This window comes from Durio zibethinus, chromosome 18 (assembly GCF_047325235.1).
Source record: "Durio zibethinus cultivar Kanyao isolate XHJ-2024 chromosome 18, ASM4732523v1, whole genome shotgun sequence".
NCBI classification, from domain to species: Eukaryota; Viridiplantae; Streptophyta; class Magnoliopsida; order Malvales; family Malvaceae; genus Durio; species Durio zibethinus.
In genome coordinates this window covers 16,109,973-16,182,061 of record NC_143179.1, presented here as the reverse complement: position 1 = coordinate 16,182,061, position 72,089 = coordinate 16,109,973, and the positions used below count along the sequence as shown (strand labels likewise).

Below are 72,089 nucleotides of genomic sequence, written 5' to 3'. Positions count from 1 at the left end.
ATATTATATTAGTTTCGAAATCAAGAACTCTTCGTTATTATAAATTTTTTTAGCTATTAGTTAAAGAGGTGGACAACAGAGATTTTATATTTTGAGTCATTGTATTCCTCCTTGTAAAAAAACCATTGCCTAGTTTTATTATTGATAAATTGAGGCCAAAACCTTTGGATTAAAATAAAAACATCTCTAATATTAAAATTTGTATAGTTAATATATGTTCGATATATAAGTTATATATTATCAATGTATAAAATTTTTTAATTTAAAAAAGTAAATTGTATAGGAGGTTTTTTTTTTAATATTTTAACCATTCATTAATAAAGTATCAGAACTAGTTTACTAATAATGTATAAATTTAATAGACTAATAATGTACCAAATATATATTCAATGTATTGACTGTGTATAAATGTTATACGCTATCTAATATTAATGAATCATGTAATGAAATATTATAAAAAAATAACTTTAAATATAAATTTAAAATTGAGTGGATTTATTTTAAGTTTAAAATTAATTTTTATGAGATGTCCCTTACATTGTATAAATATACAATTACATCTAACATAGACTCGAGAGAAAATTGAATTTTTAGTACTTATTTTCAGTACAAGTTGAAGCAAAGAGAATCAGGGGGTAAACTTAAAGAGAAAAAAAAAAAAAAAAAGAGAGAGGAAGGAAAATAATCAGAGAGCTCTCTTCAATGAAGAAACAAGGCTGTGAGATTGAAGCAGTTGGTATCAACTACCAGATCTATAAACAAAAGAGAGAAAACCCTTTTAGAATCTTCAACAAAAACCAGCTGCAAGTAAAACAGCAAGAGGTTGATCAAGAACTACAACAACAGCCATCATCGAAGTTTGAAGAAGCATGTCCTGGAATCCGATATATTCTGAAGGATGTAAATTTCAAAGCAAAATCATGGGAAATCCTCGCCATTGTTGGTCCCAGTGGAGCAGGAAAATCTTCCCTACTTGAGATCCTAGCTGGGAAACTCACCGCACAAAGTGGTTCCATTTTCGTCAATCATAGCCCCATTGATAAAGCTCAATTCAGGAAAATCTCTGGCTATGTCATGCAGAAAGACAACCTCTTTCCCCTCCTTACAGTTGAAGAAACCCTCATGTTTAGTGCCAAGTTACGTTTAAGGCTTCCTCAAGCTCAACTGAGCTCTAGGGTCAAGTCCTTGATCCATGAACTTGGACTGGGGCACGTAGCCATGACTCGAGTTGGTGATGATAGGGTCCGTGGAATATCTGGTGGAGAAAGGCGCCGGGTTTCCATTGGTGTAGATGTGATTCATGATCCGAAAGTGTTAATTCTCGATGAACCAACTTCGGGTCTTGATAGCACATCTGCTCTTCAAATTATTGACATGCTCAAGGTCATGGCAGAAACCAGGGGAAGAACAATAATTCTAAGCATTCACCAGCCCGGTTTTCGCATTGTCAAGTTATTCAATTTGATACTTTTACTGGCTAATGGCTCAGTTTTGCATCAAGGCACGGTGGATCAGCTTAGTGCAAATTTGAGGGATTTTGGTTTGCAGCTTCCTCTTCATGTCAATATTGTTGAATTTTCTATTGAGTCTATTGAAGCTATTCAACAACAGCGAAAGGGACAGCAAGAAGTGCAGCCACAGGGTTTTTCTGGTCCATCACAACAATGTAAAGGCGAAGAAGGTGAGAGCAGAAGTGGTAAATTTACACTGCAACAGCTATTTCAGCAATCCAAGGTTGTTGACGAAGAAATTGTCAATTTTGGGATAGATTTCCCAAGAGATTTCGCCAATTCAAGATTGCAGGAAACCATGATTCTCACACATAGGTTCGGGAAAAATATATTCAGAACCAAGGAGTTGTTTGGATGCAGGACAATCCAAATGCTGATTTCTGGGCTTGTTTTAGGCTCCATCTTCCATAATGTCAAGGATGATCTTACAGGAGCAGAGGAAAAAGTAGGTCTCTTTGCATTTATATTGACATTCTTACTGTCTTGCACCACAGAAGCACTGCCGATATTTTTGCAAGAAAGGGAGATTCTAATGAAGGAAACCTCATGTGGAATCTACAGAGTTTCATCATATGCAATCGCCACCGGGCTTGTCTATCTACCCTTCTTGCTCATCCTAGCTATTTTATTCTCAATTCCGTTATACTGGATCGTGGGGCTAAACCCAAATTTCATGGCATTCATGCACTTCCTGCTGTTGATTTGGTTGATTCTCTATACAGCAAATTCAGTTGTGGTGTGTTTCAGTGCTCTTGTGCCTAATTTCATTGTTGGAAATTCAGTGATATCCGGCGTGATGGGGTCGTTCTTTCTTTTCTCCGGATACTTCATATCAAAGCGTGGGATTCCAAGTTATTGGATTTTCATGCATTACATATCGCTTTTTAAGTATCCATTTGAAGGGTTCCTGATAAACGAGTTCTCAAATTCAGGGAAGTGCTTGGAGTACATGTTTGGGAGTTGCTTGGTGACAGAAGAGGCAATACTCAGAGAAGAAGGGTATGGGGAAGAAAGCAGGTGGAGAAATGTGGTCATAATGGTGTGCTTCATCTTGCTTTACAGGTTCGTTTCTTATGTCATTCTTAGATGTAGATGTTCACAGGGGAGTCTCAGGGCAGCACTTTCTTGAACAATCCTTTCTCTCTCTCTCACGTGTATGTTAACAAGATGGTTCACATGATTTTGGAATTACATAAGATATAGCAGCCAAAGGAGAAAGAAATAATGTTAGTAACAGATTAATAAGACAGATTAATAATGTTTACGAGGCTTGTTCTAGTATTGTCTTTTCAAGCTACAATGTATAACTCTTGTCCATTTTTCATTTTTGCATGAGAAAACTATTCTACACTTTCTCTGTTTCATTTTGTATGTTCCTATTTGACTTTCATATATAGATATTAGGAAGAAAGTTTTGATTTTAGCAAATTTTAATTTCTTTTATAAAATTGATGTTCCATGCTTTTTAATACCAAAAATTGTAAATATAAATGAAAAAAATTTGGATTATAAAAAAGAAATAAAAGTATGCGAGTGTTTGAAAAAGAAAACTAACAATTTTAAGACTTTCAAAGAAGAAAATAAAAAATGCAACAGAAGGTTGGTTGAATTGTCCCTATGAGGTTATTCTAGCTGGAATTTAGATCATGTTGAAAACACAAGCTCATTAGAGTTGAGAACATCCACCCTGTTTACTAAACAAAAGGGATCAAATCCATATTAAACACATTATTTTGTACAACAATTTGTTAGATTTTAATGAGAGCACAAAATTTTGCAGCAAATAAAGCAAAATATTGTAAGAACATAAGACCAAAAACCATATCCACGTCAATAACATATAAATCTCATTTAAGTTGATAACAAAATCACAAAGTCATGAACAGTAAGGAAAACATATAGCATCATAGCTGTAAGCTGCTGTAACTTGACTCAATGCCAAAGCTTGGACTTGATAGGCAGCTTTGTATCACTCAAGCATGCCTTACAAGGTACAAGAATGAAAGATTAATAGGCGTACATCTTGACCTTGATCATTCTTGTAGTGCCAAGGAATTTTATTCATTGTCATAACCTATAGATCTTAGAACTAATTTATTAGACATAACACATAGAGTTACCACCAATCTTTTTTAATTGGGTATGATTGGTCATTTAAGTGAATTTATCATTTTTAAGGTTATCCTAAACTTGATTAAGGTTCCCTAAAAAAAATAAAATTTGGTTTTCTAAATAAAATTGGATTTGAAAGATAGATTACATGTTATAGCCCACAAATTGATTCTAATTAATCTTAAATTATTTTTTTAGCCTTAATTAACATGATAATAATTTATTCTTATTATTTATTATTTATATTAATTTTAACATTTAAATATTAAAAATACTTTTAGGTTTTCTCTAACATTTTGTTCAACTCCTTAAAATTACTCTTCACCTCAAAAATATTCAAATAACATACATATTTATTTGAATAAGCATCATAATCAGATTTATTAAATATTCTGTAAAACTCAAATTATCCCATTTTATTGCTTACAAAAATTATTTACAAAATTAATACCAGATAATCATACAAACATTTTTACAATTGTACAAGATCACAATTTTTATTACATATCGCATATTAATTAAATAAAAACAAGAATAATAGAATAATAAAAAATAAAAAATAGCCAAAAACCTTGGAAATCGATTTGAATTCAAATCGCGGATCTGGTTCAAGACTCCAATAGCACGCGAATCCTTCTCTCTTTTCTTTTCTTCAAAACGCTGCACTTAATGACAATAGAGAAGCCAAAATTTCACTCGACGTGTAGGGTGGCTTTAAGTTGGGAATTGAGAATGAGTTGTTCTAGCAAACTTTCAAGATACCTTATATATCCAACATGGAATATTCCACTATCAGCTCTCAATCTAGGATCATCTGTTAATGCATATAGGCATTGGATGAGATATGAATTCCCTTCATTTGTCCATGAATGGTTACCTACCCCCGAGCTTTTTATTTTTTATTTTGGTGGGTGAGCCTCTTTCAGATTGAGAATGATTGGCACAAGATGAAGACATGTTGATTTTCTAATCATATAGTTAGACATAATGCAATATATCATAAAATCAAAAACTAAAGAAGATTAAAATATCTGTATTAGGTCATAAAGTAAACCAATAAACATGGAAAGAAAACAAAAATTATTGAAAACAATTGTCAAATACATTGTACACTCATCAAGAAAAAAAATACATAATTATATATTCAACAAAGGTAGAAAACAAATTGTATATTCAACCACATCATACAAACATAAATTAAACCAAGAAAACATGATAACAAATAAACAAAAATCTATAATGTCCTTATCTCTAGGATTGCAATTAATTTGTGAACATCTCATGTGCTAGATTATCTCAAAATTGAGTCTAAACATCAGTTGGCTCAACATGCATAATCAAAATTTGATGTTCAGATACATCTAATTGGTTACTACTTCCTTCAGCAACATCACCTTCAATAGGGTCAATTACCATCTCAGACCTAATAAAATTATGAAGAAGGCAACAAGCAAAAACGATTCGACATTATGTCTTTATTGAATAAAATGACTTCTCCCTTAAAATTACCTATTTAGCTTTCAATATACCAAAATATCTCTCGATACAATTTCTTTCTTAAGAATGTTTCGCATTGAAATATTCTTAAGGGGTCATTGGTTGAACTCCTAGCCTCCAATCATTTAGATGGTATCTTTGACCTTTATAAGGTGCCAAAAAACCTTTTCTATTTGTGTATCAGGTATCACATAAATAGTAATTACTTAATTTAGTGGAACAACATTAATAAACATAAACAAATGTGTTCCATGCTAAATTAAATCAAAGTATTAAAACTAATACCTTATGAGATCCTCAACCCATTCTTGCATGTAATGGCATCCCTTAGCACTTTTCCATTTGCTGTAAAATCTTTCCATCTCGATAGAACATATATGAATTGCATTTTTAGGGTGCAAACACCGTATGTAATGGCATCCCTTAACACTTTACCATCTATTGAAAAACCTTTTCATCCCGATAGAACATATATGAATTGCATTTTTAGGGTGCAAACACCAAAGATATTCGTAACAACTTCATTTTTCCTAGTCTTGTATCTAAGCTTGTCAACTGTGTCTACATTAACCTTGATATATGTCCTATCTAAGACATCCAAACAACCATTGAACCATTTTTATCTATTATCTATTAAATTCTCTAGTATCGGTATAATTTTTTAAACAATAGGGTATGTAGTCTCAAAACAAAATTTAACATAGTATGAAATTGCCTACTAATTATCTTTCCAAATTTAGCTACTTGATGCTTCATAACCCTATTTTTTGTATGATAGGCAATGATATGGAGGAAACAATAACTAGTTCTTCCATTGACATATGTCTATATGCTTGTAATTCCCCTTCTATTTGAAATAAATGATATAATTTTAGAAAAGCTCTACTATCCATTCTAGTATTATCTACACTCTATCTATTACTTTAAAAAACCATTGCATTTAAGTTTAATTTTTTAATATGTAGCCTATCGTAAGAGATTCTACCATAAGATACTCTACATTATTTTCTAAGTTTCATTCCAATTAATGTTACAACAAAAATTAGTGACAGATGCAACAAAATCTCCATCTGATTCAAATGTAAAATAAACACAACAACTAATTACATCTTTTTTCTTGGTGATAAATGAGTCATAACTATTTATAAAAATGATTCTTGTTAGAGTTGAAAACATAATTAGAAAGAAAATTTTTGCATATCATAGATGGAGTGTATCACACATCCAAAACCAAAACATAAACCAATAATAAAACATTTATGGATGAAGGAGCTAAAACCAAAATGAATATCATCTTTGATATATCAACATATTTTCAATCAAGATCTAAACAAATAAAACAAGAAAAAATTTGAATCAAACGAATAATGCAGAATAGGTAATTATGTAACAAATAGTAGACACACCATTTATTGAAAAAAAACATAATAAACTGAATAGTATGAAGATTAAATGATAAACGTTGAAGCTGATGTTGTTTGAAACAAAAATGTATTTGTTTAAAGCTCTACTATGTCGAAATAAAAATAAGAAAGTGGTCTTTGTTATTCAAATATGATGAAGACATCAATTACGGTATTTCTTTATACAGAAATGTCGTAATAGTTATGAAAAAAAACATTCTTCTGAATTTGATTGGACATTACAATGTTCATAATGTCATAAACATGATTTTTGAAAGGAAAAAAAATTTAACTTACTTAATTAGTGCATTGATTTTGAAACTTACGGGTACTGTTAAGAATTTCATAGTTTTCTTAAGAATTGGATAACCCCGAACCAAATGTAGGAATTAAATATTCATAATCAAGATTTCAAGGAAAAATTTTTAGATTCCTCCAAACCAAACATCCCCTTAATTTGTTTAAGACTAAAACCAAATCCAAAGCTTAAATAGTAAATTCAAAATTAAATAGATAATTAAAACTCAAATTTACTAACGGACTTTCAACACTCAAATTTGAAAATAGTGGAAACACCTCGAATGAAATGGGATATCTACAGCAAGATCCAACGATTGATAAGATCACATCTTCGTGACAAAAGGTGTAAAGATATAATTGATTGATAGAATTGATATGAATAATTATTAAAATTTTAATTATTCACAAAAAAAGTTCTAAAAATATGTAAAATTATATCTAAAAATAATAAAACACATTAAATCTATATAAAAAATAAAAAACTATTTTTATATAAAAAAGGTCCAAAATTATATTAGCCAAACAAATTAATATTTCTTCTTAAAAGCCAAAAGCCAAAAGCCTAATGTCTATTTAACTATATAATATAAAAAATACCTACTCATTTAAAAAATATTCCAAATACGCTTGTCAGTTACATAAACTGTGTAATTAAGTTTCATTTAATGTTAAACGTTAGATGTTAGATATGTCATTTATTTTTCTCTTGTGTTAAGCTAAGTAATTTTCAATGCACATAAAGATGTTTTACTTCGAATGAAATATTTTAGAATGGTATTTGGTCATTTTGAAGATTATTATAGTAATTTAATCATTGAGGTGATTTTATTACTAAGGTGATTTTATCATTAGTAGATCACCTTAGTAATTTGAAATCGCTTTATTTTATTAACAATAATTAATTCAAAAGAATTAAAGATTATTGTATTTGGTATTATTAAAATAAAAATATTTTATTTGAAAGTACTAAAATAACCATGCCTATTGTAATAGTTACAAAATTTACTGATTTTTATATTTTTTTTATGATAATAATTTATAAAATATTTTATTTTATTTAATTAAAAATAAAATATAATTACATGATTAAATTAAAAATATATATTTATTGGTAAGTAAACTAATTTTTATAATATAAATTATATAAAAAATATTTGAATTAGAAAATAAAATTAATCTATTAAAATCATAATAAAAGAAAAACATATATATATATTATACATAAGACACTAAAAAAGTTAAAAGAAATCCTATAAATTATTTTTGAACTTGTTATAATAAATATTAGTAAAATGAAAATATAAAAATTTATAATGTAAAATAATTATAATTTTTAGAAGAGATAAAATTTTAATTCACATATTAGATATGCAATATTGACTATCGTTAATTTTACCTTTCACTTCATTTCAGTGATAAAAGTTTTTTTATAATTTTATATAAGAATTAAATCACTATTCAAGGCAATGATCTAATCACTTTCAGCGATCCAAATCATCACCACATAGGATCATCAAGTGTTACTAAACACGATGAAATTTGTGAAGTTCCTTATTAAAAATGATTTAATAAAAATTTTAATAAAAGATACAAACTAATATATTGTTAGAATTCAATGATAATATCAATAATATGAATATATATATATATATATATATATATTGAAAACATCATTTCTAATTCAAGTTTGATAAAAACTTATTCAACAGTAAAATTTTTATCAAAAATTGTGCTAAAAATATCTATCTAAAAATATTTCAAATTTTGACTTTTAATTGTAAACTTTTTAAAAATTGATTTTATTTTATTTTAAATATATTATTGATTAAAACATAAAAAATACTTTTAAAAAACTTTGATAGTTAAAAGAATCATTTTTTTGTATTTTACAAAAAAAAAATCAAAATACTAAAAGTCAAAGTTTAAAAATTTTGATAGTAAATAGTCAATTTCAGATCTTATTTATGAAATAAAAACTTATTTACTTCATTGAGTTGTATAACAAATTTCCATTAAACTTTCTTTTCAATTGTCTACTTTTGTCATGTTGTCACTTATTTAGCAAAAATTATGCCATAGGGCATCGGCTTAGACTTGATAAGACATGTTATTTTTAGTTGATGTATAACATCTTGATTGTTGTTGAATTTATGATTAACAAATGATAAGTAAAAAAGAATAGTGACAAGTCATAATTCCTTAAAAAATCACTTTGACCAGTGGGATGCAGACGATATAACTTGGTGGAATTAATTACTAAGTCATCGACCACCTTTCCACTAGATTATTTTTTAATTACAACTAACAATTCCATTTTTAAGAGATAATTACCCATTTAATTCATTAATAATAATTAAAACTTATCTCATCTTTTTCAACCTCAATAATTTGGCATCCACCTTTACTTAGAGATTTTTTAAAACCCAAGTTGAACAATGGTGTAAAGATATCGAGGCCACCACAATTTTGTGTAGACAAATTTTTTTTTAAATACATGTAATATTTAGCTCTATAAGAGGGTAGTCCATTTTCTTTCCATTAATAATAATAACAATTGGACTACTTTGGTTAATGCAAACATTTTTTTTTTCTAAAATCAATAAGTTCAAATTGAATTTTACTAGCTCTCATTGGATTTAAAAATTAATTATTTTAAATATTTTTTATTATTTTAATATTATTTTAATATTATTTTAAATTTATTTAGATATAAAATAATTATTTTTATTTTATAAAAAATTTAAAATATATAAAAACTAATAAATATATATATTTCGATTCAATTCATATATTTTTAGTTTTTTACTCCTTGAAGCGAATTGAACTTTAACATATAATATTCGAACTTAAATCGAATCATAAAAGAAAAATATTGATCTAAAAAATCAATCTGAGGCTGCCTGCTCGTTTTCCATAATTCTGGTATGTGAACATATATTGTACAAGTGGCAAGCAAATTGGCTTTGAACTTTTGATGATTGAGCTATCATTAAACTTTTATTACCACAATTTGAAAAACTAGGATGCCATATTATTTTGTGAAAGAAAAAATTTTCATTTTAACTTCTAAAAAATATCATCATTTTAATGAAATAAGTATTGAGAAAGAAAGAACATGCCCAATATATGTGTGAATGCATTAAAAGGTATTTGCTCCAAGACACATCTCAAGCTTTAGAATTTTTCATTGATTCCAAACAACTTTTAATCACATTAAGCCTATCATTCTAGAATTGTAACCATGGAAATATTTAATTTGCTCATAATAATCTTTAGCTTCAACCAAAAAGTCTAACAAACATTACCTATAACTTCCAATTTTGTTGATTTCTTGTATCAAAGCTTCTACCCTCTCAACCATTCCCCTTGCTTTTCTTACTGCTTTGCAAATATGACTAACTAGATGCTCTATGTATTCTTGCCTTCTCAAGCTTTTTGCCTTCCACTTCATGCGAGCATCCATTTCGAGAGTACAAGTGTATCACTAATCTTTCTCCTTATTTTACCATTCTTTGATAATTGCAAAAATATGGTTCTATAGTCTTGTAATTGTTGCTCCATCTCCTGAATTACCTAGCAAAGTGATTCCTTATCCTTTTGAATTTCACAGTGCTTTTTTTTTATCTTTTATCTAGGCCTTTAATCTCGTTTTTTTTTTTGGCATTTTTCAATCTTGCTGAAGCTATCGAATACAAAACCCTCATAGTTTTGCTATTCTCGAGAAATTCTAATGGCTTTTTCCTTGCTTTCCTTGACTTTGTCCTTTCAAAGTTGTATCTTTTCTTGAAGTTCCATCATCCCCCTATGTTGCTTACACCAAGTCTGGCACCCCTTCCCTTATTTAGTTGGATTCACATCTTTTTGTTTTCTTGATATAAATCCTTTAGATCATTTTTTGCCACATCCTAATCTTGCATTGCATTTTTAAGTCTACTTTCTTAGGCTTTCACTTCATATTTCAATTATTTTATCTCCTATCGGAGTCTTAAATTCTTTTTCTTCAGTTTCTCTTTTTTCACTTCAAGTTCTTGCTTGATGAGTTTAACTTCTGACAATGGTTCTTTTGCCTATAGGTCAACTTATTAAAATAAGAAATAATCTAGAGAAAGCATAATATTTTAAAAATGTTTTGCCTTCCAAATCGAGTAATCGACAGTGACTTTGATAAAGATAAGTGCTAATCTTAGCCTTTGAGTTTTTTTCCATACTTGAATTGACTATTTCTGTTGTTTTTTACGAGCCCATTTTTTCATAAGCAAATTCTACATGGGCAAGTCTATATGTTGTAAGGAGAAATCGTTTTGCACTGGATTGCTTTAGCATCATTAATTGAGCATAACTTACCACTTTTCACAATCCCAAGAGCAATATCCATGGCTTATCTCCACCTCGATATAACATAGGCACATGAGGCATCCATGGTACCATCCATTTGACTTGATCACTAGTAAGCTTTAGAAAGAACACTACCCACTCTTTTTCAGATTTTAGTGTTGGCCATTGACTTTGGCAAAACTCTTTGACCAGAGCTCTATTTTGAAGATAAGGCTTAGAAAAAATATTTTTTGGCATCTAAAATAGCTTTTGTTTAGACAAAATAATAGCCGTGCACTCTCTATCAAACGCCCTCTATTTTGATGACAAAAATTAAATAACATGGTAGTCTCGGCTAGGATTGTTAGAATGTGATTAATCATCTAACTTTTAATTTGTTCGAATAGATCAGCCACTGCTAGTTCAATGTACCCCAAAGTTTTTGGAAAAACCACTATGTCATAAATTGCTAAGGCGAATATTGCCATGCTTTGATCATTTTTCAAGTGTCCCGAATGAAATCTTGAAAGAAATGCCCAGGTAAACGAATACCTTTACCTTTGTCCTTCGTTAAAGCATCCATAGCCTTTACCTTCATTCCTATTAGTTTAGTTATTTTCTTACTGATACCTTGACTTTAGTTTTTTAACATATATCTTATCAGGGTACCGTAGCTCCAATCCCATTAGAATTGAATATTCCTTGATGGTCAGTGTCAAATTTTTCTCATTAAATATGAAATGTCAATATGATAGGTCCCAAAATTGAACAATTACTTTAATCAACTATTTCACAATTATTATTGAGATAAGGGATGCAATCTACCCATACTTTTCACAAAACCTTCATTTTCTTGCTTCACTTATCTTATTCCATATGACAGCCAAATCCTCTAAATTATTTTGTGTAAGATTCAAATATACTTTTTCAGACAATCCCGACACATAATCGACATATAGGCAATTGCTTTCTTTTTGTTAGGTTTTGTTAGACCATTCATGCACTTTATTATATGATTCACACAGAGCACTTATGAAAAAAAAAAACAAATCTGTAACATTATGGAATCCATGAAAAGAAGCTTCGTTGAAATATGTCTTAAAGCAAATATCTCATTATGTTATTATGTGTGAATAAAGGAACAGAATATTATAATCCTTATTCTAAATGCCTCAAAATAACAATAAGAATATACATAAAGCATAAAATAAATGAGCAAATAATAAATAAAATACATGGTTAAACAGAAATGTAAAATCTTTTTTATATTTTTTGTAAGTTTTTTTTTTATTATTATTGTTGTTTTAATAAAATCAAAATTAAAGAAATTAAGGTTAAATACCAATTAAGACCATTAAATTGAATTAAGGATACCACATGATTAATTTTTTACTTGACCCTCTTAAAAAATGATGTCTCCAGTGGAGTTGCCAAGTTATCGTAATGGTTTTGAGGGCTACTAGATGAATTTAAAAACAAAAGTCACAACAAATCTTTTTTAGCTAAGTATGATTGGTCACCTATTAAAACTAACATTTTTAATAAAATCTTAAAATTAATTCAAATTTATTAAAAAGATAATTTTTGGATTTGCAAAAATAGTTTAGATTCGATAGTTAATTACGTGCAAAGAAAGATTAGCACCCCCATAATACCCGTTAAAAAATAGTACCAATTAGTTATGTATTATTTTTTTAATTTTGATAAAAAGGTTTTAATTTTTGTATTTAAAAATTAATTTTATTACTTTTCTTTATTGTAAAAAACATATTTTATTCTTAATTATTTGCTTAAAAAATAAATAAGAACCTTGCATATTGAAAAATTCCTAAAAATATTTCAATACTATGGTAATATTAAGAAGAACTTTATCACCAAAGGAGTTCTTGAAAATCACTACTTGAAATTCTCAAAAATTCTATCCTCAATCGTTTATAATTATCTTCAATATTTATATTTACCAAGCATATTGTAAAATATAATATTTATAATTTAAATTCAAATAATGTTTTCTAAAAATTCATTTCGTATACTAAAATGAGAAATCTTTATTAAAAATTATTCTAAACGCTTCAGTACATTCGCAGTATTTTAGATAAATTTTTTTACGTAGAGATTCCTAAAAAATCAGTACTTGGACTTATTTAGGATTTCATCCTTGGAGATTTTATTTACTTTTACAATATAATGCACATAGATTAAGTCATGATGCTATTGCATGAAAGTTTATTTTTAGAAAGGAATAGTAAATAAGAATTTTTCGTATTGAAAATCATTCTAAATATTCCTATACTTTGACAACATTTTTAAAAAAATTCTCTCACCTAAAGAATTCTCGAAAATCACTACTTTGACTTCTCAGAGTCCCATCATCAGAAACCTACATTACTTTCAAGATTATGTAGTGCCAATAACAAGTGCAATATACATATGAAAACTTTTTCTTATTATTATTATTTTATATTTTTATTACATATATTTTTTACTTAAAAAAAACATATTTTTTATTTTCCTTATGTTATATATTTTCTGTTACTTGCTTTAATGTTATCTTAATCACTTAATTATTTCATAATTATTATTACTAAAAATTTATAAAGGAACAAAGAAAAGAAAATCTTTTTGGTGAAAATTTTTTTAGGCATTTTTAGAAAAATTTTCTCAGCTAAGGATTTCTTATGAATCTCTACTCGAACTTTCTTAAAATCATATCCTCAAAAATTTCCATTTTATTTCTTCCTTTCTGGTTTTTATTTTATTTTCATCCTAATTATATTTTTTAATTATTATTATTATTATTACTTTTTATTTTTAAAAGTTTTTTTAAATAAAAATAGTTAATCATAATATTCATGTATCATTATATTAATTTATCATTACAAAAAATAAAAAAAAGGTCTTAATTCTTCCTTTCATCAACATTAAGTTATATATACATATTTAGGAAAATAAATGAACAAAAAATCTTTTGTATTGAATATTTTTTTAAATACTCCATTACTTTGGTAGTATTTTTAAAAAAATATTCTCATCTAGAGATTTTAAAAAATCACTACTCGAATTTTCTTAAAATCTCATCATTGGAAATTGACATTCTTATTATTACTTTATTTTATATAAGTCTTAAGTGTATGGAAAATAAATTATTCTAAAAGCAAATTGGAACATTTTAAAATTGCATCACGATTAAGACAAGCACAAAAATCCCATCCACAAATAAATTAAAAATGTATGAAATTTAAATTATAATTAAACTTAAACAATATAAAAGAAAAGTGCCTAGACTTGAATGATATACATTGTGCATGAAGATGAACCTTATGAGGAATAAATAAATTTTTGGCATGTCGTGAAACTCTTATATATTATTAAAATAAAATAACATTTCAAAAAAAAAAAAACTTAGGAATCCCTACCATCCGGAACCAGCCTTATATTACATTTACAACTCTCTATTTTTGTTTAAAGTCATAAAACATGAGAAAAGGAAATTATCCTAAAACTACAACTCCCAATGCCTACATTTTGAAGGTTTTGTTTTTTCTTTTAGTTCCTAAGCTCTCTGGTTTTTTAATTCCTAGGTTCTCTAGTTTTTTTAGTTCCCTCCTAATAAGAGGCGAAAGCACAATGGATAAAAAAATGGCTTGTGTATAGAACAAAAAAGCATGTAAATTAAACTATCAATACTCGTAAGCATGTATAAAAAAATTACAATTCAAAACCTTCCCAAATCAAACCTAGTAACCATGTTGACCATAAAAAGGACGACACCATAAATCATAAAAAAAAAAAAACTTTGGGTTTCTATCAACAAGTCACACAAAAAACTGGGTAACAAATGTGTTGATGATAAAGCTATAAGCTTCCTTAAACAAGCAAAGCAATAGGCACAAAAATGAGGGAACCCACTGACCATATAAAGGACCACACCATAAATCTAAGGAAAAAAAAAAAACCAAGCTTTGGGTTACTGTCAACAAGTTGCATAAAAAACTAGGTAACAGATGTGAGGATGATGAAGCTATAAGCTTCACTAAACAAGTAAAGTAGCAGGCATGAAAATGAGGGAACTTTAAGCTTTTCTCTTCTCTATATCCCCATTATTTTCATTTTTTTTTATTTTTGCAAACCAAGTTACTTTTTTGGCATGGAAATAAGGCCTAAAACCTTTTCTAAACCTCCATCTTCCTCTATTTTATATATGGTTCTACTGTTTAAAATAAACAACTTCCTTTAATATCCAAACTAAAAAACCATAGACATCAACAAACATCACCAAGCCACATGCTGAATGAAAAAAGAAAAGAACCAGTATGGACATAAGAAGGATGAAACTTAAGGTTTGTGGAAAATAAACTTTTTTCAAACCTTTTCTAAGGCTTTAGCTTTCTCTTCTTTCTTTTATGAAGTTTTTCCTTTTTTTATTATTTTTCAAGCCCTGAAGCCTCCCATTTTCTATTTTTTATTTTTGCTATTTAAAACCTTTTTTTCATTTCCACAAACTTTTTTTTTCATTTTTCAACAACCACTCTTTTTTTTTCTTTTTTTTTTCATTGTTTTTTTTTTTTTGGTGAAAAGCTTTTCCTTTCTGCTACCTCCCTCATTCTATACTCCAAAAACCAGCCTTTATTCTAGTTTATTCCTCTCTTTTTTATATTGAACCATGGCTTTTTTCACCAAACTTAACTATTTATCTTTTTCTTCTCATTTCCACTTCCCTACAGTTATTTTAACCGCCACTAATCCTTTTGAATTTATCTTCTGCAAGTTCTATTAGCCTCTATCCCATTTGGTTGTCCCTTTTGTGCACGAGTCATATGCAAATGGCCTCATTCTCTCTTTTTTTGGTTTCAGTTTAAGTTTAAAAAAAAAAAAAGCCTCCAACCTATTGCCTTCTTCCTTTTATTTCATTCTTTCTTTGCATGCATGCCTTTATTTCTTCTAATGAATAACTAAGCAAGCCCCTCTCTTTTATGTTGTGGGCTTTTTTATGCTTTGGACCATGTTTTGATATATATGCAAAGCCTTTAAATAGGCCATGAACTGAGTCTCTAAGAAAGCCCACTTGTAGGCTTGAAATGGGCTCAATTTAGGTTAATTTGGGCTTCATTTAAAGCTTTATAAAAGGCCTTTAAAAAGGTCGCATTATGGGCCACACATTGGGTTTTAAAAGGAATCTTAAAATGGGCCTTTAAGATAAGCCATATAATGGGCCCAAAAATAATGGTCTTAGCCCACATGCAAAAGATGGGCCTGAGTCAACATTATTCCGGATAAAATTAAGTATCTACACCAATGGCTATTTTAACTTTTGATTATGAAATCTTAAGTTGAGGTATAATTCTAAATAAATCTATGTTATAAATTTTTAAAGTTACATGCACAAACATAAGTATGATCCTATAGTTGTTTTTGGTTTGAATGTTTTATTATTCCATTGCATTACCTGATGCATATGATGTATGATTATGATATTTGTGATCCATGAAATCGATACACTAACATAGTGAGAAGAAAAAATGATCATTAGATTACAATGTATATATAATAAACTTTATACTCCATTTTTATATTTATAAATTTAACAAATAATTAAAAATTAATAAATCTTTTAAATCAAATAATAATTGGGTTAAAAAAATTTTATTATTTATATTTTCTTTTTATAATTATTTTTATTTCAAAATAAGAATTTTTTAAAATTAATATATTTATACATATTAAAATAAAACAACAACATTTATTTACTTTATTATATAAATAGTTATCTATTTTTTTTTCATTCACTAATGATGTATTTGATCATAAAATTGATTATTTATTTATGTATTTATTATTAATTAATTTATTAAATAATTTTATAAATGATATGTTTCATAATTGTAATAAATTAATTTCATAAACTTTAAATTAATAAAAAATAAAATAACAAAAAAGGAACACTAGATAAAAGAAAAGGTCAAGTCAAAACATGGTTGGATATATCCATCCATCAGCCCATGCATATTAAGGACTAAAAAAAAGAAAACAAGTGAGAGTCTGAGCATTGTGGAGAACGAGGTGCAGTGGGGATTAAAATTCTCACTCGAGTATAAAGTTCTAGTGGTTAAATATGGATTCAATTTAGTTTGAAAAGAATTTAACCATCATTAAGGATGGCAATGAAATGAATATCCATTATTTTTTGAATCTATTTAATATTTAAAATATTCAAATTTGTTTAAATATCCATTTAATTTTAACACTATAAGAAAATTATTCTATACTGATGCTCAAAAAACTATCAGTAAAACTTAAAAACCCATTGGTATAGCACAATAAATTCACCCTTTACTGACGGTCAAAATATTTATTTTGAAAAATTTATAACTGTCAGTATATCTCTTATCAGTATAGACCTATATTGATGGTTTTTAAGCTGTCAAAATATGTAACAAAGATATACTGAAGTTTTAGTTTATCACTATATGTATAGATGTTGATATAACAACTATTGTGTGTTTCGCATTATACTTTTTACCAACGATTATTTTCGTCAGTATAGATTCATATGTTTTAATTTTTTCAACTTATACCAACGATGTCTCTGTCAGTATATCTTTTACCAATGGTCAATACTTGTTAGTATAGCTTTATGTGTTTTAACTTTTAACGACTGTCCATGATGATTGTCAGTAAAGTCTAAAATATTTTAATAGTAAAACACATCGATATAAATTTTAAAGCGTCGGTATAAATTTTTTTTAATTATAATTATAATTATTGATATTAATTTATTTATAATCATAATATGATATGGTTTCATATAAAGTTAAAATACAAAAAAAAAGTAAAAATATTTAATAACATTTGAAATAAAACAACAATCAAATTGTTTTATAATCTATAAATTTAAAATAAGTCAAAAACTAACATCATTGTACCAAATCTAGAAAAAAAATATTAATATCTATGATTGAATGTCTACAAACATGGTGCTTGAAGTAAATAAACAACTCTCCAAAGTAAAATGATGCGATCCCAAGTTGGTCTGAATATCTGTTTAATTAGTAAAACCCAATAAAGAATTCCATGTCAAATTAAGCTTATACAAGTCAATTAACATAGGAAATGTTCATAAGGTCAAGTCAAGCATACCGGAATCTATAAATAAATGAATTGCTAACAAGATTTTGTCGACTATTATAGGCTCCCTCTACTTCACCAACCCAAGCAATTTTTAAAGTTGTTGAATTCTTCAGAATTATTTAAGGGTCTCTAAAGGGCTGCTGCCCACCATCTAGATAAGATGAATCTAGGATTTTGTTCATAAGCTGATTATTATTACCTATATACAGGAAAAATATGTAATTTAATTACTGAATTTCAGGAAATATATTTTTAAACAATGCAATTTACTATTTTGTTATACCTACACCAAGATTGTAAATGTGTTGAGTCACTACTTGCAGAGATTTGGGTGATTTTTGTACAAATTGTGTAAACCAGTTGGCATTAAAGAAACCTTCTGGTGCTATCACTAATGGCTGAACCTCAAATCCTTTATATATATTCTGAGCTTAGATTCATCCAATATAGCCAAAAATACAAAAAAAAAAGCATGCTCGACGATACAAAATCGAAATACAAAAAATCAAAAATACTTTTAAGAAACGACGAGAGTCTTAATGCTTTAACTTTAATTCAACTCTAAAACAAAATGGGTGCCAATAGGTTTAAGTTTGTAGAGTCGGTAAGAGGTGGAGAGAGTTGGTGGGTGGAGGAAATTAGGCTATAGGTACCGATGGGTGGAGAGAGTTGGTAGGAGGTAAAAATTAAGTATGTAGAGTCGGTAGGAGGTTGAGGTAAAGAAAATGATTTAATTTCATAAGCCCACCATTTTTTCTTAGATTATTCAAGGCGTTTTTTGTCAGAAATGCCTTCAATAATCTTTTACAAAAAATTCAATGGAGTTATTCAAGGTGTTTCTAGTCAAAAATACCTTAAGTAATCCCCTTATTAAAGAGGATTATTCAAGACATTTTTGGCCAAAAACGCTTTGAATAATCCCTTGTCATGTTTTTTTGGATTATTCAAGGTATTTTTTTTGTAAGAAACGCTTTGAATAATCCTTTCATAAAATTAAATAGAGTTATTCAAGGTATTTCTTGCCCAAAACACCTTGAATAATCTGCTACCATTTTTTTATTATTATTCAAGGCATTTTTGGCCAAAAACACCTTAAATAATCTCATACAAAAAATTGAATAGGATTGTTGAAGGTGTTTTTGACCAAAAATACATTGAATAATCCCTTAATAATAACATTGGAATAGCTTAGTCAATTAGAGCATATGCCTGTTAACCATAAGATTGTAAGTTTGATTCCTCTCTCTAGTGTTTTTAGGGTTTTTCGAAGGATTATTTAAGGGGTTTTTGGTAAAATTTTTAAGGTTAAACATATAAACATTATCTTTTAAGGTTAAAACTTTCCACAAATATAAAATTTTATATATTTTACATATGTAAAAAGGTAATTTATTCAGATACAAATTCGAATATTCGTTACTATTTATTAAAATTTAAACTAATTTTCATATTGGATATCTAAAAAATATTATCCATATTTTATTTTAATTCATCACGGATAATAAATTTTTTATCCGAATTTATTAATTATCTATTTATAACTATTTAAATTTGACATAAACAGATAGAATAATAGTGGATATCTATTTATTAACTATTTATTGCCATCTCTAACTACCACTAGAGTGGTATGTCATACGAGTTACTAGTGAGATTGAGACCTCAACTACACCCTGTTGGAGACCAATGGGCAGCCAAACGGGGCTAAATCTTAAATGAAATCAATAAGACAATTAATTGGAATAAAAGTGTTGAGACTTGGGAAGTGATAGTATTTTCTTTGAAAAATAATAATAAATATTATGCCAACAGTTATATATACGCATAATCTATTAATAAATTAATATTTTTCTTTTAAATTAAAAAATTTTAATTTTTAACGATATCAAATATTAAAATATAAAAGCAATAATAAGATATTCAAAATTGTTTTTAAGATATCCAAGCTTTTTTATTGTTGTATTCAAATTTCTCATAGCCTTTAACTACCTCTCTTGAGATGGGTGGTGGGTACCTCTCCTTCGTTCAAATCGGGAGGTCAGGTCCAACCTAGCTACAAGAGGAACAGCTAGCTACAGCTTGCCTAAATATCTAACTCTGTGAACTTCATAAAAAATGGATAAAATGGCAGACCTATTTGTTTATTTTTTTTTCATGGTTTATTGGTCTCTAAAATTAGGTTTGCATTCAAAGATGTTGGTTTCCGGATTCTTAAATTTTAAGAAAAAAATAATTTAAAAAGAAAGTGATATCAAAAGAAAATATGTGATTTTTGTGATTTTTATTAACTTAAAAAATGTAAAATTTTTATATATAGTTTACAGGAATGTAAGATTACTTTAAAGCTTTTATTATATTGTATTTTATAACATGTGAATAATATGTGATATTTATAATATTGATACGTAAGTAACACGTTATTATTTTTACGCAAAGAAAATATGTGGATGTGTAACAAATTTTATGTGTAATAATGTTAAGTAAATGTATTTTAGATTTTATATGTAATAATATTAAATAAAGATATTTTACATTTTATTTTTTTTCATATTTTTAACAAATATTACATTTTTATTTTAGAAACATTATTTTTATTAAATACTAAAAAGTATATTTTTTTCATATTTTCAACAAAGCTTGCGTTTTTATTTTAAAATATCATTTTTTTCAATAAATACTGCATTTTTTTATCTTAAAAACACTATATTTATTGAAATCTAATAAATATATTTTTTATATTTTTAACAAAGATTGCGTTTTTATTTTAGAAAAGTCATTTTTTTTAATAAAAATTGTGTTTTTTATCTTAGAAATATCGTTTTTGTTGAATTCTAGAAAAAAAAAATTTTCAACAATGATTGCGTTTTTTATTTTAGAAACATCATCGTTGTTGAATTTTAGAAAATATTTTTTTTCATATTTTCAACAAAAAATATTTTTTCTATCTTAAAAATATTATTGATTTTAGGTGATCAATTACTATAGTTTATCAATGACTATATTTTTATAATAAAAAACGTATCATTGATATAGAGAAATATAAATTATAATTTAATTTTATTAATTATTACATTTTTTACATATAAAAACGTAGTTAAAAGTAAAATAAATATTGTATTATATTGACTCTACTAACAATAACTACATTTTTATATAAAAAAAGTTTCATTTTATCAATTACTACAATTTCATACTAAAAACCATTATTGATATTAAAAATATAAAATTTATTTTGTTATTGTTTTTTATGATTAGCTATGTTTCATATATTAAAAATATAGTATTTCTAAAACTATAAAAATTTTCAAAATCCTAATTTTAAAACAATTTACTATGTTTTTTTAAATGTTATTTTTATTATAATTAATTTTTTTCAAAACCTACTATAATATATTATTACGTTTCTAACATAACAACATTATATAAATAAAAATTTTTTATTTACTAAAATTTTATTTTATACAAGATCAACTTTGTTTATGATTCAAAAACATTATTTTTTTTTCAATCTCATAAGTTGAAAACAAATATTTAAATTTATAAAAATTCAAATACATGTGATTATTATCGGATAACAATGTGGCTAAGAATGTATATCTGTCCAATAATATGGTTAGAAATATAGTTTTACGTGTTGAAATAGATCTCAATTTATTATGTCATTATATTAATTTTTAAAAATAAATAAATAATAAAAAATTATTATTGAAGTCAAAAGTGGGATAAATTTTATATTATATAAGAAATATTAAAAAATCTCAAAGAAAGATAAGTTTCTGATCAAAGGCTATCACTTTTCTTTTTTGACACTATTAAAAATTTCAAAAATTAAATTTTATGAATCAAACTAAAAAATAAAATTATAAAAAATAAAATTCTAACCAATAATTTAATATTCTCTCTCAACAATTTCTCTTACTTTGAATTTGAACTTTTTCCGCACGGGCAAACAGTGAATATCAGTCAAGAGTAAAGACTTCCCTTTGGTGAACCATACCACCATCTGGATATCGGAGGGCAAAATTTACAAAAGTTTGACACTAAAATATATAGCAAAGATGCCAAAAGATGTAATACAAATTTCAAAGTATTCAGAGCTCCAAAAGCATGAATCCGATCGACCATGCATGTGACACAACAAAAATTGAAAGCGATTGTAAGAAGAATATAAAAAAATTTCTTCCAGTTGCAAAGGACAGAACAATAAAACAAATTCTCAATTGAGTTTTTTGCCTAAGAAAGTCTGTTTTTTCCGAATGAATTGGCTCCCGGAAGAGTCACCAGATAATTTTGCCTTAAATCGATAAACGATAAAGCATCCAATTTTGGATTATTTATAAAATCTAAAATCTAACTGTCTATAAAAAAGAACATTTTTTCGTTAATTAAATTAATAATATTTTTTACACCAAAAATACCTGTTAAATTTATTTCAAACATTTGTACTTTTTAATATAATTTTATAATTATTAATTTTATTATAATATTTGTTTATAAATTATTTATTTCTTTATTAGATACTGATCATGTTATTTCACATGGCATCAAAGTAAACACGATCTCTACTTACTCTTGTAGCAATAGGGCATAGGGCAGCTAACATGGCGAGCTTGGGAAATTTGCAAGCCAACACTTGATCATTCATTTTTTAACCATAAATTCATGCAAACTAATCTTGCCCAACCTGTCCTTTTTGTCATTTCGGAAACCATTTTATGCCACCCTAGACTTTTGCGGTGAAAAGGGTAATCAATGTCCATGACCACCACCAATAAATCAAAAGCTCAAGTTGTCAAAATGTACATTTCTTCTAGACGAGATTGGGGTTGAACATCTTGAAGATGACATTTGGAGGAAAAATGGAAATTTTAAAGCTTTATTTGTTATCCCTTCTTGGACGGCAATGACTTTGGGCACCCTCTACCTTCTATAGAGAAAATGACAACAAAAAATCATGCTTGCACTTTGAAACATATTTGCCTTCCTACTCGTATCCCTGGCTTCAGGCCTCCTACTTGTCTCCGTCCTTAACAGTCATGCTTGATCGCCGGCACGGACTCACCGGAAACCAAATTTCTTCCTTCAATCCAGCCTACCAAATACATAGTAATTGTGATGGAACAGGAGATATTGAATTTGATTTCTGGAGCGCACGTAAAACCTGGTATTACGACACCTTCAGTAACTCAGCTGACTGCGAGATTGAGTTTCAAGTTAAAGCATGTGTTGGGGAAAGCTATAGTGATTGCCCCTCGCCGTTGTGGGGAGCCAAAAGGGTGACGGATGCTTCTCCTCTGCTTTCAAACAGCCATTTTTACAGTAATCTATCCCCTACAACGCGAAAACAAGCAATCGAAGATGGTAGAAAAGAACTCATGGAGATGATTCGTAACATGCCGGAGTCGAGCTACGAGCTATCTTTGAAAGATATAGTTGATAAGCAACTTGGCGAGGAGGTCAAAGTTAAAGCTGCTTCTGAAGATAAAAGCATTCATTTCGAAACAGAAACTCTGACAAAGAAGCAAAAGACGAAGAAACGGAAGAAAAGAAAGGCAGGTCCGATATCCAGAACTGGAAGTATGGATGCTGATAATTTCTTAATAAAGATGTTTTTTCCAAGTTCTCTAAGTTTCAAGAGGAAATCAACAGCTGAAAATAGCTCCAAGGTTTCCCCAAGTCCATCTTTTGAGGGATCCGAGAAACCGGTAGATAAGCAACGGTGGATTGAAAGGATTTTCAACCGAAGGAATCATAAAAACAGAGAAGATAGCAGCAACAACAGCTCAAGCAGGTATTTCTTTTTCTCTTTTTCTAGTTTTATCAGGGTTGTAACTACCGATAGCAAGCATAGCCGATAACAGCATGAAGCATTAATAGCAAAACTTTTTTTCTGAAAATAACATGCAACTTATTTTGAACCCGAATAGCAGAAATTGAGCCTCTTTTTGTGGTTAAGAAAAGGCAAGTTGCATCAGAAAGGTTATAAAAAATAAAAAATAAAAAAACAGAATAAATTGCACAATATTAATACCTAGCTTGTTATACTAAAACGCATTGTGCACAACTGTTAATGATCATGCAGACCTACTAACAGAAGTTCCTTGCCTCATTGCTGGCTGTTCTTCCCTTTCAAGAAAAGCAAAGCCAAGAGACAGGCAGATTTCATCTGAATGAGAATAAAGCTGTAGCAAATCTGCTATTGCTAGAGATAGAGATAGCAGAACATGCATGCAGACAGTTTTAACCAGAGGAAATGTCTCCTAAATAGAATGTCAGTAGTCCCAATCGGACAGCCCATCCGTCAGAACTACAAATTTGAGACTGAAGGCCTCAGGTTTGAGTCTTGACATGGAAAGGTCAGATTTCAAAATTAGGAGAGGACTACCTTGTTGTGTAGCCCAAAATCATATCTGGAAAAAAAAAATGAAAAACAATGTTATGACTTATTTTTACAGCTTTTCCTACTTCCAAATCTCCTATGCGGGAAACTGAAATCTTTAATGGGTCAAATATGCATGTCTTCCAGTACAACAAAACCTGATCAAAAAATTAAAAGATACTAATATGTACAAGCCAATGCACGAAATGATGCAGAGTATCTACATTTTTCAAGAACACAAGTTTTTATGGTAACATAACTGATATATATATTTGGTACACAAAATACAGGAGGAGGCTAGCAAGACAGCAAGCAGCCCTAAAACTTAAAAGCTTCTTCCTTTTCCTTAAAATGTAAAAACTTTACCTTGGTATTGTAAATGAAAAAGGCAATATTAGTCGGATTATAAAATATGCTGTATGAGACAAGATTATCTTCTAGCTATTTTTGTCATTTTCACTATCCTGCAAAACGACACCCCTTATTTTTGCCCTGTCAACACCAAATTTTAAGTCATTGGTATCCACAAATGCAATGGTATTATGTATCATAATAAAAATACTGAAAAATACCTGTGATGTGCTGGTATAAAACGTTTAGCCACTTTTGTTGGGCCAGGATGCCGCACTGCCTTTTTGTCTTGTGTCCAGTTGGAAAAGAGACAAAAGGGTTGGGAAAAAATCAGTTACTCGTGAAACCAATTTCATAACAGCTCAAACTTAGGAATGAAAAAAACAGAAACAGAAATTAAGAAAGCAAAACTATTTCTATAATTTTAGCATATAGATTCCGAGAAAGGGCAAACTTGCAAAGATTTAAAAAGTAGAAAAGCCCATTAACTGAAGGAAAGTGAGAGATGCCCACCCTCTCCTCCACCCTTTGAACAATCAATAAAATTCATTGGTCTCTAATCAATACTTTGCTACAATATCGAAGCCTTATTAATCGGGTTTTACTAATTTTACAGTACACAATTACATTTCTTTGACAAAGTATCTCGGTAATTATTGATTTGACTATATAAGCTTCCTTCAAATTTGGAAGCCAATTTGATTGCAAACCTACCATCCAGTTTCTTTCAATTTTTTTTGTTTTGATAAAAAACCCACTAGCCAGAATCTGTAGAAAAATATTCTCAATATTTTCAAAAACAAACTAAATTATATTGTAATAAGTTCACTGCAAGTTAACAAATGAACCCTGATAAAATAATAAAAGTTTATCGCAGAAATCAATATGACATGTATGGTGTACCTGGGGAATTTTGGCCATTTGTCACTACAGAAGCAGAAGCATCTGCTTTGTCTAAGGAATTCATTGTCTTTTGTAACTTGTGCCTGTTTGAATTTAGCTCCAGTTGGCTCTGAATGCTTTCATTGTTTTCCTGGTAAATAGAAAGATAATTTACAATAATTTCAGTAATTGTAGCAGTATATTGATGAACTTTAAAGTATTAATAGAAACATATACATATGAGACATACAAGTCAAATATATATACATACATAAATATATATATACATATATATTCTTTGAATGTTTGCTAAACTAGACGTGATACCATCATACTTTCAGTGGTACGTGAGCACAAAGATAGCAATATAAGCCAGCTTTAAAACACTTATGCTACCAGATGGTTAAGCACTTGAAACCCAAAATATCCCGATCTTAGTCAAAGTAAAGCAAAACCACAAAACGATTATATTCAAAAAAGAGCATTCAAGAAACAGGTATGCATACCCTTTCAGCTGCTATCACTTCTGTCAACTGTAAACGGCGCTCTTGTTCTAAGAATAAGAAGGAAACAATAATTAATTCCCGAATGAGAGATACCACCCCACCAAAAAAAGAAGTCATCTCTTTTTTTAAAAAATAAAAGTAAAAATAATTTGATTAGAAAAGAAAACAAACTTTGTCACTGATCAGAAACAATAATATATCTCAATACATTATCTAGTCATATTTACCTAAGAAAATTTAAATCATGTGCATACACTTGCTAATAGATGTGAGAGTGTAAAAAGGTTAAAGAACATAAATTATTATATTATAGATGTTTGCAAATTTTAAGAGTTTAGTTGGAATATATAAGCCTTTAGAGATGAAGCATTTGTTGTCCAACACTCATTCAAACTCACCTTAATGAGGTCTACGTTATGGAGAATCCTCACTTTAAACATATTATTACGTGAAAAATTGTTGGACATTTTTTAATTTTATGTGCAAGACACTTAAATTCTTGAAATTAATAAAAACTTTTGTCAAACAGGTAACATTCATGTCTCAGACATATACCTCTGTCCAAGACAAAACCCTGAGGCCTGTAACTCTAACTGAGTTTCAACTTTCAAGCATAGGTCAAACCATGATGTTCAAACAATGCAATGTGTGTGTGTGTAAATTAGTAAGTATTAAATATATGTGTAACTAATAAAAATTTTCTTATTTAGGTTTAATTCGTATATATTTGTAAATCAGGGGAAGTCAGTAGGAAAAACTGATTTATACATAGACATAAAGAGCATAAAACAGAACAAATAGGTCAGTTGGCTTCATGGCTTATTAGCTGCTCTTTTGAAGGGGTTCAAATCCCCAAAACTTCACTTTTTAAAATTGACAATAAACACCCAGCTGCTTTTACAACCAAGATTTCGCAGTAAAAATTTCTTCATCTAAAATAGACACAATGTGAAGAAATATGTGGCTGTCAGTATGGAATCTGCGCATAGAAAGAGGCAATTTCACTTAAAAAAAACTCCATTGAGAACTTACCGTATAGATAAGGTTTCCTCATATGGTGGCATTTCAAACAATGCCATAATGGTAACCTTGGCAACTTATATAATCAGCATATCCTACTTGGTTGCCATAATAATGGATTTAGAGGGGGGGAAAACAGAACTTTTCCTACCACCAACATCTTCCTACATTCTCTAGTGTGACAACCCCTAATTACAGGTCTACAACATCAACCTGACAGTTAATTCCCCAAACTAATAAACCCTTAAAAACCAGACAATTCAAGAAGCTCGCAGGTTAGATGTGGATATCAATTTGCAGCACCAAATCAGAAACTCTTCTGCAACAATGTTTTGAGCAATGACACTAAAGCCAAAGTCCAACACAAGAAAAGACGGCACTTTCTGATACAAAAATGAATTCACCACCTAGCCAATACGTTTAAATTAACTGATGATAGAAGTTATGCAAATTAAACATCAAATGGTCTTTTTTTTTTAACTAAACAATTTCTTTTTTTTTTTTTCTTTTTCCCAAAGGTCTACGTAATATGTCTCAAAACTATAACAAATACTTTAGGATTATTAAAACTCAATATAGCAACAAAAAAAAAAAAAAAAAAAAACTGCTATAAATTTGCTTACAGAAAAGATAGAAGAGAAAATGAGAAGCAATTCCAAGAGTGAGCAAAGGGAATAGGACCTTGCATAAATAGATATTGCAAGCCTTTATATGCTTTAAAAAGTTCCAGTGAAAGATTAGCCATAGCATCAGAAGCAGCAGAACCAGTAAGTTTTGTGAGAGAAAAGGAAATCCGAGGCATCCCTTTTGATTTCTGAGCAACTAACTTTGCAGATTTAGTATCTGAAGCACAAAAAGAACAAATATCAATATAATTGAACTTTGTTTGCACTATAATTCTTTTTTCTTAAATCCAATCGGATTACATTTGAAAGGTAAAGCATAGACGAAGTAAAAATTAAAATAGAATACTTCACTCCTCTAAGTATAAATTTCTTCATCCTCCCAAGCAAAGAGTCAATTTGGCTCAACTGGAGTTTCAATATATGAAAATTATATAGAACCCATTTACAAGGGAAGTTCAATTTATGAAAATTATATAGGACACGTTTACGAGGGCAAGTATGATGTGGAGCCCTTCTCACCTCAGTAGTACGTGCTTTCAAAGGGGTTTTAAAGGGATAAATATCAAATTTGCCACTATACTACTGCTCAATGTTGAATTTTACCATTTTACTTCAATTGTGCTGAATTTTGCAACCACACTTATTTTGGTTGATTTTTTAACAAAAATTAACAGAACACTGTGTATAAGATCACAGATCATTATCTTAGGTTCTTTTGATGAACTAGTAGTAAAAAAAAAAAAAAACTTGGCAATTAAAAATACAACTAAGAAAATGATGCATCAATAATTGGCACTTGTATATTTTTTACGACAATGAAATTCCATGTCATAACTTCTATTTCTCCAAAACCTATTTAAATTTCGTAAAACAAATATTAATTTTTTTTTCAAAAATTAATCAAATAAAAATATGGTGAAAAAATTCAAAACAATTGAAATACATAGGCAAAATCCAACATTAAGTCATAGCATAGTGGCAAATTTGGTTTTTATCCCTTATCTAAAATAGCTAATATGGGCAACTAGAAACTCATATTGAGCTGCTACAAGAGCTAAAGATTAACACTGCAGTTTTGCAGATTGTAAAATAGAAAAAATTAAAAAGAATATGATTGGTTACCAATTGAGTTGGGCAGTGCTTCCAAAAGAAGCTTTACATCTTCAGACTTAATGGAGGCTACCAGATAGTGAATGAAGTGAGACAAAGAGCCGCCTATTCCAGCACTGTCCCTCTGCACATTAACCCATTATTAACAACAAAATTAAAAAAAAAAAAAAAAAGCCCATCAAAGCAAACCAAGTAAAATAAAAAGAAGAAAACCATGTCTTCAAGCTGCAAAACAGAGAGTACCGACTCCCAAGTGATGTCGCGGAAATCAGAGACATAAATCCTTAGATGAGATGAATCCGGAGAATGAACGCAGAACAAGAACCCGCTTGAGTGACCCGAACCGGAACACGAACCCGCCCATTCGATCTTGGGTTCGCCGATTATTGGATCAAATTCTTCCAGCACCGCTGGCATGTCGGTGACTATTTGACCAGACAGGAAGGGTTAGGTTTAGAGAATTCTCAAAAAGGTTTTATTTTGTTCGTTAATCAAAGAAAATGTAGGAAAACGAAAGAAAAATACATTCAATTAAGCAAGATAAATAAAGCAAAACAATATTATTGAAAAATATTGGATAAAACAATTTTTTAAAAAAACAAGCTCGACCACCTAATCTTTATCCAACCGTCTCGTCTCCTATAACTACAACAGAAATGAAAAAAATTACAAATTTAATGACTACTACTACTTAAATTAAGAAACTAAAAAATATCATATCACAACAATTATAATTTGATATTACAATTTAGAGGTTTTGATCAGTGGGGAACTGCGTAGAGACAAAAAGAACATTTTCTAATTAAAAATATTGAATTTTTTTAAGATAAGGGTATGTTACCCCAAACATGATTTAGTGTTTTTCTTTCTTTTTAGTGGGACTATTTACACCTCGCATTCTTATCTTTACACCCCAAATTTTTTTTAAATTTTTTATAATTAAAATTATTTAATTTTTTTTTCTTCAAATAAGTGTTGAAAATAAATTTTTAAAAAATCTTCTTAAAAATTTTGAGACACATCAAAATATTTTAACATAAAATTTCATGAAATTAAATATAAAATCAAACAAAAAATAAAAAGAATAAATAATTTGAAGTTGGCTAAATGTTCAATTTGAGATTAAACGTTTAAATAGTTATTCAATTCAAGACTAAACATTTTAATTTATACAAATAAGAATTAAACGTTATCAACTTATAACAATGTAAATCTTTTTTCAACAAAAAATTGACCATGAAATGCACGTGCCATTAAAATTAGTATATTAAAATGACATGTTATTTATCAAGTTTTAAAATTATTTTACTATTTTTTTAATTTTTTTAATTTTCTCCCTCTTCCATCACCTTCTGTTTCTTCTCATACTTCAAAATCTCAATTAAAACAAAACCAAAACACTGATATGAATTATATAAAAAACTTTTATATCTAAAACATTAAACACTAAGTGTTAATTATTTAAAGAATAATATGTTGAGTTTTAAAGAAAAGTTCATAAAAGCCAAGAACTCTTATCCAAATTATCAAACACTTGATATACATATGTTGAAGAAGAATATGTGAAGTTTTAATGAGCTAGTTACAAAAGTAGAACGCATATCACATCAGGTATATTGGTAAAGTTTTAGAGAAATTTATCAGATAATGAAAAAAAATAAACTAAAGCTTTTGCTTGTTCATCATAAACTTGCATTGTGAATTACAATAATAATAAATGAAGATTGCTTTCTTTAATATATATTTCCTGCATATGGCTCTCTAATAAGACAACAATTTTTTTCACTTTTCCTTTCATTGTTTTCTTTAAAAAGAGATATTTATTGACACATGTGCACATGGCAAACAAAAAAGTCAACAAATTGATTGTTGACATTCATGAAGAACAAAAAGTGCAGAGAATGAATTTGGGTGAAAAGATGCAAAAGAGAATTCAGGTTTTAAGGATAGGTTAAGAATGAATTTTATGAAAGAGAAAGGAAGAACTTATTGCTCTTTTAGAAATATAATTTTGCAATTATGTCTTTTTCTACGATGATTTTAGGCTTTTATTAGCTCTTTTATTTTAGTATTTGATTTTGATGATAGAAAATGTGTAGTCATCTCTCCTTTCAATCAAGGATCAAGAAAAGAAGGCAAAAATATGCAAGTTTGTTCAAGGGTTGCAGTTGTTAATAATTCTTGATGATTTGTTATGAAGACCATTCTACTTTTAAATTGGTTATTGCAATTGTGGACTCTAATCCTTCATAGACATTGGGATCACAATGAAGAGCATTGCAATCTATGGTTTGTTGCACTTTTTTAGTGCATATTTGGACGTAGAATTTGGGTGAAAAGATGCATGGATTAGGGTGAAAAGATGTAGACAAAAATGTGGGTTTTGAGAATGAACTGTGAATGAATTTTTAAAAAGAAAAAAAAGATCTGATTACTCTTTTAGAGAGAGAAAGAAAGAACTGATAGCTAGAGTTAAGTAAAAAAATAGGTCCTACCATGTCTATATCATGTTCCATTTTCTAACTTAAAAGCCAACTTAACCTCGAATTTATTTTTTCATAGACAATAACAATGTTTTTGTTTCACAATTAAGTTTCCATTGAAAAAAATCCTACATTGCTCCAACCTGATAACATTTGATCCTTATTAGTACAAATTAAAACGTTTAGTCTTAAATTTGGCAACCACCCAAATGTTTAATCCTAATTTGAGCATTTAGCCTTTAAAGTTCTTAAAAGTAAAAAAGCATTTAAAATTTTCATCCATTTAAAGTAAAAAAAAAAAAAAGCATAAAATTAGAGGTAAATCGTTTGTTCTTTTTACTTTTCCGCTTGATTTCATGTTTAGTTTCATAAAATTCATATTGAAATGTTTTGGTGCAATTCAAAACTTTCGAAAATGGATTTTCGAAAAGTCTTAAAGGATTCTGAAAACCTTTTAAGGGCATTTGGTTTGTGAAATCCTGAATTTCGGAGAAAAGAATGATCCCCAAGAAAGTTACAATATCTAGGATTTTCTTTCATTTTTAGGACATCTCATATTCAGATTTACTCGTTTAGTTGGGAGGAATCCATGTATATTAATTCTTATATAATTACCATAATCTTCTTGATATATATGATGATAATTTTTTATTTTTTATTAATAATAAATACTCAAACAACAAATAATACCTTTAGCAGCAAAAGAAAACAAATATTTTAATAAATTGTTGTTTTAATATATAAAACATCATCAATTAGGGCATTTGTAAACATGAATGCCTTAATTGATAGGGTAAATTTTCTTTAGAAAAATGATCAATTAAGGCGTTTTTCTACATAAACGCCTTAATTGATCTATTTTAAAAATGATATAATTGATCAATTAAGACATTTGTGGCATTTCTATACACAAACGCCTTAATTGTACATCAATTAAATTATAAAACTAATCAATTAAGGTATTTGTGTACATAAACACCTTAATTTATCTATTTTAAAATTTATATAATTGATCAATTAAAGCGTTTGTGTACAGAAACGCCTTAATTGACTTATTTTAAAAATTATATAATTGATCAATTAAGGTATTTATGTATAAAAAAATTTAATTGATAATCAATTAAATTATATAATTGATAAATTAAAGTGTTTGTGCATAGAAACGCCTTAATTGATTTAAAATATAATTTTTAATTTAGATTAATTAAGGTATTTTTGTACATAAACGCCCTAATTGAGTAACTTTTAAATTATAAAACTAATCAATTAAGGCATTGATGTCTAAAAACACCTTAATTGATCTAAATTAAAATTATATTTAGGATCAATTAAAGCATTTATGTACACAAACACCTTAATTGATCTAAAATATAATTTTAAAAATTGATCAATTAAGGTGTTTGTAAAGACAAATGCCTTAATTGATCATTTTAAAAGATTGATTCCCATTCTTGAACCTTGAAAAATCAAACGGCTAATAAAGTTGAACAATAAAAGCTACAACGCATGTATTTTCCTAAACCCATCAACCCATTCACTTGGCATTTTGTTTCTGCATCTCCTTTGTCACTGTCAACCTTGAATCACTTAACACCATCGTACATAATTTTTACCAAATATGTGTGAATTTAATCCTTTTTGTACAATGTTTATTCATCTATCTATGTCAATTTTTTTCTTCCTTACTATATATATTTATGTTTTTATTTTTATAAACTTTTACCACTATCACTAATGTCTAACAACCTCCATACATTGCATGTATGGTATTTTTTTTTATGTTTGGTAAGAGTATTGTGGTTTGCCAAATGGTTTTATGGAAAACAGTTGTTATATTTTTCCTCATTTGTTTTGCATGAAACTTTTATGATATGATGAAACACAATATGGCTTGTACCTTGAAAAATATTATTGGCTTTGTTATGATTTATATATATTGATTTATTTACTGTAATGGATATTAGTCATCTTTACTATCTGGGATATATAAAAAGATAACTTGGTGTATTTCATATAATTTTTATCAAAATCACAGGTATTCTAACATTCGAAGAACATATGTCTCCTTCTACTGAACATAAAGAAGACACACCTATCGTGAAAAAAAAAAATCAATGGGACATGCTAAACAAATTAAAAGGATTACAACGAAAATTCATGTCGAGTTTAATCAAGATGGGCAGTCTATGTTAATTGAAGGTAAAAAGTTGGCTAACCACATTGGAGTGATTGTTCCGCGTAGTATATCTATTACCTACCCTATTTGGTAGATGGTTCTTGATGATAAAAATGATATTATATGAAATTCGATTGTGGTATGTTTATTCAATAATATCCAAATTTTCGTTAATTGTTAATTAAATTGAATTATTGTGTTGAATTTAATGTATTCAATTTTTTAGAAACTATTTAATGTCCCAACTGATTATAAAAAACTTATGTTGTAATCAGCTAAGAAAGCATCAAATACTTTAAGAGCAAATTGACAACCTGATATATTTTACTGCTTGCTAATAATTTTGAATTGTTGGTTGATCCTCCAACAACATATACCGATGTTATTAGTTATGAAAAATGGTTACAATTTGTTCAAAATCATCTATCAAATGAATTCTCGATATGCATACCTAGTTTGTTAATTGTTTATATATTTTGTTTAATATATTCAATATCTTAATATGTGATTTATCTTATTCTTTTTTTCTAGAAATAAAAGAACAATAAAAAAAAAATTGAGGCTAAACAATTACATCACCATCAGACATCAAAAAAAGGTTATGTAAATGTCAAATATGATCTTGTAATTATTCAAATGCTTGTTTTATACTCGTATATGAATATGTATGAATATGTAAACATAAATTGAAGAATTATAATGATATTTTTTTAAAAAAACTATCTATCTTTAGAATCGAAGTTTCTTGATGGGATGTGTGAAAAAAAAGACATCTATGAAAAGATTGAATGCTCGTAAATGAAGCAACTTCAGAAATGGTTGAAAGTTTGTAAGTTTATTTAATTATTTTATCACTTATGATGAATGTGCTTGTATGTATGACTAGATATTGTATATGATTTTTTATGCACCATCATTTTGTGTTTCATGATGAATTCACTATGAGATATGAAACTGGTGACTTGTGAATCAATTATGGCAAAAATCCATTGTCTTTAGCATTAAGATCGAATGACAGACATGGTCGAGTTCAGAGGGTTGGTAGATTTGTTTTGCCATTACAATTCTTCAGGAATCAACCTAAACTAACTAATGAAAAATGCATAATATGAAGTGATCATTTACCAACAACAACAAAGACTCAATGAGCAGAGTAATGCCTGAATGATCAACTGTAACGACTCAGCTTTGGAGGTAATATTGATAGCAATGCAATCTAATACACCTTGAGGGTAGTATATTACTAACATCTAGTAGGGAAATAAATTCGTGAATCAAGTCTTGCAGCAAACCCAAACTTTGATAATCATCATTATTTTAATTTTGTTTATTCATTGAATATTTATTTGTATTATATATTTTTTGAATTGGTTTTAAGATTTATATTTCATACTCTTTTGTAATAAAATACTCAAACTTAAATGATGACCCTTACAGAGTCTACCATTAATTTGTTATCTAATTATAGCTTGATCATTTATCAGAAGAAAATGTCATTTCATTGAAGAAGAGTATGGATTGTATGATCATCCATTGATGTTTTACATAAGGGGTAGAGATTGAGGTATCTCGAAATAGCTTAAAGTCAAGGTCCTGGCCACCACTACAAAAGCTTAAATTAAAAATTTTAATTAAAAGAACAGTATATGCAGATTCAATTTACCTTAGTCAATAATAATAGACAACGAAAAGTAATTCTACAACCCAAAATTCAAAGAATGGTATGCCAATCTTCACATTGATTTGAGGTTCACTTAAGTTGTCCACCCCTAGTCCAATGGGCAGGCAAAGACGGCTAACAAAACTATACTAGAAGCCCCTAAAAAGAAGCTAGACAAAGTCAAAGGTAAATCAATCTATGAGTTACTCGGTGTATTATGGGCTCTCAAAACTACTACCAAAATTCTTACTGTAGAAATGCCATTCCACCTACCATTTAGAAGAAAAGCTATTATGCCCGTGGAGGTTGATCTCCCAAGCTTTTTAGTCAAGTTTGGATCAGAAGAAGGGAATGAAAAAGCCCTAAAGGCTAACTTAAATTTGATTGAAAAATAAAGAGATATGGCTCTGACCAAGGTAACAACCTATCAATGAAAATTATCTAACTTTTACAATAAAAAATCTAATGTAAAAATATAAAGAAAGGCAACATGATACCCAAAAAGGTAAAAGCTTTAGAAGTCAACAATTGAGTTGAAAAGTTGACCCCAAATTAGAGGAGCCCCATAACATTAAGAAGGTTGTGCATGATGTAACCTACATATTGCAATACATGAATGGCAATCCTATTTTGAAAATATGGAATGCGAATAACCTTAAAGTCTATTACCAGTAAAATATATAGATCTGAGCTCACACTTGTAATTTTGAAATATACTTGTTGAATAAAAGTCCATTACCAATTCAAGTGATACGCTAGCTAAGCTAGCGAGGTTCGACCTAATATTTGGAATATTTAAATCCAGTTTATTAAATTAGATTTTTAAATTAATTTAATATATTCTTCGTTCAATTTATTAAATTTAGTAAGCCAATCTTGCTATCTTAACCAAGCTGAAATTTGAATGGTTATAAAAAGCACAAAGCTAATAAAGTAAATACAAAGCTAAATATCAAAGTAAAAGCAATAGCAACAGCCCTTTCCTTTCTCATATACTTTTTGACCATAGGTTCAATAGCGGCATTGAGCTCAACATCCAGTACGACATCCTTATCCTCATCATCACCATTCTTTTCATCATTTTTATCTATCAACCTTGGTGGTAACCTGGGCTTGATGTTATCCATGCTGATATAAGAGAGATCAATCCCAGGATGAAGGAACCTCTCCTCGTCTAATGCCAAATCAAACACCACATGATGTTTTCTATGGCAAAAGTGGTCTGCAGTTTGTTGTAAGTCTTGGATGCCATGAAGTCCTTCATTACTTACTTATTAACCTCATATTGGTCTTCTTTTTAGCCTTACGCTCCAAGCTCAGCCTTGCTATCTCAGCTTAGGACTTATCGAGCTTCTACTCAAACTAATGTTAAAGAGACTTAGCCTAGGACTTTTAAACCTATGCCTACTTTAGACGAGCAGTGAAGCTATCGTATTTTCTTTTAAGCTATTCTTTCTTATACTTAAGTTTAACCTTTTTGGCTTTCAGCTTAAAGATGGTTTCATTACTTTTATAAAGGTTATTAGTATATATTTTCAAGTCTTGCTCAATCTTGTGATAGTAGACTAAAGCTCTATATGTGCTGAGTAAACCTTGGCTGACTAATTGAGAAAGATAGGTAAGAAGGCTTTCAGACACTAAAAAAAAAAAATCGAGCTTAGACTTAAACAAATAATGAAATGTATAAGGTAAAAAAAATCGAGCTAAAATGTGTACCTTTCTTAGAAATGGCAACCTTCATGAACTTTTTGATCATTTTGAGGTCTTTGAAAGGATTCTCAGTAGAGTCATACTCTAAACAAATAGAAAAGCTCTCTGAGGTGGAATGAATGGGTTAAAGTTTGGCACTATTATATAGGAAAAGGCCTTAATCTTTTATCTTTTAAAAGAAAAGGCCTCACAACCTACTATTACCTTTTACCTTTGCTTACCCTTGGTAATAGTAGAAGCTAAGTTGTGGAGCTCGTTGGTTGAGAAACATATGGGTAAATTATTTTTATCCTTCCCCTAAAAGAAGCTTTAAGTTGGATGAGTTGTTTCTTGCCCTTGTTTGGCGTCGACGTATGTAAGAATTGGGCAAAGTTAAACTTCTTCGAGGAAGACATGTTTACAAGATGAGCTAAGTGTTAGAAAAATTTGTAAAAGTAAATACTTTATGAGGTTACCTCAAACATACCCCAATACTTAGTCTCATTAACTAATCAAGAGAAGTCAGCTTATGGGCGTTGATAACTAGCTCTCCCCTATAAATGAACTCTAAAATCTTATCCCAAGCATTTAGGTTGGTTAGTGTTAAAAAAACCTGATCATCTTTAAAAATGCCAAACTCATTTATTGTCTCTCATACCCTAGGCTTCCCTTGATCATTGGCTCTCTAGATGCAGAAAAAGAGTAATTTTTAGGTTTTTATTAAACTCAAATAATTTAATAAAATTTTATTGGTTGGCTGAGCTATAACATGTAGCCAACTCTTATCATTGAGGTGTTTTTTAACTACAAAAAATTTTCTAAATAGAATGACAGTTGGAAAAATATCTAGGTTTATACAAAAAATGATAAAAGCTACCATGTATCAAAATAAATTTGGAGTGAGCTGAATGATAGTCATATTGTAAGAATTAAAAAGTTCAACAATGAAAAAAAAGTAAAAAGAACCTTAGACCTGTCACTACATAGTTCTAACATACCCATATCTGGTGATCTTGTAAGGGAAAAATAACTTAATCCTTAGTGGTCAACATTATCACCCTATCTTTGGAATATCAAAATTGACTCTCAAAGATTATGTGTGATAAGCATAGTACATGTTAAGGCAATCTTCAGGATTTGCCCTACCCTTCAAGCTCTTTATCACGTCCTTAAGAACTAAACCTAAGCTACAAAAAGTGTAAAAAAGAATCCGAGTTAAGTCCTTTAAGTTTGAATAAAGCTATTCTTACTTTTTAGCCCCTCCTTAGCTTTGTTGAATCCTTCTCTCTATTCTTCATTAGAATCCTTCTCATCCTTAGAATCTTCATTTTTTAAGATTAAGATTTTTGAGGAGCAGGATTCCACACTCGAGCAATGGTTGAAACTACCACGACATCAAAGAAATAAGAAAAAGGGTAAAAAAACTCCTCAGATAACTAAAAGGAGTCAAGGACAAGAATAGAGACTGGTTTGGTAGGCTTTAAGGAAGAAGTAGAAAGAAAAAAATGGGGTTTAAAAAAAAACAACAGAGAAATAAAAAAGATCAGTCAAAAAGTCGGTCTAACCTCAAACATAAAACCTGAGAGTTTTTTATATCAGAGTCAATTATAGCTACGAGTTCATCATTCCATGATAAGCCTGCTCTTCCTTAACGTTAGCACCATCTTCAATTTTTTTTGCTTTTTTTTCATCATCAGGTTCAACCAAAAAATAGATCTAAAGTATTCCCTTCTTGCAATAAAAGGACTAAATTATTAGCCATCTGGCCTCTGAGATGACCTCCCCGTGGTTCTATTCTATAGTTTCCAACAACACTCACCTCAGAATCAAAAAAAGATATTATAAAAAACAAAGGAAAAAAATGTACCAAAGAAAAGAAAAAAAATGAAGATCGACTAAAAAAAGCTAAAAAATTTTAAGTCAAGAAATTAGGTCGATTTGATAGCAAGAAAGCTGAAACAATAAAATATGAAAACCTCAGAATGCCATTTATATAGCCAACACAAAGATAAGATAAACACTTCAAATCACATCACATGTCCCAAACATTTAAAAAGGATGGCTTTTCACTTTCCTAACTTTAAGCTTTTGCCATCTAATTCCTTTTTCATCATTAAATTCACTTTTCAAATAATAGATCAGTAAATCGATCATTCTACATATTTGAGCCAATTAGACTTGTAAAAAAAAACCTAGGCTGGACTGACCAAACAAGTCAAACACCAGGTTAACCGTGTATTAAACTAGGAAATCAAATTCCAACACCAAGAAAAACATAATTCTCACATCGGCACACCCCATATTAAACACAGAAATCACGTTGACAATTACTCATAAGCTTATTTAGTCCAACCTCAGCCTACCCAATGTAAGGCCATTCACCTCGATAACCTTAAAATGGACTAATTAAATGTATAATTTGAAACCCGCGCTCAAAGTTAAGCTCAGCACCATCGATCACAAGTTAGGTTGGCACATATTAGATCGACTAAGTCCACACTTTACAGTTTGATACTCAACTGCTTAGTAGGGGATAGAATGTTAGGGGCATTTTTGGGTCCAAATGGTAAATTGGTCATTTCTCTTATTAGAGACTGTTAGTAGAAAGTTAGTAACATTTTCGATTTTTAGGCTAACCTGACATATACAATGCCACATCAGCTTGGCTATGTCACTATTCTACCTCATAGACCCTTCACCTTCTGCCTATCTATTCAACTTACTTATTTTTTTCTATTTTCTTTATTTTCTACTCTCCTTTTAATTTCTTATAACTGACTTCTAACTTAAGTGTCAAATTGCAAACATAGGGAACACTTTTTGTCTTTACCCTCAAACGCTTTCTTCCTTTTTTATGATTTTAGGATTTTGAGTTTCAGCTCAGAGTTCAGCACAATAATATGTAAAATTGATAATGACATGAAGTACAATGAAACGTTAAAAGGTTTCTAATAGATGAACTTTAAAAAATGTTAAAGATAATATATGAAGTATGAATTTGTTAATTAAATATAATTTTGGAAGAGTTAATTTTTAGTTATTTACAATTATTGGAAGTTAAACGATTTTTGTGGGCGAGTGATATATTATTTAACAAATTTATAATTTACATATAATATTAGATATTTTAAAATTTTAAATATTATATTATATATTTTATTATAATTTAGATATCGACAGTGATTTAATACAAAATAAAATTTTAATTTGATTTATCAATTATATTATTTTTGATGATTTTATATTTATAAAAGAATTTATAACTAATTATTCAAATTTCATTTTCGTCAAATTTTTACATCATTAATTGCTCTAATTAGTCAAAATAATGATGTAATAAATATTGATCAATAAAATTATGCAAGTATTATGATATTATTAGTTGTTTTTAAGCCACATAAACTTCTATTAATAGAATTAGTATATGGAGCATGAAGTTTGACAAAAAAAAATTAAACATTTAATCATGAGGTTTTTTTTTATAAATATTATATAATTTAAAGATTAAAGCACATGCTAACCAAAATAAATAGAAATGGTACAAAAATAAGAACTATATATTAACTTTTAATTTGTCAATTTCTTTAAGTATAATCTAATGTAATATGTAATGGCTCTTTAATATGTTAAATAATTTAAAAATCTTATTTTTTATTTACAAGATGATTAAAAGTTTTTACAGTATTTAATAAAAAATAATTAAATTTAAAATTTTAGGAAAATTAGTGGATTTCGCCTTTCCCGTGGCCGTCTCCTTCGCTCCGTGTTCTCTCCTACATATTATAACCATCCTTTTGTTTTTTCTCTCTCTCAATATAAATATATATATATATATATATTTGTTTTTGTAATAAAATCTAAATTCTAGGACACTTGTATTAAACAAATATAAAAATTATAAACTTTCCAGCAACAGCTAAAAGCTGGAATTCAATATTATTTGAATAGAAATCAATATCAATCTTTCACTGTCTTTCTCGTCTTTGCTTAATGTAGAAACAATGAACCAATAACGATTGTTAAAGGTCTCTTCGCTTTTCAGATCTTTTCATTTTTGTATTCAGGTATTTCTTTTCTCTTTTCGAGGTAGTTCTGTTTTTTTTTTTGGTTTTTTGGTTTGTTGCAGATCTAATGCGATGCGACGGCGTTTTCCATTTCTTTCCTTCTTTTCTTTTCTTCATTGGCATCGTTTCACTAGATCTGGATGTTCCTACTAATAATTTTAAAATTTTCAATTATATGGTTCCTTGCATTGTTTATATACTCTAGTGTTTTTCTTTTTTTTTTGTTTTTTTGTTTTTTTAAATCTCATTCGAGCTGCATCTTTTGATGATGCATTAGCTTTTCATTGAAGCTAGTTCTGATTTTTTTTTTTTAAATTTCAGGTGTGACATTTTGAAGGTTGATTCGTAAAGCAAGGGAATAGTGATCATGGCATCAGGAAAATATAGTAGAATAGATAACAATAACAATAATAATAATATTAATAATAATACTAGGAGGTCGTCGTCTTCGAGTTATTGTTCGACTGTCACCATTGTGGTTTTCGTGGGATTATGTTTAGTTGGGATTTGGATGATGACTTCGTCCTCGGTTGTCCCTGATCAAAACGGGGAGGATCCGCCCCAGGAAAAGAAAAATCAGCTGGAAGATCAGGTTACACCGGTAATCAATGACAGCAATGACGGCAACAACACCCCCGATTTTGAAGATAACCCCGGGGATTTACCTGAGGATGCGACGAAAGGGGACTCCAATGTGAGTCTGGCTAAAGATGATGGCAACGGCCACTTAAACACGCAAGAAAATCAGGAGAATGCTGAAGAGACTAAGTTGGATGTGTCTAAGAAGGATAATGAGCAACCGGAGTCTGAAGGTGGAGAGAAAAACAACGACAGTGGTGAGAATTTGGGTGGAGAAGGGGATTCTGAAAAGAATTCTGATGAAAAAAAGGCTGATCCTGAAGAGAGCAATGAGAAACCTGACTCCAATGAGAATGGCAAGAAATCTGATTCTGGTGATTTTGAAAAGAAACAAGATGAAAACTCCTCTGAAACTAATGGAGACAAGGTTGATAGTCAGATAGATGGGAAAGTTGATCAAAATGATAACAAGGAGTTGGATAAAAGCTCTAGTGAGACAAAAGATGATGGTCAAGTGAAAAACCAGAGCTCAAATGAAGTTTTCCCCTCTGGTGCTCAATCTGAACTTTTGAGTGAAACCATGACTCAGAATGGATCGTTCTCTACTCAGGCCACTGAATCAAAGAATGAAAAGGAGGCTCAGTTATCATCCAAGGAATACAGTTGGAAACTTTGCAATTCCACCGCTGGGCCTGATTATATCCCATGCCTTGACAATTGGGAAGCAATCAGGCATCTCCCCTCTACCAAACATTATGAACATCGAGAGAGGCACTGTCCAGAAGAACCACCTACCTGCCTTGTTCCTCTTCCTGAAGGATACAAACGCCCAATTGAGTGGCCGAAAAGCAGGGAGAAGGTACTTCACTTAATATATGCTGGTTCATTTTTTCACTTTAATTTTTTGCTTGATAAGATGAACTAACAAATGCTTTCCTGCTGCTGCAGATTTGGTACTATAATGTTCCCCATACCAAGTTGGCCCAATTTAAGGGGCATCAGAATTGGGTAAAAGTTACTGGAGAATACCTCACATTTCCTGGTGGTGGAACCCAGTTTAAGCATGGAGCTCTTCATTATATTGATTTCATAGAAGAGGTGAGTGCTCAAAATTTGTCTTCAAACTTCACTACTATATCATATCATTGATTACTGTGTCTGACCCCCCCCCCCCCCCCCGGGGTGTAGTCTCTACTTGTTGAATATTAATTTTTGTCTATCTTTTTATTTGTTGCCTATTATTACAGTGGTAATACTTATATAACACATGATACAAACTTTGATATGAATGTCTTTTGATCAAAGCATCTGAAGCCATAGCTGAAAATGTCACTTCATTACCTTATTGAGAAGCACCATAGCTATTATTTTCAGCTCTGGTGATTTCCATTATTACTCTACCATGATTGTTTGATTGTAATCTTAATTTTGCCAACACAATAATACATGCTAGTCAACCTTGTGTTTACGTATAATTATAGGCTTAAAATTTGTATTATAACAAAATTACCAATTAAAGCCCTCTCAGGATTTACTGATTGCATATTATAATTATACGTTATAGAGAAGAAGACACATCTCCAGTGAAGGAAGCAAATTAGTGGATTTTAACTTAAAAAACCTTATGGGCTGTTGGTAAAGGCAAACATAATGAGTGCTTTCAAGCAGATTTTTATTCTATTAATTATCTTAAACCTACAATAATTTATAGTCCATGAAAGAGGAGATGAACTTATATTAGGAGCATTTCCTTCAAAGTGAAAACTATTGCTTTTGTTGGAGCATTTCTTCCAATGAGGAAAGTGCTGCATTCAATCATTATGTTTAATTGATACAATGAAAGGGAGTTGGTGTTGGAGTATCCATAAATCTGTTTTGCAGTTAATAGGGGAGCATGTCAGGAACATCAAGAAGCTTATATTACGTTAGCATTCTGGACATATGTTGATATATGTTTGTGTCTGACTATGTGCACATATGATATATCACATATATTTCTTTTCTTGTAAGGAATTCTATATCTGCATTCTGCAATTTTGATTGCATGAATCTATCTACAAATGTTTGATATGATTTAAAAAGAATGCTTGTTTACTATCCATGGCATTCCAACAATGATGACAATAAGCATTAAATGACTTTTATTCATGGTCATTCTTTTCCTCTCCTGTAATTCATTCTTTTATCTTGTGCTTATTGTTGATTATTATTCTGCAGTCTGTGCCTGATGTAGCATGGGGAAAACACTCTCGTGTAATATTGGATGTTGGATGTGGGGTTGCCAGCTTTGGTGGCTTTCTTTTTGACAGAAATGTGCTCACCATGTCGCTTGCACCTAAAGATGAACATGAAGCTCAAGTACAATTCGCACTTGAAAGGGGAATTCCTGCTGTGTCTGCTGTGATGGGTACTAAGAGACTTCCCTACCCTGGCAGAGTATTTGATGTTGTTCATTGTGCACGATGTAGAGTACCATGGCACATAGAAGGTACATAACAACCTCATTTTATAAATTTTTAATTAATAACCATCTTGGACTCATAGTAATCAGTTTCTGGGAGTGCATTTATGAATTTGCTGTCCTTGAATATTCACTGGTCTTAGCAATATGCAGGTGGCAAACTCCTCTTGGAGCTGAACCGTATGCTGCGACCTGGTGGTTTCTTTGTGTGGTCTGCCACTCCTGTTTATCAGAAAATTCCTGAAGATGTTGAAATATGGAAAGGTATATGATCCCGTTGTACTCTCTCTGGATATCATGTGAGAAGTTTATTGTGTCTAACAGCTGCTGCATTTTGTGTGGATTTTCTACAGCTATGGTTGAACTAACAAAAGCAATGTGCTGGGAGCTTGTAAACAAAACTAGTAAGGATGCAGTAAACAGGGTGGCTGTAGCAACATTTAAGAAGCCTACTTCTAACGACTGCTATGAGAAAAGGTCACAACAAGAGCCTCCACTCTGTCCTGAGTCGGATGATCCAAATGCAGCTTGGTAATATTTCTCTTTAACTTGGCTGTAAAAACTATATTCTGGCTAAAACTAAATCTAACACTTCTTGTTAAGTTGACACTAGAAATATCCACTGAGTGGTTTAACGATATGCTAACTTGCATTCTTTGAGTTAGCTATTGAATATCCTTTTTTTCTAAATTTGACCAAAGAAGTATCTAATTGACTTGTAAAAACAGAAAACAGGTCACCTGTCCATAAGAATGTCATTGCTCTTTTCACTATTACTTTAGAATAAATGTGGATCTCTTGCAATATAGCTATCCAAACAGCCATTTGAATTTGATTCTTATTTATAGGAATGTGCCATTGCAAGCATGCATGCATAAAGTACCTGTAGATGCATCAGAACGTGGGTCTCAGTGGCCTGAGCAATGGCCAGAAAGGTTGGAAAAAGCACCTTATTGGTTGTTGAGTTCCCAAGTTGGAGTTTATGGCAAAGCAGCACCAGAGGATTTTGCTGCTGACAATGAGCACTGGAAACGGGTGGTCAAGTCATACATAAATGGGATGGGAATAAACTGGTCATCTGTCAGAAATGTAATGGACATGAGAGCTGTTTATGGAGGGTAAGCAACAATTTTTTTCCTATGAAGTAGGAAGGATATAATGGTTTGACAGATTACTTTTTTCATTGGTTTTTTGTTTCATCTTCTTTTCCTTTTTTGTTCCATGAACTATGAATAATGTAACAGTTTGACAAGGTTACTTTTTTCTTTGCTTTATTTTTTTTTCTCTTCTTTTCCTTGAGTCTGATTGTTGTATGCTAACAGATTTGCTGCGGCACTCAAAGATTTGAATTTGTGGGTCATGAATGTGGTCCCAATTGACTCTCCAGACACACTTCCCATAATATATGAGAGAGGTCTATTTGGTATGTATCATGATTGGTGCGAATCATTTAGCACCTATCCGAGGTCTTATGATCTTCTCCATGCTGACCATCTATTCTCCAAGGTTAAAAAGAGGTTTGTATAAATATTTTCCTTTTCTTGACTCCACTTTTTACACTCTCCTTGATGGGTAACTTATGTTGTCCTAGCAAAGTTCTTAGACTAAAATAACTGTTTAGCTATGATCTTGATTTGTGTTTGAACTGTAAGCTTTGTGGTAAAAGGGCGTTTGCCGGGTTATTCTATTGGTTGTCTTTGGCAGCCTAACTTTGCTATGGTCTATGGGCTTGTAGGTGCAATTTAGTGGCTGTGGTTGCAGAGGTTGATCGAATGCTAAGGCCGGAAGGAAAGCTTATTGTTCGAGACAATGTTGAGACCATTAGTGAGCTTGAGAATATGTTAAGGTCTATGCAGTGGGAAGTACGCATGACTTACTCCAAGGACAAGGAGGGCTTGCTGTGTGTCCAGAAATCCATGTGGCGACCTAAAGAGGTGGAGACCATCACATATGCCCTTGCTTAGGCGTGCAGTGCTTTCCGTTCATCGCTCTCCCATTTCGTTCCATGATGTTTGCCACTTTTTTGAAAATTTTTAATTTACTCTTGAACCCCATCTATGTAATTTTCTGACCCAAAAATATATTATGCGTGTAAACTTTTTTAATCCGTAATTTTTAAGTGTCAGTTTCAACCTATGTCAGCAAATTCAGAAGTCAGTCAGTTGGCATATTTACCAGCACAGTTGTGAGGCTAGGTGTTCCTTTTGTTCCGTATCTAATCGCAATTTATAGTATTTAGTTCACCAAGTTTGCCCTAGAAGGCTTGTATCATGTTAATTATGTCTATAGTATTGACTACAGTATTTTGTTATTATTATTATTTTCTTTTTTTTATATATATATATTAGAAACCGTAAGAAACTGAATTTTAGTCTGTTCCAAAATCTAGTACTTTAGACGGTTGTTGATTTATTTTTTTTTAATTTTTATTTCTTTATCATGTAAGCTTTTTATCCAAGCTTGAGTTAATTTTATGAATAATGTTTCAATTATAATGAAATATTTAATGCGATATTTAAATTTTAAAAATTTTGAACATGATATTTAAATTAATAATTTATTAATTAAATTAATATCCATTTTTAACATGATTAATATCAAATAATTAAATGTGATAAATAAATAATTTATAATTTAAGTATCATATTAAAAATTTTTAAAATTTAAATATTATATTAACTATTTTATTTTAATTTAGGATGTAGAACATTTCAATATAACTTAAAGAGTTATTCAAGTTATTAACCCTCTAAGCTTTAATGGGATGCCAGTCTATTAGTTCATAATGAAAAATGGAAGCATTTATGGAAATATAAATCCCATTGGCTGGGACAAATATAGGTACTCGGACATACAAAATGATTTTTTTGAATTTTCTGAGATAAAAGCGACCGGTGCAAATTCAAAACATATAAACTTTAGTTTTATGTAAATTGTAATTCGTTCAATCATGGAAATTAGACATTATGCAAATTATGTATAAAACATTTACGAACATTTTGACATGAAAAAATTTAAAAAGTATAAGTGAATAATAAAAATTGTGACATAGAAGCAGCAAATTTCATTTTAGGGAACACGGAACATTAAATTCTTCGAGGATCGTGGTGTTTTTTTCTTTTTTTTTTCACCAAACTAAAATTTGGATTGCTTGATTTAACAAAATCAAAGTTGAAATTTTCATTTTGCATGAATCAATTTGAATTGATAACATTAACATTTGGAAAAAGTTTTTAACAGTATTGGCCAACGTAAATGGATCTAACAAGAAGAAAATAATTTTGTCCAACATTATTGGACGGGATCAGATATGAAGAGTCCATCAAATAATTTCTTTTCTTAATTTATTAAATATTTATCATTTAATTTAAGGATGTGAGTTACCAATTTATGGTAAGTCAACTTATAAATACAATGATTAAAATGAAACTAATGAAATTTTTTGTAAGAAAAAAAAAGTCATAGTTTGAAAATAGAATAAAAAATTATAAATATTAAAATTTAAATATAAGATTAAGCATTATTTTTTATAAAATAATTACATAAATCAAATAAATTAATTCTCATGTTAATGAATTTTTTGCCGAATAGAAGAGACAAATGCTATAAACAAAAGTGTAAGATCTACTTAACAGTTCCACATTCATTTTTCTATCAATTATTCGTATTTTTAAGAAGAGAGTGAACTCCATGTGATAATTTTTATTCTTTTGGGGAAATTGTTAAAATTTAAAAAAAAATTATAAATACAACTAATGACTAAGAGATATCAATTTTTAATTTTTGAAAATTGTATTATTTACGCAAATTATTATAATTTTTGTTTTTGAGACAATTTAACACAAGTAAATTAATGAATAAGACATATTGAGTTTTTCACAAATCTTTGATTAAAAAGAAACTTTTGAATTTTGATTGAAGATGAAATCAACAAAGTAATTAGTTCCTAAACAAAAATGTTAGTTAATCCGAGCGAGTCTTGGGGAATCATTTGGTTAAAAACAAAGGCAAAATTAGAGTTTCCCCTTCAACTGGCTCCTTTTAAGCAATTATATCCATCTATTTCACCCCCAACAACATCCATCCACAAAACTCAAAAACATTGTGAGAGAAATTATTAATACAAGAGAAATGGAAGATGAAATTAGCCATGGAGGGAGCCCCGAGAGCCCATGTGTAAAAAGTAATGGCAGCAGCAACAACAAGGAACAAGATCGTTTTCTCCCTATTGCAAACGTTGGAAGAATTATGAAAAAGGTGATTCCAAGCAATGGGAAAATCTCCAAAGATGCAAAAGAAACTGTTCAGGAATGTGTGTCTGAGTTCATTAGCTTTGTCACTGGGGAAGCCTCAGACAAATGCCAAAGAGAAAAGAGAAAGACCATCAATGGCGATGACATCATTTGGGCAATCACTACATTAGGATTTGAGGAATATGTAGGACCCTTGAAACTGTATCTAACCAAATATAGAGAGATTGAAGGCGAGAAGCTTAATGTTCCAAAGCAGCAAAGATCCGAGCAAAAGCAGCAGCAGCAGCAGCAGCAGCAACAATCACAACATGAACAAAATATACCTTACAATACCAATATTGTGTATTCTTCAGCAAACTTATTGTCTCATCACCCCTCTTTTGTGCCTTCTGATCAACCATTTTCCTTGCCTTTCTCACCCAATTCCATTCAAAAGCAATTACAGCAACAAGACCAAATTGATTCAGTGGGGCATTGGTAAGAACAACTGGAAATTATTTTACAATATTTCCTTTTTTTTCTTTTACAAAATTATTTCATTGCAATTAATATACACACTTGAATATATAATATTGTAATGTTATGTAATATTAGTAACATTATACATTTTTGAATAATTTAATTAGGCATTCTCTTGAAATGATTTGAGTAATTATATGTACCAAAAGCAAATTAAGTATGTGATGATTACATATTTTCATGTGTCCTAATGATACATGTGTATATAAACTTACAAGAAAATTAAAGAATCTATTAATATAAGCAAATCTAAATTAACAGAACATTTGATTCAATGATAAGTGCTTGTATATATGCACATCTTACTACTTGGTGTTATATAATATATACTTATCTATCTTATATAAATATATAAAAATCAAAATTGTTGGTAAAAAAAAAATCCAATGTGTATAGTCTATTATTTTGACACGTAAATAATCTTAAATAATCATCATGTGTCTTATATTTAATTAGTTTTATTTTATTTCATATAAAATTTAAAATATTTTAATGCATTGATTATTTTTATTTTCTTTCAAAATTTCTTTTAACTTTTACATATGTATGTAATGTAAGAGTTGACTACTTAATCAATTATTTGATATAATCATGTTTGATTAAATATGATATCCAACCGAATAATTGATGTAGCCTTTCTATAAATATAGAAAAGAAATATATTTAATTAATTTTTTATTATTAAGTTAATGAAATAAATTATTTCACTCTAAATTTTCAATTGGATATTATTTGACCATCATATACTCACAGTATTTATTATTTCAATATTTACTTTCATCATTTTAAAATTATTTTATTTATTAACCTACAACAAATTTTTTTGTATATATAACTCCAAATTTTCACTAATTTTATATCCTTTTATGATTGCTCAATTTTCATTTTAGTTTTCACTTTAAATCATTCCTTGATCTCTATCACTCAAAGGTTTTCTTATGTTGCTCAACTCTCAAATTACATTTATTGAAAAAAATGCAACTTTCCAATTTTTTAAATTATAGGCTGTAAGACTCCATCTTTTAAGCTATGCATATAGTTTTAATATCTTGATTTTAAAATGATTATTAAATGATCAAATTAATTAAAATTAAATTTGATATGTCAAATCAAATGAATTTTATTTATCATTATTACACTAATTTTCAAAATCTTTCTCTTCATTTCTTCCTAATACATTAAACATACATTATGTTTGAATATTCTAATTGTCAAGCATAAATTACTCTTAATTTGATTCTTAATTTTATTTTAATCAGTTAATCATTCCAAAGTTATAAATCATTCCATAATTAGTTTCAAGACCTATCCTATATAAGTGAGTTTTTTGAGATGCTTAAGAAATAAATTACACCATTAAAAAAATTTCAAGAAATGATACTCTTTTTGCCATGGAGTAAAGGTAGCTTAGATTTTTTTTTTCCCTTTATGATGCTGTATATAGATGAATTAGACACACAAAAGTTAATAAAGTCAACTACTATTAAAGTTTTTATCACTTTATATTTGTTTTCGTATTATTTTGATTACTATTTCTTATGTGTTAAGATCTTTCATATATATACTTCAATATAATCATATAATTATTTATTTAAAAAATATTTTGAGAAGAGATTCTTTTAAGTTTGGAATATACATTTTGCATTAAAATTTAAATATGTTATGCGTTATGATATTATATTTTGGTAAATATGAGATTTGAATTGTTTGGTTTGATATTTTTGTAATTGGTTATTGAATTGGGTATCACCCAATCTTTCTCGAAAATCAATTGTTCTAAAATGACGCATTTTCTTTCTAATTACTATTTTTATTTTTTGTTCAACTATTAATTATTATTCTTGAAATTTAAAATATATTTAGAGTTATTTTAAGAATTTAGGTGTATAGATCATAGTTGTTAATTTCATTTCAGTATCAATTATACTGGCTAGTACTTTATACCAAAATATGGTACAGCTAAGAATAATTTTTTGTACCAAATTTGATATCGGGTAATACGGTTGTTTTCGTCAGTTTCAACTTATTTCGATGAATTTCAGTGGAATAGCATGTTTTAACCAGTACATAAATGTGAAATATATTTTGTAATTTTTAACTTATATTTTGTTATTTAATTGTTTTTAACATAATAAAAATAAAATTAATTGATAAAATAATCCTTAAAAGTTGAGCTTCTTTATTTTTTATTTTAACTTTTTTTATACTTTATTTTTTCAAACCAAAGTTTATAATTTTATAATTTATTTTTTCAAACCAAAATTTATAAATTTTTCAGTTTTTTTTTTTCAAGAAAACAATTATACTACTTTTATAAAATTTAACAATCATAAAACTTTGATTAAATTTTTTTCATCTCTTTGTTTTTATCTATATTTATATGAAAAAAATACTTATTTAAATATCATATGATCAAATTAAGTGTTTAAAAATATCATGAAAAATTTATGATATTATTTCTTATGTTTTTAAACTTATTTATTTGATTTGAATATATCGCATATTTATTTTGTGACTTATTAATAATATTATAATGTATAAGTTCATTCATATTTTATAAATATATTTGTATTAAATCAAAAAATTTGAAATAATATACTGCAATAACTGGTACTTATATATCATATTTTTTAAAAAATTAAAATATTATCCAGTACGATATTAACAACCTTGGTATAGATGGTAAAAGTTACTATTTTTATAACTTTTTTATGCATAATATGTTTGCTTGCATCTTTACTTCTAACAAAATGATATTAGACTGTGTTGCATAAATCTACTGAATATGTAATATGTTGATTGCTTTCACTTATGTTAGGTTCGTTTTTGTTGACAATTTTATAATGGTTTGTTTAAATTCAAGTTTGTGACCTCTTTTTGGAAGGCATATTGCTATTGATTAAATTATCTTTGCAATATAAGAGTTACTAATGTATTCTTCAATAAAAAGGTTTTTGGTTAAATGGTTAAGGAAAATTTTATATAAATGAATGATCTGAAATACAAATTTAAGGAATATATGTTGTGAGGATTAACAAATAGTTTCTCAAAATTTACTTGATGATTAATAATCTTAATTTGTTTGATGAGTAATAACCAATTAATTTATGAACCAAATTAATAATCTTAATCTATATATCATAGGTTTAAGTTTTATAAAATACCATTATATATATTTACTATTCATATTATTAAAATTATATTTTTAACAACAAAAATATCATCAAAATATAGCTTTTTATAAAAAGTGTTTTTAAATAAAATATGTTAATTTTTTATAAATAATAATATATATAACAAAAAATAATAAATTGCTCAATCCATGCATAGTATGAATTTAAAACTAGTATATATATATATATATATATATATATATATATATATATATATATATATGAAGCGTGGATATATATAAGATGAATATCAATAATTAGTTAGTACTATATTTCTATTATGAGTTTTGGAATTGATATTTGTTAGATAAATAAAAAAATATATATATTTGGAATTGATTTTGCATGCAAGAAGCATAAAATAACTTACAATTGGAAAGTTAGCTACAACATACTTATTTAATTAGTTGAGAAGACAAATTCAAAATTTAAGAATTAACAAAAAAAAATTAAGTTGATTAATGATTACAATTAAAGTGGGATAAAAATAATCATAATTTTGAAGAAAAATAATTTTCTTAAACCCTACATTTTTGCTCTTCCTTATATATATGACAAAATTAATTCATTAATTTAATTTTTTTGAAAGGCATTCCTTAGTTTAATTTTAAACATTGCAATATTTACCAATAAATTAATCTCCCACAAATGATTCATCTTACCTTTAGTTTATCTAATAAAATTGTCGCATCAATAAGGACAAAAAGAGTAGGGTCAAATTGCATTACACTCTTCGGTATAAATCTATATACTACTTTGCCCCTTCATCGAGTAAATTTAAAATTTTAAAAAAGGTTTTCTTCAAAAAAAAAAAAATTTAAAAACGGTTATGAACAAATATTTACTAATATCAATTAAAAACTATGGATCAAACGTTTATGTGGTATAATTCTAGAATATTAGGAATGTTTTTAAAAGTATATATTTTTTTATTTCAAAAATATACTTTTATTTTGTAAAATAAAATATTCCGCAAGTGCCATACAACACTACATGTGATACACATAATTCAAATTCATATTTCACGCCTGAATTATCGCTCAAACGAACGAGAAAGGACTAGAGTCCAAAACATTAAAACTTTATGAATACAGATATTAATAAATGACTTGAAAATATAAACATCAAAATAGCATACACCTCAATGTTTAAAATTACGAATATTATTTACACTACGAAATTCGAATATTATTTACTTTATGAAAATTACAAGAAATTTTTAAACTGCACAATTAGAAATTAGTAAAGTAACACATATCCATTAAAATATATTAAAAAATTTTAATATTTGATATATTACCAGTAAAATTTTTTTAATTTTAAAAGCCATATTGAAAGATTAATACATATTTAAATTTTAACTTGTAAATATATCCTAAGAGAATGTGCTACCTTACTAATCCCACTTATGGAATCTAAAAACTCCAATGAATGAAATAATTTTTCTTGAAAAATAAAAAAAAAAAAAACTAATTAAAAAATGTAATATAAATCAATCTCTTAATTTTATTTGTAAAATTTAAAAATACCACTGACAGTGCTCGTCGAGTTATTGTGGGTTATGGATCGATGTGCATAAATACTACCACTTGTACACAATGCACATATAAGTGATGCTATGATTGTGCATGGTGGTAGGCTTTATGCTAAATGCATCAATCTATCGATCCGCTATTCTCTTCAATCTGCCTTATGTGGTCATTGTATCTGAGAATGCAATCTATGGAAATCGATGGAAACTAAATGTGTTATCATCCCTCAAATGTCTTGTATCTTTAGAAGCTACAAGTCGAACCTTAATCATGCCTTGCATCTCAAGTGTGCCACCGAAATCTCTGTAACTGTATTGATACAATGGTGTTCAATTGAGCTCTCGAATGTAGAACGTTTTGAGCGTGGACTCTTAACCCTTGTTATCAAATAATTTCTTATATCTTTTTACATTTTTATAATGATAAATAAAATAGAATGAAATCAAAGTTCAAATTTTCGTCAAATAATAAATTAACATGTGAAAAGCTTATCAAGATGGATGAGGAAATATATTTTTATAAGAAATTATTTGATAAATACATACTATTCATCTACCTCTAAATAATGTTAGAAGCGAAGACATTGTTTCCAAAAACAAAAAGTAAAAAAATTTCTTAATTTCAACAAATTTGAAAATATTTTTTTAGCTTTTCTGTTTTTTGAAAAAAAAAAAAAACATATTACCAAAACTGCTTCTTTTTTTTTTTCTTTAAGAAATTGAAAGCGAAAAAAAGAGAACAACAACAATAATTACAAAGGACACCTAAATTTTGAACTAAATATTCATACACTCACCAGAAGCACCTTAATGACTATTAAGTTATAGCTCACTATACCTATCAAACTATCCATATTATACTACACGTAGATATTGAAACGAAATAGTTAAAATCCAGACAATACCATGTGTCAAAACTAAACCTGACAATTAATCTATTCATATCTGTTTATTTCATGTTTAACACGTATAGAATACAAAAATTACCGTTTCATAATTGATATCAACTCGCCATACTCAAAACACATTGTTGTGTTTGCCAAACCCAAATAGGATATATATATATATATATATATATATATAAGCAATTTTGTATTAATCTGACTTGAATGATCATTTCTATCAGAAATGATAAGCGGGTAATCATTAACAAACAACTATGTATCTATTTAAAGTGTTCATTGCACATTTCAGAGTAGATGCAGAACCAACTAGTCAAATCATAAACCCTTTAAACATGAGAAACCCAAACCATATGACCATTTGTATGTTGCCATAAATCAAAATTAACTGTCAGTTTTGGAATCATAAGGACTGTATAATCTACAATGTCTCCTTCTAACAAAAACATGGTAATGATCCATGGGAAAAATGGAGTCAAGTAAACCCACCTTGATATTGATTATAAACCAACATATGAGGCAGGTGGCTGGGATCGCTATCATTAAAACCGTTCACGAGACAGCTGAAACTTATGGCTATTTCAAGTTTTGGATATAACCTGCATATTGAAATCCATTTGTTCATTGATTCAAAAAAATAAATAAATAAAACTAAAAAAATTCCTTTGCTTTTGTTAAAAAGCATACTGCAAGGTTGGCACCATGGGAAAGGGAGAGAAATGATTAAAACTCATTATTACAGGCATAACAAAACCTAGTAACTGTCATTAGATGCTTAAAGATCATACTGATTCAATTTGACATTGGTTTGTAGAGAAATATAGCTAACAGGCATTAAAAATCAAGAGAACTAGGAAAAAAAGGCTTAAGGATGAGTCAACTAACCCCTGATATCAATGGCTTAGCATGTTCTTCCCACTCACTGTCCCATCTTGCTGAAGAACCCATTTCCAAAGCACCATTCTTGAGAGATTTCAGATAATCACATTCATCTGGAAAGCCCCTGAAGAGCATCTGCCAGCATTGATAAGGAAAATAGAAAAGCCAAGAAAATTAGAAACCACCATAGCAAGTCTCTAGAAATATATGTTACAAAACAATAATCAACTATTGAATTAGTCATTCTGGTTTTAATTAGAATAAGGTTCAACAGCCAAACATGTGAAAACATGAGATCACCTCCACACAATAGATTCCAATCAAAGAATTTGAGGGTACAGGCATTGTAAATTCGTCAGAGGGACACCAAGGAGAAAATACATTAATATTATTGGTGACGCACCAAAAGGCTGGGAGAAAGACATATGGAGAGAATTTTGAAGGATTTTGCTGACAGAGACAACTTCATATTAGGGGATTCTTTTTTTCTTTCTTTTTTATAGGCAAAGAAATATCTTAATTTCTAAATATGGGGTGAGATTGTAGAAGAGATTGTGCATCATTCATATTTACTAACAAGTACCAACTGACCTCGTTAAGTATACAAAACTTACCAAGAGTTCATCAGCTAGCTCTGATGATGATGAAAAGAGCAGTCCATTTTTCTCAACTTTAACAAGTTCATCGATGCTTCAGATAAGTCAAACCAGTAGCAAATCACAAAAGAGACTTTAGCATTAAAGCACGTCGAATTATTAACCAATGATACCATGAACTGATAAGATAGATGCAACTAGAGTCTACCAGGAGAAGGAAACAGCACATACAGGAAGTCCACAACCGAACATATCCACCACCTACCAGCCAATACAAGTTTCAGTTACGGCCAAAAGGTTTCAGTGAAGTGAGAGAAAGGTTTTGTTGCTTCACATTGTTTTTTGCATAATAAAGCTTTAATAGGAGACCAAGAATGACATACCTTCATGGGAAGGTCTAATCCTGAGGAAGAAGTATGCAGGCAAACACCTAAATCTGCAGAACCTGTAAAATGACGCAAGAATAAGGATATTAAACATGAAGCTAGAAGGAAGAAGAAAACAGAAAATTGATGACAAGTATCATACCAAGAAGCAGTGGATAATCCTCAGCTGACAGCCACATGGTACGAAATGCCACACGTTTGAGGTTTAACCTCTTTATTTTCTCTTCATACTTTTCCTTTTCAGGACCTTTACCTAAATCAATATTGGAAAATTTTAAGAAAAAAGGGACCCACATAAAGATGCTGCTTCTAGGATAAACAGAACCATTACCTGTAATGATGAACAACAACCTTGGATACAAGTATTGCTTTCCACCGGAGATCTCCTTCCAAAGGAACCCTTCATCAGTGGAATCATTTTCATCCAACAGAGCAGCAACTCGCCTATCATACATTACTGCTGCTTCCAATAGAATCCCAAAATCTTCATCTGGAGTCCTGGAAAGAGGTTATTCTCTAGAATGAATCACTTAACAGTTGTATCAATATCTTATTCATACAGAATGAGTATATGTATCCTTCAATAAAAGGGAGAAAATGTTTACATCTGAAATTAAATCATCTCTAAATAGAACGGGAGGTAAACTTCTTCTATTTAGAGTCTAAAGCAACCAAAACAGAGAAATAATCTAAATCAGAAGCTACTATCAGAAGACAATATTGATTTAGCAAACATATTCGAAAAAAGATATCATGTAAAAAGTCAATATTAAGAACAAAACTGGATCAACTTGAGCATTTTCCATATTCCATAGACTAACAACTATCAGCATCTTCTTCTAATTATCACTTTTAATAGGTAAAAGTTTAATAAGGCTCGGGCAATTAAGAGAGACAATAAAGAAGAAAAGAGAGAGTAGAAATATTGGCTCCAAGAAGTACGTGAATAGAACCTTCATAGAGGATGGCCTCACCAGCTTGTACTGCTTACAACAAGAGCAGGCCTGTTTGGCTTGAACAAGATGCTAGTACCAACCTGGGTTGTAAATAATGTTTCGTTTTGGTCATCTCTCCCAATCCCTGCAGTTTCTGCATGATGGTTAAAATCAGCAAACAGCGTTGTTTAACCATGCTGCTCAATCAAAAGTAAAGTTGATTGTTTATTAGACTAACCAGCACTTACACAATCTTGAACACCAAGAGGGTGACAAAGATATCTATTTAATCTACAAAACAACTAAGAAAGAAACACAATTACAAAATAATACTTAGACCAGAAATCTTGATGAGAACTCAACTTAAAAACATAAATCTCACCTTATGCTTCTCCTCAAGCAAAGTTGGACGGAAAAACTCAGGAGGCTGATCATATAAAACTGTGGCTCTATAAATTTAATCATAATAGAGTGCAGTTAGACATTTTCCCATAAAATTTCATAGTGCAAAATTAAAATAAGTAACCAACCATGAGCAAAATCTTACTTAATTCCCCAGTTTTGAGCTAATTCATGCTGCATTGCCCTTGTTACACATAGGGAACCATTTGCCATCTGCCCATAACGCTTCTCAAGCCTAAGCAGATTTAAAAATCACATCCATCCACTGTACAGCTGAAGATAAGTCTTCTTCACAATAACAAAATTAGAAGGCAACTGTGTCTTACCAATGGTATATTGAAACAAATCGACTGCTTCTGCCCAGGGACAAACCAAGTAAGGTATATCCAAAATTATGCCAATCAACGATGAATGCAGACTGTCTCAAAGAACTTGCCCATTTTACAGCCACTAATGTTGGAACGGAAGGAGGATTCTACATAAATGGAGGAAAATTAAGAAATTTTTATGAGGAAAAAAGAGAGTAATATTCCATAAAATTTAAAGAAGGGCAAGATTCCTAGCTAAATGTATCTAATGAAAAAAGGCATCAACAACTTTCCTGTGATAAGGAGAAGAAACAGTTAACAGAAAATATTATACTGATACATTTTTAGAGATATAATAACAAGGTGCTTAAGAAAAGACATGACAACTGTGACCAACCATTACAAAATTTTAACATGAGAACTTGAGACTTTCAGCTTACAGGTCTTAGGTAAGAATCTTTGAGGAAAGCAGTCGCTTTATATGAAATAAGAGAGTTACCTATCATTGCTTAACCCAAATCCCAATGGGATGCCATACATGACAAAAAAATTATGATAGTAAGGTTTCATCATCACTTATCCATATAGGCCTTCTATGATGCGGACATTAGCACGGGTATTTCATGAATAAGTTATAATAATCATCTATGGATAAATCACAATGGTTTTTTTTTTTTAAAGAATATGGATCATGTATAAGAATGTACCACATGATTTTTTTTTTTCAAAAAAGAAATAAAAAAAGCTGACTTTACATATCATTACAAAAGGAGCGGCTACTAGAACTTAGCAATGTAAATGGAGAGCTTATATTTTATCATTGTTAATATGAAAGCTTGAAATTGGAAGCAATGGACAGAAAATTTTGAAGTAATAAGTGTGAGATAAATTCTGTAGTTAATCCCATATGTAAAAAGCATGGCTAGCTTGATAAAGAAGAATCACTAGAAAAACACAACTACAAAGCTTAATCAGAATATAGTACAAACAATGTCCCTTGTTCTTTTAATAAATGATGAGGATGTTATTCAGGCATTCGGAACACCCACCCCATCCAATACTTTTTTCTGGCTTAAATAGGAAAAGAAAAGAAAGGTAACTAAATAATTAGAGAGAAAATAACCCCTACTTCTTTCATCTATTCCTTTATCTATCTATCTATCTATTGAAAAACATTGCTCATAAGCCTGCCATTCCATAATCACTCAAGCTTTAGAAAACTTTTGTCCTCCACCTCTCAAGCAATAAACAAAAGAGTGAATTTGAGGTTAACCTTTAGTTAAAAGTTTTGATACATCATGATAGGATATAAAAAAAACTCTTGAGAGACAGATTCCATACAAAGGATTCAACGTCAAATTCTAGTGAAAAAGCCAAGAAAACATTCAATAGCAGTTAATACTGTTTGTGCCAGACAAGATAGTAAACAGAACTTGGGCTCTCTCTAGCGGAACTTAAAAACTCACCTGCACTATGAAGGCATCAGGAGGAGGAACTTTGATGCAAAGAAACCAAAGAAGCATTATAAACTGAATGATTGGCTTCAGTAAGAGCATTAGTGGATAAAGTATCTTTGGCAAGCTATGAGAGTGTTTTGGCCATTGTATCTGCAAATGAGAAAAAAAAATAAATAATAGACAACAGTCTTGTAATAATACCTTAGCCCAAAAATAGTCCTCCAGGTCATACCATTGTGTGAATATGAATAGATTCATTCTCTAGAACAGCAGAGTGGGGTTCAGAACCTATAAAACATTGAAATTCATCATTCAATTGGCATCTTTATTGTTGACCAAAAACAACTAGTATATTATTAAGATACTCTCTTTAAATTTAGCATTTCTACAGTATAATCTCTCATATTTACTGCATAATGCAAAAATCTGGTACATAGTTTGGGATATATAAACTTCTTTTCTGCTGGTAAATTTTCCTAGCATTATTCTTATTGAAAACTGTTAACCAGTAGAGACATAATCCTCTCGTAATGATTTTGCTAAAATACATATTGCATGGCAGAGAAAAAAAAAAGCATCCAGTTTAACTCATCATTAGGTAGAAACTTATACCTCCATATGCAACAATGTCCACTTCCAAAGATGCCTGCAAATGAATTGAAATCAGAAGAATCGACATCTTATTTATTTTTCCTTTTTTGAATGAGAACTCTGAATGAGCATCTTACAAAAAATAAACAATGGGACTATACAGCTTATGATTCACAAGGTTATAACAAACATACTGTTTCCTTTTTCTTTGTTTTTGGATAGGGTGGAGGAGCTGGACAGAAATAACCAGATAGCATAAAGGAAAATCATATGCTTATATCTATGGTGTTCCCAGGAGTACAGTTGCTAACACTTATCAAAATATTTGACAAGTGATCTAGAATTATTAGATTTGAGAGCAGCAAAAGCATCTCACATATTTCAGAAGAATATTGTCATTACTGCTAAAAGATCTAAGCATTTCGTTGTAACAGTGAACTTTTCATTATACTATGTCAGAATAGGTAGTGTATTGTTGAACTAGTTTCTTGTAATTTTTTTTTTTTTGGCAGCCTGGTTTCTTGTAATTTGATTCATAACATCAAAAACAAAACCCAAATAGTCCTAAACACATATTTGCAAGAACTTCCAGCCTTGAGACGTAACTGCACCTCCTAAACAAGAGGGTTAACATGCTTGATTTTCCCCCTTTTCCTCTCAGTTTTTCTACTTTTCTTAGGACAGGTTAGATAAGCATGTGACTATACGGGACAAGAATCTATAAAAACATCAAGTTTACTACTTTTCCTCTTTTGAAGCAAGGGAAGAGACATGGGGACAGGAAGGGAAAGCAAGCCTATTTGGACATATAAAAATAGCATATCAGTAAGTACTTATTTTGCTGCACCCAAAAATAAATAAATAAATAATAAAGTAATTATTTTCCATGAACTTTTAGAAGTTGTCTAATTTTACAAGAGCTAACCTTACAAAAAATTTTCTTCAAATACAATAACTAAAAGTATGATGGCTTGAAAGTTGTAGAAGACAGTCTTTCCGAGAACCATATTTCTTTCAAATAAGCCTTCTAAAAGCTATGGTAATGGTCCACAAGTATCTACCAAGGAGTAGGCATGTATTGAAGGAAAATTTAAGAACACAAGGCAACCATAGTAGCACAATGATGTCACATAAAGAATGACAGAAAGTCAACAGTGTTTTACAAAAGTACGTAGAGAGTCATAAACAGAAAAAGGCCTGCGCACCTGCAACTACCCTAATTCCCACATCTACCATTTCTGTAAATTATTGTTGAGCCTTGTTCCTATGATGATCAATTAAGTACTTTACAAAACAGTGTAGATGTAGTCTGATGCAGAGTTTGGGGGGTATATGCATCCCATCAAAATCTAATGAACAAGAAGAATTGATACACATGCATATAAGCAACTAAGCATTTGTATAAGCCTCCTTCCAAACAAACCAATTACTTAGGATCCATTGGGTCATTCTTCTTATCACTTGCTTTTAGCTATTTTCTAATTGCTATATGCTTCCTGAAAAGTTACTAATATAAAGTAAAAGCAAAGGGTAGAAAGCAAAATCATAACTGAAATTAATATAAGCCTAAAATGCAACACCAATCCTAACATAATTATTATTCCATATTAACCTAAATTGCTGCACTTTGTTGTCCACAAACAAAAACTTAAAATTTGAACTTTTTTTTTTTTGAGTAATAAAATTTGAACTTCTAATTCTTCAAAGAAATTAATTTGCCTTTGTATCCAAACTCACTTTTTTCTTTTTTGCTTCCGAAGAAAAAGGCAAGTAATAAAAGCAAAAACCAAACCATACCTTATTTCTGTAGATAAGTGCAAGTTGTTCTTCATCATAAGAACTATGACAACAATCTTTCATGCCAATACCCATCATTACATGACATAATAAATTCATACTGCAAGTCAATAAGGATTACAATAAAAGGATTTGGGAATGAAAATTGTGAAATTTGTTTCCTTTGCATTTACTAAACTTCATTTTGCTTAATATAAATGTTTCAACCAACAAAATCAAGCACAAAAAGCCTAAATTTTGGAAGAGAAACAAAACCCATAATAGTTATTCAAAGCGAAATCTAGATAACAAAAGAAAATTGCTGGAAAACCTGACGCGCGAGGGAAAGGGCATGATACTGCATACGAGGACTGCGGCCGAGATCTCCGAGAACCACCACGCATGCTCTTCCCCTCTTCGCCATCTTTTCTTCTTCTCTTTGCCCTAGCAAAACGTCAGTCAGTACATCAATCCAAAAAGTTAGCTAAACTCTCCTAAATTTTCCTAATTTTCGGCTTTTAACTATTAAATTCGAAAGCTAAAAGAGTGCATGATTCAGATTCATTGTTGAAATTTTTTATTAGGGTAGACAACACCAGTCATCTCTGAATTTTGAAGGTTTGAAGACTATAACTAGAAATTAGAGATGGCAATGGCATACCGAACTCAAAGTTAAGAATTTGGTAACGCCCACGATTTTTAATTTGGATCTCGCAAACCAGAGAATCAATCACAATCCAATTTGCAGAAGCCAGCGAGACCCCTAGTTTGAAGAAGAAGTGAAATTATCTTGGAAACACAAAGAAGCGTATAAGACTGCTCGGTGCTTATCTGGAATTATCTCAAATTTTCAAGGCCAAAATCACAAGGTAACATCTTTTTTTTTTTTTTTCTTTTTCTAATTAGACACTGTTGTTAACATGCTTTATTAAAATTTAAAATTTAGTTCAAATATATAAATTTAATTTTCATATTATTTTAATTTAAAAATAATCATTAATTTTTTATCATTAAAAATATTGATGTGATTATTAATTTGATGAATAGAGCTTAATTTTATTGATATGATATTGGTTTTTGCTGATGTGATAATTTTGGTAATTGAAATTATTTGTTAAATTATATAAATAATTCATATATTTACAAAAAAATTAAAATTTAGTTCCTCTTCTTACAAAAAAGTTGAAATTTTAGTTTATCTAATATAAAATTTTAATATTTCATATTTTTATAAATTTTCTAACATTTTTAAAAATATTAAAATTATTTTTCAATATTTTAATTTTCTTAATTTCATTTTTTGAAAGTTTTGTATTTTTCAAAATTTAACCTTTTAAACAAAATATTTTATTTTATTATTTTTAATTTTTTTTTGTTTTTATAAAATTTTCCATATTTTTATTTTTATCCTTTTTAGAAATTTTTATAATAATTTTTGTTTTTAAAAAATAGTTTACAAATTTTATAAATTTTTTACATATTTCTTATCTTGTTCAACTAAAAAAATAAATTGAAATTAGAAGCTTTTATGGTTTTGTTATTTTTCTGTTTTACCTCAAACTTATGCTCTTTCATTGTAAATATAGCAAAAACAAAATAAATTTTAAAAACTCATATCTTCTTTATAATTTATTTATTTTTAATTTAAATATTAAAAAATGTAAAAAAATTTCTAAAAACATAAAAGTTATTAAAAATATAGAAAATTTTATAAAAATTCTAAAAAGTTAAAAACAAAAAATTAAATATTTGATTAAATAAAATGTTAAATTAGAAAAAAAATAAAAATTCAAAAAATGATTTTTATTAAAAATATATAATTTAAAGTTCAAAATATATATCATGCACATAACATCTTACAATTGAGAGATTAAATGAGTTTAAAATGAGACATAATTTAAAATTAAATAATAGCCTACAATATAAAAAATGGTAACTAAAAACCTGTATAAATATAAAAATGACATATGCCAATTGATTCAACTATACTTGTATAGTATACAACTACATAAGAGTAGCAAAAATAATATAAAACTAATGAAAAAAACCCAAATTCTAAACTACTCACTTAAACCACAGTTAGTAATATTCTCAATAAAATCATCACATAGTGATTTTAATTTTAATTACACCATTAGAAAATTTGTATTTACTTTCAAAATTTTTTATAAATGATTTTATTTAAAAAAAGCAAATAAAATTTCTTTTATGGAAAATTTTCTAAATTCTTACCCACAACACTCTTGGTGAGATTTGAAAAAAGTTTTTAAAATTTTCAATAAAATCACTAATTCTGATTTATTTTAATTTCATATTTGAATTTGTTTATTTGCTTCTAAATTTTTTGTTTATTAATTTTTAAATTTATTATTAAAAAGTAAGTAAAATTATTTTATAAAAAATTCTAAAATTGATTCAATCATTTTGGTAAGATTTTGAAAAAGTTCGTTTCTTGATTATTATTAAGAAAATTACCACTTCCAGCAAATATTAAATATATAATAATCACAATAATTATTAAAAAATTAACAATTTTTTATTATCTCATATATTTTATTTTTTTATTTTACATCCTAATTTATAAAGCTAAATATGCTTTGGGAAAAGAATTCTAAAAATGAAAAAAAAAATCAACTAAACTACAAAAGGAAGAAGATTAAGGGTAGCAGGTCACTAGAACTGCCATGTCTTTATTTTTCTCGCTTAATATAAACATATTTTTTTTTCTTGAATGCAATTTGTTTTATTTCTTTCTAAATACGGAAACTTTTACAATAAATTTAAAATTTTTGATTTTATTATAAGGTTATTGAATAATAACCATTATATATACAAAAATTAATATAAATCATTGTTTATTTTTTAATTGTAAAAATAATTAATTATCTATTACAAAATAATTCATTATTTGTTAACAAGTTAACTTAATTTTAATTAATTAAAATTAAATATTATTTATTAAATAAAATAAAAAGAATTTTAAATTTGCTAATATTCTTCTTCTTTTGATCATCTTTTTTATGACTTCTTTTTTTTTCCTTTAACTTTTTGTTTCTTTTATGTTTTGTTTCTTTATCGACTTCTAGTTTTTTTGTCAGCTTTTTTTTTTTTAAGATTTTTGGAATTCCATATATTATCATAAACTTAAAAAATAATTTTAAACCGATAAATAAGTATTAATATAAAAAAAAAATAAAAATAATCGTAAAATTAATATCATTCGATATAAAATATATTAGAAGTATCGTAACGTAGAAAAGTGAAAGTAATCATAAAATTAGTGTCATTTGACATAAAATGAGTTAAAATTATCGTAACACCATAATAAAAAGTTTTGATAATTTTAAACGTAATGAAAGGTAATAACAATTATAAAAAGTTATTATTGCAACATAAATAATTAAGTTAGCAATATACAAAAATTATTATTACAAATAAAAAATAATTTAAAATAAAAAATAAGAGTTAACATAAAATGGTGAAAGTAATCATAAAATTGATATCATTTAATGTAAAATGGTTAAAAGTATCATTAGATCTTAGAAAAAAATTATAATAATTTTAAACGTAATAAAAAGTAACAACAAATGTAAAAAGATATTATTGAAACATAATAAATTGTTAATGTAAAAAAATTAGTATTATAAATAAAAAATAATTCTAAACCAAAAAATAAGTGTTGATATAATAAAGTGAGAATAATCATGAAATTGATATCATTTGACGTAAAATATATTAGAAGTGTAGCAATGCCTTAAAAAAATTGTGATAATTCTAATATATTGAAAGATAAGAACAAGTGTAAAAGATTTTATTGTAACGTAAATAATTAAGTTGATAACATAAAAATTTATTATTATAAATAAAAAATAATTCTAAACAAAAAAATATATGTTAATGTAAAAATGTAAGAATAATTGTAAAATTAAAATCATTTAATATAAAGTATATTAGAAGTATCATAACGTAACGTAAAAAGGTAAGAATAGTTATAAAATTGGTGCCACTTCGTGTAAATTAGATTAGAACTATCATAATATCCTAACTAAGAGTAATGATAATTCTAAACGTAATAAAAAATAAGAACAAGTATAAAAAATTATTATTGTAACATAAATATTATTTTTAGCATGTAAAAGAAAAATTATTGGAAATAAATAATAATTTTAAACTAAAAAATAAGTGTTAATATAAAATTAGTATTATTTGTCATAAAATGGTTATAAATGTTGTAACATTTTTAAGAAAAAATTATAATAATTTTAAATGTAATGAAAGGTAATAATAAGTATAAAAAGATATTATTATAACGTAAGTAATTAAGTTGTCAATGTAAAAAAATTATTATTACAAATAAAAAATAATTTAAAAAATAAGAGTTAATTTAAACGGTGAGAATAATTGTAAAATTAGTATTATTTGATGTAAAATGGTTAGAAATTTCATTATACCTTAACAAAAAATTGTAATAATTTAATAAAAAAATTGTAATGAAAATGAACAACAAATGTAAAAAGATATTATTGAAACATAATAAATTTGTAACGTAAAAAATTAGTATTATAAATAAAAATAATTATAAAGCAAAAAATAAGTGTTAATATAAAAAAATAAGAATAATCATAAAATTGGTATCATTTGATGTAAAATATGTTAGAAGTGTCGCAATAACTTAAAAAATAATTTTGATAATTCTAAATATAATAAAAGGTAAGAATAAGCAAAAAAGATTTTATTGCAATGTAATTAAATTAACAACATAAAAAATTATTAATTTAAATAAAAAAATATTTTAAATCAAAAAATAAGTGTTAACATAAAAAGATGAAAATAATTCTAAAATTAATATAATTTAACGTAAAATGTGTTAAAAGGGTTATAATGTACAAATGTGAAAATAGTTGTAAAATTAATATCATTTGGTATAAAATGAGTTAAAAGTATTGTAATATCTTGTGAAAGAATTGTGATAATTCTAAACGTAATGAAAGGTAAAAACAAGTATAAAAATATTATTGTCATGTAAATAAATAACTTGATAACGTAAAAGAATTATTATTATAAATATAAAATAATTCTAAACCAAAAAATAAATGTTTATGTAAAATATGAGAATAATAAAAAATTGGTATAATTTCACTTAAAATGAGATAGAAATGTTGTAACACTCTAAAAAAAAGTTATGATAATTCTGTACATAATAAAAAATAAGAACAATCATAAACAAAGTATTATTGTAACATCAATAACTAAGTTGACAACGTAAAAGAATTATTATTATAAATAAAAATAATTTTGCATAAAAAAAGAATGTTAGCGTTAAAAAATGAGAATAATAGTAAAATTAATATCATTTGACATAAAATAAATTAAAATTATCGTAACACCTTAATGAAGAGTTTTGATAATTCTAAATGTATCAAATGTAAGAACAAATGTAAAAAAAAAAATTATTCTAACATAAATAATTAAGTTAACAATATAAAATAATTGTTATTATAAATAAAAAATAATTTAATAAAAAATAGGTATTTATGTGAAAAGGTGAGAATAATTGTAAAATTTGTATCATTTAGCATAAAAGTGTATTAGAAGTGTTGCTACACCTTAAAAAAAATCATAATAATTCTAAATATAATAAAAGATAAAAATAAGTGTAAAAACATATTATTATAATGTAAATAATTAAATTGATAGCATAAAAATAATTATTATTATAAATGAAAAGTAATTTCAAACAAAAAAATAAATGTTAACGTAAAAAGTGAAAATAATTGTAAAATTAGTATCATTTGACGTAAAATAAATAAGAGCTATCGTAACATCTTAAGAAAAAGTTATGATAATTTTAACAAAACGAAAAGGAAGAACAAACATAACAAAAAATTAAAGTAAAGCAAATAATTAACTTGATAATGTAAATAATTGATATTTTTAAATTAAAAGATTTTAAATAAAAAATTGTTAACAAAAAAGATGATAATAATTATAAAATTCATATTATTAGACGTAAAATGTGTTTGAAATGTCTTATCCCTAAAAAAGTTTTAATAATTGTAAATTTAATGATAAGAAAAGCATAAAAATATTATTAAACATAATTAATTAATTTGATTTTGTAAAATAAATTGATATTCTAAAATTAAAAAATATATCATTTTTATTTGTTAAATTAATACATTAAATAAAATTATATATACTTTTTTAATTTCTACATGTTAAATAAAATTATATATACGTTTTTAATTTCTACATGTTAACCTATTCTTTCTTTTTTTCTTATTTTTTAAAAAATTATATTATTTTTACAATTTATCATGATATATCATGAGATATTATGATATCTTATAACCTGATTTTAAAGTCAATATTTTGCGACTTTATTGTAGGCAAACCCCTCTAAACATATACTCTTTCAAACTCTGTCCTATGAAACTCTCTCATTTCTATAAAAACCAACAGCTTCTAAAATCAAATTTCGATGGTCAGTTGCCATGCTAATTGCTGTTTTTATCATAAGCCATCAATCATCGATGTTAGAAATTTCAAAAAATTGCAAAAAATTCCTTGTTTTCTCGTTTTTACTTTTATCTTAATGGATTTTTCAAAATCTAATTCAAACTTGCTAGATCTAGCTTTAATGTTCCAGACTAAAATTCCTAAAACATCATCTTCTGTCTATCCGAAGACTTTTAAATCGTGTATAAGCTCCTCTCCAAGGTCTTCCTTTCTCCCAAAAATTAAGCCTTGAAACTCTTTTTTTTGTACTTTTTGATTTTTTTTAGTTTGGTATTTTGTGGAATTAAGGAGATCAGTCTTATCCATACCTAATAGAGAGTTTGATTTTTTACTCGAATAAAAATAAGAATGAATATTGTATGAGGTTGGATATAATTTTGAATTTTTATTAGATAAGATGATGTGAACGAGTAATTAGCACTCATTTCGTACTTGTACCTTATATATTTATATATATTTAGTAAATAAATTTTTTATTAAATAATAAAAATATTATTTTAGATTAATTAAAACTAATATATTTTTATTGAAAAAATATATATTAATATATATTTATAAAAAATTACTTAAATATATAAGATAAAAATAAAAAACATTAAAATAATAAAATATTTTTTTATTTTTTTTAAAGCTATGATATGAAGATTATCCATACTTATTAAATACTAATAAATATATAGATGAAGATAAATTTAAAATATTTATTAAATATAAATATAAAAATATATATAATATAAAAATTTAAAGATAAAAATAAAAAATGCTTTATCTCGTATCTTATTCATTAACATTTCTATGTGGAATGTGGGTCTTTTTGTGGATTGTGATTTTTGTTTACTTTCTTTTTGGTTTGCAAGTAAGAGGAGAGGGTGAGACTTAAGTGCTCGGGGTTAGGTTGGGTAGAAGCTTCAATCGTGGTTTAAGAGCCTACGGTTTATAGAGAAGAGATGAAAAAAAGAATAAGTGACAAAAAAAAATTTATTGTATTGACACGTGGAATTAAACAGTAATTTCTCAAACAGTAGTATTTATATATTAGATATATGTGAAAAAAATAATTTAATGTATATTACATGATGATGATGATGATGATGATGATGATGATGCGTTACGGGCCGAACCCAATGAATCCAACTTAATTATTGGACTGTCACATAAGACAATCTAAATGGTCGTGTAGGAGTAGGATCCAAACTGCAATCAAACAAGTGAACCGCTCCGACAAGAAACTATAAAATAAAAAAACAATAAAGAAGGAAAAGAGAGAGCAATTCGTCAACAAAAGTGTCTTTATTCAACACATGACTGGTTTATACTGAAAAAAATCTTCAATCGGATTGAATCTTCACCACTGTTTATTTTTCTTCTCTGTCTTAATCAGAAAGGTAACTTTCTCTACAAAGTTCTCTCTCTTTCCATCCAAATGATTTTTTTTTTTTAATTTTGGTCTCTCTTTGATCTGTTTCTATCTTCATTTATTTGGTGTGGATATAAATTTTTGTTAGTTTTATTGATGGAACGGAATTTGAACTGATTTATATATATATATATATATATCTATTGCTGGGAACTGAGTCGGAAGAAAATAGAAATTAAAGAAACAGAGTAAAAAGAATTCCATCTGAAAGAAAAGTTTTATTTTTTTCCATAAATCTCTAGTTGGTGCTGAGAGAAAATTATAGAAAAAGGTTAAAAAGGAAAATTTGGAATGAGCAATTCAACTTTGAACTGCTGTTTTTAGATTCAATTTTATTCATAGTTTCTCAGCTTCCTATTTCATTTAAAAGGGAAATTATATGATTTATGATAGATAAACAAAATTTAAAATTTTTTTATTTTTAGTTTTTAGGGTTATATATTTGTTTCTCATAGTTGAACTTTCTTTGCTTGTTACTTTTGCTACTTGCTGTTTACTTCCGCAAGAGTTTCCAATAAAGCAAACGCCATTTGTTAAAAGCAAAATCATTGATTAAATGCTAATAGAATTGTTGCATATAAAATTAAGATCATGCATTTCGATGTCCCAAAATTTACAGTTTTAATATAATTTTTTTTTTCAAAAGTATTGTTTGCTTTTGTATTCAAAACCTTGGTAAAATTGTCTCAGCATCCAGGCTAGCAATCGTTGAAGTTGATTTATGTCTTAGATCTTATTATAGTGTAAAATAGTTAGTTTAAGTCTTAGATTTTGGTTTCTCATTGGAACACATATGCTGGAATAAAACTCTTCCCAAAAGAAGTGGTTAACAAGCAGTGAGAAAATCTCAATACCTGACTGTCATGGTTTTTTACCTTTAGTAGTTTTTAGAAACTCTTGTATAGAAGTACCAAGAGAAAATGCATGAAATGGAAACTAAGTGTTCCACCTTATGCAATTGTTGCAGTAAAAGTTCAAGTAGTTATGTTTTCAATGCATACTTGCATATACTTGTTTGTTTCTCATGAGTTAAATTTGCAGCGATTTTCATTCGAGGTATTTGTCAATAAGAATAAACGAGTATTTCCTGAAACTTGTAAAGGCATGTTTGTCTTTTGATAAAGTTACCCATTCCTCAGGTATGGGGAATACTGAATCAGGATATGATGATTCTCACACGGACTTTTGGCATCAACCTTCTTATGAATCTCCATCACATGCAGGAAGTTCAATGGATCACAACTATCGGCCTAGGCAGCAAGACACATTTATACGTGACAATTTCAGCTCTTTGGATCAGGTTTTCATTGCTACTTTAACGTTGAATTATTAATTGAGGTCATAGGAGATATTATCTGTTGATAGTACATATCATAAGGAGACAACATGGAGCATATCATGATAGAATGTTAAGTTCTTGGTTTACTATAGTTTTTAGTCTTGTTTGGTTTGGCTTGTTTTAAAAGCAATACTTTTATAAACAGCACATAGCTAGCCTCAATAGAAATATGACCTTTTCTAAGTTTTGAACGGATAAATTAAATTCAAACCTAGTGAAACAGAAAATATTCAGTTCTAGAATTAGTTGGTTATCATGGAAAGAATAATATGAAGCCATTCATCTTTCCCAAGTCTCTGTGTAGATGATTAAAAACTAAATGCATTATGCATTGATGATTTTGATCGTTATTGGTTTTGTCCAGCTAATAAAAATTTAATACATGACTTGAATGGTTTCAAAGTATTGAATGTAGGCTAAGGATACACATTAGCTGGAGTAATTAAATAGAGAAGAGATGAAGAGACTAAGGTAGACCTAAGATCACATGTTGAAGCAGTAAAGAAGTATTTGACATCCTGACAACTGTTGGAGAACATGGATTTGACCGATTGAAGAAATGTGATTTTGTAGTAAGGATTAGTTGAGTTGTCCAATTGATGAAAATAGAAGTGTTAAGAAATCTTTGACTAAATTCTATCCTTTCTTCCTTCATATCCAAAATAGCTGTGACATAGCAGGGCACATCAATTTTCAAGTCCATACAAAATTGAGCTGAACAAACTTATTATTATCATTTAGTAAAATGGCAAATCATTTGTTCTTTATTAGGTGCTTTTGGGCATTACTTAAAAGTATAGAAACATTTTTTGGTAGTCATTTTAGAAACGTCAAAATAGAAATATTAATTGAACT

At 28.3% G+C, this 72,089-nt stretch overlaps 6 protein-coding genes and 1 pseudogene across 24 annotated transcripts in view; 5 read left to right on the top strand and 2 right to left on the bottom strand.

Moving 5' to 3' along the window:
• Positions 1-578: 578 nt before the first annotated feature.
• LOC111300624 (ABC transporter G family member 5 pseudogene) lies at positions 579-2,875 on the top strand (annotated as a pseudogene). Its single transcript, XR_016329527.1, has one exon. The product of XR_016329527.1 is annotated as an ABC transporter G family member 5 pseudogene (transcript).
• A 20,090-nt stretch (positions 2,876-22,965) lies between these two features.
• On the top strand, positions 22,966-24,711 carry LOC111299754 (uncharacterized). Its single transcript, XM_022895188.2, has 2 exons — positions 22,966-24,056; positions 24,348-24,711. The coding sequence occupies exons 1-2, from the start codon at positions 23,302-23,304 to the stop codon at positions 24,433-24,435; spliced, it is 843 nt and encodes a 280-aa protein (XP_022750923.1). The 5' UTR covers positions 22,966-23,301; the 3' UTR covers positions 24,436-24,711.
• LOC111299755 (U2 small nuclear ribonucleoprotein auxiliary factor-like protein) lies at positions 24,545-29,978 on the bottom strand. 3 transcript variants are annotated; one of them, XM_089747729.1, is made up of 8 exons: positions 29,885-29,978; positions 29,353-29,564; positions 29,152-29,263; positions 28,085-28,246; positions 26,384-26,430; positions 25,899-26,028; positions 25,217-25,283; positions 24,790-25,136 (listed from the first exon to the last, which is right to left on the bottom strand). In XM_089747729.1, the coding sequence occupies exons 2-8, from the start codon at positions 29,554-29,556 to the stop codon at positions 25,082-25,084; spliced, it is 777 nt and encodes a 258-aa protein (XP_089603855.1). In that variant the 5' UTR covers positions 29,557-29,564; positions 29,885-29,978; the 3' UTR covers positions 24,790-25,081. The 3 variants fall into 3 exon arrangements, with proteins under 3 accessions (XP_089603856.1, XP_089603855.1, XP_022750926.1); XM_089747730.1 differs by lacking the exons at positions 24,790-25,136; positions 29,885-29,978 and adding an exon at positions 24,545-24,675 and having other exon boundaries at positions 29,353-29,875; XM_022895191.2 differs by lacking the exon at positions 29,885-29,978 and having other exon boundaries at positions 29,383-29,872.
• Positions 29,979-40,999: 11,021 nt separating this feature from the next.
• Positions 41,000-46,387, top strand: LOC111299752 (putative methyltransferase PMT26). The gene is made up of 9 exons (XM_022895186.2): positions 41,000-41,211; positions 41,533-42,649; positions 42,739-42,888; positions 44,008-44,278; positions 44,405-44,515; positions 44,605-44,782; positions 45,100-45,369; positions 45,574-45,768; positions 45,987-46,387. The coding sequence occupies exons 2-9, from the start codon at positions 41,579-41,581 to the stop codon at positions 46,213-46,215; spliced, it is 2,475 nt and encodes an 824-aa protein (XP_022750921.2). The 5' UTR covers positions 41,000-41,211; positions 41,533-41,578; the 3' UTR covers positions 46,216-46,387.
• A 1,891-nt stretch (positions 46,388-48,278) lies between these two features.
• Positions 48,279-49,129, top strand: LOC111299753 (nuclear transcription factor Y subunit B-7-like). The gene has a single exon (XM_022895187.2). The coding sequence runs from the start codon at positions 48,383-48,385 to the stop codon at positions 48,983-48,985; it is 603 nt and encodes a 200-aa protein (XP_022750922.2). The 5' UTR covers positions 48,279-48,382; the 3' UTR covers positions 48,986-49,129.
• Positions 49,130-54,873: 5,744 nt separating this feature from the next.
• Positions 54,874-62,828, bottom strand: LOC111299750 (UDP-Glycosyltransferase superfamily protein). Of its 12 annotated transcripts, none has more exons than XM_089747721.1 (17): positions 62,556-62,828; positions 62,291-62,403; positions 60,205-60,238; positions 59,825-59,880; positions 59,602-59,742; positions 58,154-58,302; positions 57,973-58,062; positions 57,808-57,874; positions 57,664-57,727; positions 57,465-57,570; positions 56,822-56,988; positions 56,633-56,743; positions 56,488-56,549; positions 56,313-56,365; positions 56,123-56,198; positions 55,515-55,643; positions 54,874-55,228 (listed from the first exon to the last, which is right to left on the bottom strand). In XM_089747721.1, the coding sequence occupies exons 1-17, from the start codon at positions 62,560-62,562 to the stop codon at positions 55,211-55,213; spliced, it is 1,443 nt and encodes a 480-aa protein (XP_089603847.1). In that variant the 5' UTR covers positions 62,563-62,828; the 3' UTR covers positions 54,874-55,210. The 12 variants fall into 12 exon arrangements, 11 of the variants coding, with proteins under 11 accessions (XP_089603847.1, XP_022750915.2, XP_022750918.2 ...); XM_022895180.2 differs by having other exon boundaries at positions 57,465-57,579; positions 62,621-62,828; XM_022895183.2 differs by having other exon boundaries at positions 57,527-57,570; positions 57,674-57,727; positions 62,621-62,828.
• A 6,902-nt stretch (positions 62,829-69,730) lies between these two features.
• RGLG3 (Copine (Calcium-dependent phospholipid-binding protein) family) overlaps positions 69,731-72,089 on the top strand; it is an 8,117-nt gene continuing 5,758 nt past the window's right edge. For 2 of the 5 annotated variants that reach the window (XM_022895178.2, XM_022895176.2), the window contains exons 1-2: positions 69,737-69,863; positions 71,035-71,195. In XM_022895178.2, the coding sequence (XP_022750913.2) occupies positions 71,037-71,195 (159 nt within the window). In that variant the 5' untranslated portion in view covers positions 69,737-69,863; positions 71,035-71,036. Of the gene's footprint in view, positions 69,864-70,936; positions 71,196-72,089 lie in introns of all 5 variants that reach the window. The other 3 variants (XM_089747719.1, XM_022895179.2, XM_022895177.2) reach the window with 3 other exon arrangements.

Excerpts from the sequence above, each read along its gene's own strand:
- LOC111299754 (XM_022895188.2), top strand. The coding sequence starts at position 23,302 with ATGCTTGATCGCCGGCACGGACTCACCGGAAACCAAATTTCTTCCTTC. Across the intron at positions 24,057-24,347 it reads AGCAACAACAGCTCAAGCAG|ACCTACTAACAGAAGTTCCT; the intron begins GTATTTCTTTTT and ends ATGATCATGCAG.
- LOC111299755 (XM_089747729.1), bottom strand. The coding sequence starts at position 29,556 with ATGCCAGCGGTGCTGGAAGAATTTGATCCAATAATCGGCGAACCCAAG. Across the intron at positions 26,029-26,383 it reads AAGTGATAGCAGCTGAAAGG|GAAAACAATGAAAGCATTCA; the intron begins GTATGCATACCT and ends TCTATTTACCAG. Across the intron at positions 25,284-25,898 it reads AAATGGCCAAAATTCCCCAG|ACAAAAAGGCAGTGCGGCAT; the intron begins GTACACCATACA and ends ACTGGACACAAG.
- LOC111299752 (XM_022895186.2), top strand. The coding sequence starts at position 41,579 with ATGGCATCAGGAAAATATAGTAGAATAGATAACAATAACAATAATAAT. Across the intron at positions 42,889-44,007 it reads ATATTGATTTCATAGAAGAG|TCTGTGCCTGATGTAGCATG; the intron begins GTGAGTGCTCAA and ends ATTATTCTGCAG. Across the intron at positions 45,370-45,573 it reads ATGAGAGCTGTTTATGGAGG|ATTTGCTGCGGCACTCAAAG; the intron begins GTAAGCAACAAT and ends GTATGCTAACAG.
- LOC111299753 (XM_022895187.2), top strand. The coding sequence starts at position 48,383 with ATGGAAGATGAAATTAGCCATGGAGGGAGCCCCGAGAGCCCATGTGTA.
- LOC111299750 (XM_089747720.1), bottom strand. Across the intron at positions 56,550-56,632 it reads GGATTATCCACTGCTTCTTG|GTTCTGCAGATTTAGGTGTT; the intron begins GTATGATACTTG and ends GTCATTTTACAG. Across the intron at positions 55,644-56,122 it reads AGCTAGCTGATGAACTCTTG|ATGCTCTTCAGGGGCTTTCC; the intron begins GTAAGTTTTGTA and ends CAATGCTGGCAG.